Source organism: Scyliorhinus torazame, chromosome 9 (genome assembly GCF_047496885.1).
Source record: "Scyliorhinus torazame isolate Kashiwa2021f chromosome 9, sScyTor2.1, whole genome shotgun sequence".
In the NCBI taxonomy this organism is placed as follows: domain Eukaryota; kingdom Metazoa; phylum Chordata; class Chondrichthyes; order Carcharhiniformes; family Scyliorhinidae; genus Scyliorhinus; species Scyliorhinus torazame.
Window position 1 is genome coordinate 254,689,810 of NC_092715.1, and position 72,089 is coordinate 254,761,898.

Consider the following 72,089-nt stretch of genomic DNA (forward strand, 5'->3'; position numbering starts at 1 on the left):
CCACCCTCTGAGGTCCAACCACCACCCCCACACTCCCCTAAAGCTGAAAGCAGCCCCCCCACCCCCACTATGCCACCCTCCAAAGCCTATCCACTTACCTTAGACACTTACTTTCACCCCTGGCCTGTCATTCACAATGGCCTCTTAAATTTACCTCGTCTATGGCAGCTATTGTCTGAAAAAAGGAGCAGGTCCTCCTTCAATTTGATGGAGCTGGGCTTTGGCGCTGGGCCTAGAGGGAGCGCTGCTCGGCTTGGGACTCGCCAGCCTGAATGGGAAGGTCGGGGGTGAGACAGGATCGGAAGAAAATCCTACAAGTATCATGGAATCATAGAATTTACAGTGCAGAAGGAGGCCATTCGGCCCATCGAGTCCGCACTAGCCCTTGGGAAGAGCACCTTCATAACCCAGTAATCCCACCAAACCTTTTTGGACACTAACGGCAATTTATCACGGCCAATCCACCTAACCTGCACATCTTTGGACTGTGGGAGGAAACCGGAGCACCCGGAGGAAACCCACGCAGACACAGGGAGAACGTGCAGACTCCGCACAGACAGTGACCCAAGCCGGGAATCAAACCTGGGACCCTGGTGCTGTGACGCAATTGTGCTAGCCACTGTGCTACCGTGCTGCCCCAGTAGTTGGGCATGGAGTGACAGAGCCTGCAAGAGTTTTCATATCGCAGTATCGATGCTTGTGGAGTTGTTAAAATACTATACAGCGGCGTGCTTCAGTGGCACAACGGAGCTTAATTTACAAAGAAAAGATTTGAGAGAATTTTTTTTACAAAACATGCCTTTTAATATGTTAATTTTTCACCGGAAAATTAAAGGTTTTTGTGGTGATATACATCACTATAAGTACACAAAGGGTTAATGTACATACACTACACCTATCTAGACACTAGAGGGAGCACCAGAGATATGCCACACAGACAGTCAACCAATAGGTCAGTAAGATGGGACCCGACCAATGGGCATTCAAGATACACACAGAGGTGACACTACCACAGGAGGGCATTACACCAACCCATATAAAAGGACACATCACACATGCTCAGTCTCTTTCCAGTGGAGACTCTCAGTGAGTACAGACACAGGGTTGATTGAACATCCCTCCCACCACGTGGATTGTAGCAGACTGGTTCGTCAGTCTGAGTAGCTATAGCAGGATTAACAGTAGCGTCGAATCCAAGTAGGAGAATTGTTAATAGTTTAATAAACGTGTTAAAGCTATCTCCAAGTCTGAACCTTCCTTTGTCAGAGTGCACATCAAGGAAGCCGCTTATGCTATGACAAGAGCATAACAAAACAGTTTTATTTTAGGAACAAACTAAGCAATTGTTCCATCTCTTTCACACATATCAACTATCCGCAGGCAACCTTTCTATTACGTCTTTTGTTGTGAATTGTAATCATTCGCCAAACTCAGCGAACATTTATCAATCAACAGAATTCCAGGCAGAATTTGGCCCAGATGCACTTTTCATCTCTTCCAATCTCTTTCCCCAAATACTTTTGGTTAAAAGCAAAATATTGCAGATGCTAGAAATGTGAAATAAAAACAGAAAGTGTTGGAAAAGCTCAGCTATTCCGGAAGCATCTGTGGAGCGAGAAACTGGGTTAATGTTCCCAGTCCGTACAACTCTTCCTCAGAGTTTAGGTCTTCCACTGAGATGACCTTTGTAAATTTAAAATTCCATTACTCCAATGCTGTACAGGACTATTTCTCAACCTGATAATCTTCTCTGATTGCCCAAATCCACCAACACCTCAAATTTAATATCCTTGTGTTTAAATCCTTCCGGAAGGTCTCTCCATATCCACTGGACCGTTAGAAATAGGATCAGGAGTCGGCCGTTCGGTCCCTCGAGTCTGCTCTGCCATTTAACAGGTTCATGGCTGATCCGACATTCCTCATGTCCATTTTCCTGCCCTTTCCTTGTGACCCTTGATACGCAAGGGGCTGGGTTCTCCGTTTTTGGGACTCCCCCACGCCGGTGACAAAACGGTGGGGTTTTACTCCTGAAAATCCTGGATTAAAGGGACACGAATTCCCAGCCCTACCCAGGGAGCTAGTAGGGACCCAGAGTTAATCTCGCAGGTTTTGCTGCAGATACGGGCCTCCGCACTTCTGGGTCAGAAGCCGCGCATGCGCACGGCGGCGGCCTGCAGTGGCTGCACCATGCTCCATGGCGGGCTGGGGCCGCGGAGGTAGACCCACAAAAGAGACACCCCGATCGGCTGCGTGCCCAAACTCAACACCCGCACGAACATTCCACGGCCACCTATAAGGCCCCCCCCCCCTCCCGGCCTCCGATCTGCCGCCCCCGACCAGGGTGGCCGTGGACTGAGTCCTCAGCCGCCACCGCGGGTATCCCGACCGGCTGGACCAGGTTAGTTCCACGCTATCGGGACTTCAGCCGATTGGGTGCTGAGGATGTCGGAGCGGGCCTCTGGCAATGGCCCCAGGTGGCGCGGCGTACTCCCCGGTGACACCCTTTTCAGTGTCCGGAGAATCGGTGAACCCGCGCCGGTCCCGATTTTCGGGTCAAACTGGATTCTCCTCCCCGGCGCCGGCCGCGATTTTGGCGTCGGGGTGCGAGAATCTAGCTTAAGGACTCTGACCCCCACAGCTCTCTGTGGCAAGGAGTACCAAAGACTCACAAGCTTCTGAGAGAAGGAATTCCTCCTCATCTCAGTCTTAAATTGGCACCCCTTTATTCTGAGACTATGCACTAAACGTCTGGAGTTTATGACCCATAGAGCAGGGGTTGTTGCAAAGGTGGGGTGATATGAGTTGATTTGCATCCTACAGCCAGTAGGAGGAGTGGATTTGAACCATTTCCAGAACGGGAAGGAGGAATGGGAGATGAGGGATAAAAGTTGAGAAATTGTAGTTTTCGTTGGCAATGTGACTTTGGCTTCTGGGGTATGTTTCTTCTGGAGACAGTTCAACGCCACGTCAAAGGCAAAGGGAAAGAAGAGGGACATTGTCTGCACTGACATCACAAGGAGTTTCTGGGATATTGGGAGATGAGTAACTTTGATGTTGTTCTCACTGCTCGTTGTTAAATAGAAGTAAAATCATTCTTAATAAATTCTACTCTATTCCTAAATACGAGTTGTTTGTACTTGTAGGTCGAGTACAGCTGAGGACCCGAGTGTTAGGCATCAAAAGTTCAGACTTCAGAGTTTTGTTTTAATTAGAAGGATTTTATGCCTCAAAACCCTGAACCTTACAATAAAGGTGACCCAGAAACATTAATTTTCAGAGCCCCTGATGCTGTTTCCCCTCTGGTTGCACGACTTCCAGATATGGGGCGGGATTCTCCGACCCCACCGCCGGATCGGAGACTCGCCGGGGGACAGCGTGAATCCCGCCCCCACCGGCCGCCGAATTCTCCGGCACCGGAGATTCGTCAGGGGCGGGAATCGTGACGCGCCGGTCGGTGCTCCCCCCCCCCGCCCCCCCCCCGGCGATTCTCCGGCCCGCGATGGGCCGAAGTCCCACTGCTGTAATGCCGGTCCCGCTGGCGTGAAGTAAACCACCTCCCTTACCGGCGGGACCAGGCGGCGCGAGCGGGCTCAGGGGTCCTGGGGGGGGTGGCATGGGGCCATCTGGCTCCGGGGGGTGCCCCCACGGTGGCCTGGCCCGCGATCGGGGCCCAACGATCCGCGGGGGAACTCTTCCCCCCCCCATGCGCATGCGCGGGGTTGACGTCAGCAGCCGCTGACGCTCCCGCGCATGCGCGGACTTCCGCCGACTGGTGGAGTCCCTTCGGCCTCGGCTGGCGTGGCGCCAAAGGTCTTCCACGCCAGCCGGCGGGACGGCAACCACTCCGGTGCGGGCCTAGCCCATAAAGGTGAGGGCTTGGCCCCGAAAGGTGCGGATCTCTCCGCACCTTTTGGGACGGCCCGACACCAGAGTGGTTCACGCCACTCCATCCCGCCGGGACCCCCTGCCCGACCGGGTAGGGGAGAATCCCGCCCATTCTCACATGTATTCTATTGCGAAACTGCATTGAACATTGACTAATAGCAGGAAGAATGGTGCATAATTGCTGCTGCTCTCTCGCTCAGCAGCCCAAAATGAAAGATAAAATTGAGCATCGTTTAAACCCTTAATTTTGAAATGCAATAATCTTCAAAGTTTATATTTTGAATATCAATTTTCTCCACAATCAGAGAGAACCTTGAATACATTTACAGCATCTCCAACTTTTGTTCTTAACATGACAAGTTGAAGATTGTAAAGCTGGTGAAAGCTCAGATGATTGATTTCAAAAGGAAAACAGATGGGCACTTAAGGGAAATAAATGCAGTGCTGCGGAGATAGAACAGGAGAATGGGACTGATTGGTTGGTGCTACAGTGAGCTGGCATGGACCGATAGACCGAATTAGCTCTTGTGGGAAGGTTTTGACCTCCTCTTTCAGGACTGCAAGGTATGAGGAAAGAAATGACTGCTGAAATATGAAGGCGGAAGTCCCGTTTCCATTTCCATCTCCAATAGGAACCCATCAAGCTGCTGGTTAGAAGTTTCCACGCTAATCTGGGAGAGGGAATTTCAAAAACGCATCAATTTTTGGTAATGTAGCCATGTTTTCAAACCTTCCTGAATCACACCTGTGGATGCTTGGACCATGGATTGAAGGTGGAAGGTGTGTAAAGGTAAGTAAAGATGGTATTGCTTTCTTTACAGTTCATCAAGAAATGCTATAGTTTGATTTATATCTGTGCATACTAAAGTGCGGGGAGCACGGTAGCACAGTGGTTAGCACAGTTGCTTCACAGCTCCAGGGTCCGAAATTCAATTCCCAGCTTGGGTCACTGTCTGTGCGGAGTCTGCATATTCTCCCCGTGTGTGCGTGTGTTTCCTTCGGATGCTCCGGTTTCCTCCCACAGTCCAAAGATGTGCAGGTTTGGTGGATTGGCCATGATAAATTCCCCTTAGTGTCCAAAAAGGTTAGGTGGGTTACTGGGTTACAGGGATAGGGTGGAGGCGTGGGCTTAAATGGGGTGCTCTTTCCAAAGGCTGACACAGACTCAATGGGCCGAATAGCCTCCTTCTGCACTGTAAATTCTATGATTCTATGAACTATGAATTAGTTATATTTGTTATGTTCACATGGTGAATGCAAATTTCATTCCAATTCAGAGTTCAGGGGCTGGATTCTCCATTTCTGTGGGTAAGTGCCGGCTTGAACGGAGTATCAATGACAGCGCTGCGATTGGAAAATATATGTGACCATCGCATAATGTGGTTGCCAGGCTGCAAGCTATCAAGTAAAAGAATAGCACTGCAAAATTTGAAAAGACTTCAGGTGTATTTGGGTGGAGTAGAGTATTGACAAAGTGCTATTCTGCATTGTACAATGTTGAAAGGCTAGCCCAGTGTGGTATCCAGAACTAATTGTTCAAACACTCTACCTGGCTTTTGGTCATTCCTGTAGAATCCACCATGTTTGCAGTGTGAAAGCTCCCACTTGTTACCTTCAAAGGAACTCATAGATTCTGAACTGAAGGATTTATTGATAAAGGTGTGCTGGGGAATGTGAATTTTAGGGCTTTGATAATTTTTAGGAAGTTTAGTCAGTGCCTATTTGAGTGATGTTTGTTTATCTTCACAGATTTATGAGCTTTTCCAAATGCTTCCAAAACACACCCAAATGCTTTTAAAGAACTTTTGATTCCTGTTTATAAAGTGGACACTGGATGAGAGGGTTGGGGAGTCAGGGGGTGTCACAGAGGGGGCCCAGGTGGGTGACAGCAGTGTGGTTGGGGTGAGGGAAGTTAAAGTGGCAGGTGGAAGGGATGGGGGATTCAGGGGAAGATGATTTCTGAAGAACTAGGCCGATATCCCTGTGAACAGAGGAGTGCCTTTCAAGCAGGACCCCATAAAATCAGCCTGCCTCCATCTCCGGTTTGGACCTGCTTCCTCAGGTGGCCCTCTAGAGGACACCCGCCAAGGGCATCTCAGGCAACAGGGCATGTAAGGCAGCAAGCAGGCTGTCTCCACTTCTTTTTTTTTAAATTTAGAGTACCCAATTTGTTTTTTCCAATTAAGGGGCAATTTAGCGTGGCCAATCCACCTAGTCTTTTGGGTTGTGGGGGCAAAACCCACGCAAACACAGGGAGAATGTGCAAACTCCAGAGCCAGGATCAAACCTGGAATCTTGGTGCCATGAGGCTTCAGAGCTAACCACTGTGCCACTGTGCTGCCCTTGCTGTCTCCACTTCTGATGTGGATCCTGGGAATACACCTCGAGGTAGAGTGAGGGCTCACAAGATGAAGGAGTGGGCACAGAGTGGGCATGGGTGAAATTACACACTGATAGTTGTCGGTCAAAATGATTTGTCACCAAACAATAAAACACCTTTGTTATGGGAGAGGCGTTTTCAGAACCCAAAATGTATCATGGAGTTCAACGAACCTCCCCCTTTAATGGATTGTTGCTTTTGAAGCAGGCGGCTTGTTCCCCAGGTGTGATATTACAATTATGGACACGTAGTTTTTAACACAAACAATGTTTATTCTATGAACTCAACTTAACCTTTTAAATAAACATTGGATCCCTTAACACCCCTTACTTCAAAGATAACCCCTAAAATAATACAACACGAAATAATCCCTCAAAATGTTCCTTCAAACATCCAAAAGGCTTCAAACCTTCAAAACAGTAACACACCAGGTCACAGTTAATATATATTTTCTGTTGGATGGCAGAGATACATCAGCTTGGTTGTCTTCAGCTCCAGCACCTTGCTTTTCTTCCTGCAGCTCTCTGGAAACACACAGACACACCCAAGCTGCTTTCTCAAACTGAAACCAAAAGCGGAAGTGAGCTCAGCTCCCCCCAACCTCTGACATCACATCAGTAATATGATCATCTCCATTCCTTAAAGGTACAGTGCTTAAACATCCATTTCTTAAAGGTACTCTCACATGACACCTCCCCCCAAGAAAAAAAACAAACCATCAACTTCAAGAGGGTTTCATTTTTCACCTTTGCACCAATTGAGAAATGCACACAGTAAAAACACTTTACCGGTTAAAAAAAAACAACACACGCAAACAGGTATAATAATATAGTCCATTTTTTCCATTCTTCTTCCTCCATCCAAAATCCTTCCATTCATCACATTCTTGACAAAGCATCGGCTATCACATTTTCCCGTCCTGCCACATGTACTATTTTTAAATGAAATGGCTGTAACAATAAACTCCAGCGAAACAGCCTTGCATTGTTATTCCGGAATCGCTCCAAAAACGTCAAAGGATTATGATCAGTATATATAATGGTGTCAGACAGATTGTTGGTCACATAAATGTTAAAATGTTGCAAAGCCAGCACAAAACTCAAAGTCTCCTTCTCAATCGTCGAATACTTTTTCTGGTGAGAATTCAATTTCTTTGAAAAATAACCAACTGGCCGCTCTAGCCCTTCGTCGTCATCTTGTAGAAGCACCGCACCTACGCCCACATCGCTCGCATCAACAGCCACTTTGAATGGTTTAGTATAATATGGGATGACTAACACAGGAGCAGTGGTTAACACAGCCTTCAGGCCATCAAATGCCTGTTGATACTCCGCTGTCCGCTGGAATTTGTTGCGCATCTTGAGCAAGTCCGTCAGTGGAGCAACCACACTGCTAAAATTTGGTACAAATTTCCGGTAAAATCCACTCATACCAAGAAATTGCATTATTTCCCGTCGTGTCGAGGGTATTGGAAACTCCCCAATAACTTTCGTTTTCACATCCCGTGGGACCATTTGACCCTATCTGATTGTATGGCCAAGGAAAGTGACTTGGGCTTTTCCAAATTCACAATTGGCTAGGTTTATCACCAAACCCGCCTCCTGAAGTCGATCGAATAATTCCCTCAGATGTTTTAAATGTTCTTTCCATGTCTGGCTGAAAACTACCAGATCGTCAATGTATACCGCACAATTGGGTAATCCTGAAACAACTGTATTAGTTAACCGTTGAAATGTAGCTGGTGCGTTTTTCATGCCAAATGGAATAACTTTAAACTGGTATATACCATCTGGAGTTACAAAAGCTGAAATTTCCTTCACCCTTTCAGATAAAGGTGCTTTCAGGTGCCAGTAACCTTTCAGTAAATCCAACTTGGAAATAAAAGCGGATTGTCCCACTTTCTCAATGCAATCCTCCAAACGTGGGATAGGATAAGAGTCCATTCTTGTAACTGCATTCACCTTTCTATAGACCACACACAACCGTTGGGTGCCATCTGGTTTAGGTACCATCACTATGGGTGAGCTCCATTGGCTGCAACCCACTTCAATTATGCCATTTTTAAGCATAATCTCAATCTCTCTGTTAACCTGTGCCAATTTTAAAGGATTAAGTCTATATGGATATTGTTTGATAGGAACAGCATTTCCCACATCTACATCATGTATAGCCATTTTAATACTTCCCAATTGATCTCTACAAACTTGCCCATGTGATATCAATACCTCTTTCAGGTCAGTTTGTTTTTCCTCTGGAAGGTAACTTAACAATTCATCCCAATTTTTAAGAACATCCTCATTTTCCATTTTAATTTGAGGTATGTCAAATTCACAGTCATCTGGATTTGGTTCGTCACTTTGAGTTAGAATCATTAAAACCTCTTTTTTCTCTCCTTCCCTTTCAAAGTACCTTTTAAGCATATTCACATGACACACTCAGTGAGTCTTCCTTCTGTCTGGTGTTTTTACCACATAATTCACCTCATCTAATTTCCTTTCAATCTGATACGGTCCACAAAACCTAACTTTTAAAGGCTCACCTACCATTGGTAACAACACTAAAACTTTATCCCCACTGGCAAAACTACGGACTTTGGATTTCTTCTCCGCTACCCGTTTCATCATATTTTGTGCAACTTTCAAATGTTGTCTAGCCAATTCACCTGCACTATTTAATCGTTCCCTAAAATTTGACACGTAATCCAATAGTGTAATTTCCGATTTCTCACCCGCCAATTTTTCCTTAATCAATTTAAGTGGTCCTCTTACCTCATGACCAAAAATTAGTTCAAAAGGACTAAATTTGGCTGACTCTTTAGGTGCATCCCTAATAGCAAACAATACGAATGGGATTCCTTTATCCCAATCCTCTGGATAATCTTGACAATACGCCCTCAACATTGTCTTTAATGTCTGATGCCACGTTTCTAACGCTCTCTGCGATTCTGGATGGTACGCAGTTGATTTAAATTGTTTTATTCCTAAGCTATCCATAACTTCTTTGAATAACTTTGAAGTAAAATTTGATCCTTGAACCGATTGAATTTCTGTGGGTAGTCCATATCTGGTAAAGAATTTAAGTAACTCCTCCACAATCCTTTTAGCTGTAATATTACGTACTGGAATATCCTCTAGAAACCTAGTAGACACATCCATTATAGTCAAAAGATATTGATTCCCACTTTTTGTTTTAGGAAGCGGTCCTACACAATCGATTAGGTTCCTCAAATGCTGGAATGGGTATTAAGGGCACTGGTTTTATCACTGCTTGAGGTTTCCCTATCACTTGACATGTGTGACATGATTGACAAAATTTAACTACATCTTTATGTAGTCAAGGCCAATAAAAATGTTTCTGGATTTTAGCTTGAGTTTTCCTTATTCCCAAATGACCTCCCACTGGTACCTCATGTGCAACTTGCAACACCTCCTTTCTATACCCTACCGGCAATACTACTTGATGAACTTCTGCCCACTTTTCATCCGCCTACATATGTACAGGTCTCCATTTTCTCATCAAGACATCACTTTTATGGTAATAACACTCTGGTATACTCTCGGATTCCTCGTCCGTATATGCTTTCTGATATATCCATTTTATTTCTACATCTTTCTGTTGTAACTCCGCCAATTTTCCTGAACTAAACATATCCGCCTCATCCTCCACCTGTTCTTGTTCTTTTTCAACCATCTGATCAAAAATCGTTTCTAATAATTGCACTTCAACTTCACCTTCACTCTTTGATTTCTCCTCTTGTCTTAACCTGTGACTTTGCGACCTTGTTACTACACAATCCGGAAAAATCCCAGGATATTTGTCCTTCAACCCTTCAGTTGTCTGATTTTACACTGGCTTATCAGCCACAGTAGCATCACTCCCACCTGCGAACCAGCTATATCATTCCCCAAGATAAACTGTATTCCTGGACAAGATAGTTTATCTATTACTCCTACTACCACTTCACCACTCTTCACTGGAATTTCCAACCTTACCTTATATAATGGAACACTACTCCTCTCACCCTGAATTCCACATATCACCACCTTTTCTGGCAACATTCTTCCCAAACTACATAATTCCTCATCTCTTACCATTAAAGATTGACTAGCTCCCGTATCTCTTAAAATTGTGACTTCTTTACCTGCTCCTCCTGATACACATGAGTAAACTTTACCCACACATGTAAATTCTTCAAAGACATCTGGCACCTTCTTAACAATTACTTCTTGAACAGGCTGTACAATCATTTGCACCTCCTTCGCTTCCCTTGGTCTTTACTTTACAACTCTAACACATCCCACTGTCTTATCCTGTTTTACCACATCAGCCTTTCTTGAGTGCTTTTCTTCAACCACCAACACTGTGACTTTACATGGCCTAGTTTATTACAGTGAAAACATTTGAAACTTTTCATTTCTTTTCCACCCTCCTGGATTTCTTTGTTAATCTGAGGTACACTCTCTTTATTGTCTCCCATCAGATCACCTTTACGTTTACCACTTGAGTATTTCTCATGTCCCCAGTTTCTATCCCTCACCGGCTGAAACTGATGTCGGAATCCAATCTTTGATTTATGAACTAATTCATAATCATCTGCCATTTCTGCTGCTAATCTCGCAATTTTAACCCTCTGTTCTTCCACATGAGTTCTCACTACATCAGGAATTGAATTTTTAAACTCCTCCAAAAGTATAATTTCTCTGAGAGCTTCATACGTTTGGTCTATTTTCAAAGCCCTTATCCACCTATCAAAATTATTCTGTTTGATCCTTTCAAACTCCATGTATGTTTGACCAAATTCTTTCCTTAAATTTCTAAACCTTTGTCTGTAAACATCAGGCACTAAGATGGATTTCTTCACCTCCTCATACGTTCCAGATACCTCCTCCGGTATTGATGCAAACACTTCACTAGCTCTACCTATCAGCTTTGTTTGAATTAGTAATACCCACATGTCCTGTGGCCATTGCATTTGTTTAGCTACCTTCTCAAATGAAATGAAAAAGGCTTCTACCTCCTTCTTGTCAAACCTTGGCAATGCTTGGAGATATTTAAATAGATCCCACCATGTCTTCGACTATGACGTTCTGTCTCATTATCCTCATCCATCTCCTCCAACTGTACATGTCCCTTTGCGTCTGCCAATTTTAACTGATTTTCATGTTCCAGAGCCATTTTCCGAAGTTCAAACTCTCTCTCTTTTTCCCTTTCCTCTCTATCTCTTTCTTTGTTTCTTTCTTCTCTCTCCTTTTCTTTTTCCTCTCTATCTCTATGTCTTTCTTTTTCTTTCATTGCATATTCAAGCCGCTTTAATTCTTTTTCATGTTCAAGTTGCTTTAATTCTTTTTTATGTTCAAATTGCTTAATCTGCAACTGGAGCCTTGCCATATCTAATGAGTCAGAATGTATCACAGGCAAATGTAAATGCGCAGATACCGCGTTAAGTACCTCATCTTTTCGTATTTTGCTAGGCAGTGTTAACTGCAATGCTTTTGCCAAACCAAACAGTCTGTTTTTACTCTCTGTCCGTAAGGTATCATGTGTCACCGTATCCTTCCCAAAAAACTTCTGAGCATCCGAAAGAGCCATTGTTCACAACACTCTCCCCACTTAAGCTAAAATACCACACCAGAAAAGCAACAAACCTTCACTGTCTTTAAGTTCACAAAAGCCAATCTAATAGATAGACTTTTATGCCCCTCGAGCCCCCAATTGTTATTGGCGAGGCGTTTTCAGAACCCCAAAATGTATCATGGAGTTCAACGAACCTCCCCCTTTAATTGATTGTTGCATTTGAAGCACGCGGTTTGTTCCCCAGGTGTGAAATTACAATTATGGACATGTGGTTTTTAACACAAAACAATGTTTATTCTATGAACTCAACTTAACCTTTTAAATAAACATTGGATCCCTTAACATCCCTTACTTCAAAGATAACCCCTAAAATAATACAACACTAAATAATCCCTCAAAATGTTCCTCCAAACATCCAAAAGGCTCAAACCTTCAAAACAGTAACACACCAGGTCACAGTTAATATATATTTTCTGTTGGATGGCAGAGATATATCAGCTTGGTTGACTTCAGCTCCAGCACCTTGCTTTTCTTCCTGCAGCGCTCTGGAAACACACAGACACACACCCAAGCTGCTTTCTCAAACTGAAACCAAAAGCGGAAGTGAGCTCAGCTCCTCCCAACCTCTGACATCACTTCAGTAATATGATCATCTCCATTCCTTAAAGGTACATTGCTTAAGCATCCATTTCTTAAAGGTACTCTCGCATGACAACTTATTAAAGCTTCTTATGGGCAGCACGGTGGCGCAGTGGGTTAGCCCTGCAGCCTCACGGTGCCAAGGTCCCAGGTTCGAACCCGGCTCTGGGTCACTGTCCGTGTGGAATTTGCACAATCTCCCCGTGTTTGCATGGGTTTCGACCCCACAACCCAAATGTGCATGCTAGGTGAATTCGCCACACTAAATTGCCCCTTAATTGGAAAAAAAATGAATTGGGTACACTAAATTTTTTTTTTTTTAATTAAAAAAAATGTAACGCTTCTTGTTGTTCACAACCTTAAGACCTCACTCTCTTTGATGCTGCTCCCATTGGAATAGGTCCTCACTCCATCTGGATACATCCTTTCCCATAGTCTCTCAGCATGAAGAAAACAGTAAGGGTCGCTCAAATGGAGAGTAACATACATCCTGGAAGGTCTCTCCAATTATTCAGTTACCCTTTGCCTCAAGCTCCTTAGCCCCCTCTCGAGCAGCAGGACAAAGGGATGTAGCCCTGACCCTCACTCACACATGAGCCGAGGAGTCAGCGTGCTGGCAGCAGGCAGCCAGGAGTCCGACACACACAAAAGCAAAGGAACATCAGAGCTTTCCCCACTGGGAGTCACCCTCCTGCATTGACAGGCTGAGCCTGGCCTAGCCTGGCGCTCTGATGAGATATTTTTGTTGAGGACCTCCACCCTTGGTCATGGAGGGAGTCATAAAGGTCTTGTGGGGGGGGGGGGGGTTCGGGGTGGTTCTAGAGCTGTCAGACAACATGATGGCTCTAGCGTGCAAACTGGGAAGCGACGTGGGCATCCCTGGTCCTCCTGCCCATGTGAACCCTCGCCCCCTCATCTGGCCCCCATCCTCCAGCTCCACGTCGGCTTCTCGGTCCACACACTCCTGGGCTTCATCATCATCAGAGGAGACGTTCTGAACCTCCTAGTCTTCTTCATTGAAGATGTCATTCCACTGCTGCTCCGGGTTATGGAGGGCACAGCACACCACGATGATTTGAAGATCCTCTGGCGATTATACTGTAGGGCCTCCCGGACCTGCCGAGGCAGCGAAAGCACATCTTCAGCAGCCCGAAGCACCATTTTATTGCAGACCAATTGGCACTTTGAGCCTCGTTGTAACAGGATTCTGCCTCGGTGGCAGGCCTCCGCACAGGCCTCATCAGCCAAGATCTCTGCGGTTACCCCTTGACCCCAGCGAGCCGTTCATAGAGTCACAGAATCCCTACAGTGCAGAAGGAGGCCGTTCAGCCCATCGAGTCTGCACTGACCCATCAAAAGGCCACCCTACCGAGGCCCAATTCACCCCACCCCACCCCCTATTCCTGCATCCCCACCCTAAGGGGCAATTTAGCATGGCCAATCCACCTAACCCTAACCTGCACTTTTTTGGACTGTGGGGGGATATCGGAGCACCCGAAGGAAACCCATGCAGACGCAGAAAGATTGTGCAAACTCCCACACATTCACCCGAGGTTGGAATCGAACCCAGGTTCCTGGTTCTGTGAAGCAGCAGTGCTAACTACTGTGCCACCGTGCCGTCCTGCAGCCTTGGGTAACCCCCGAATATCCCTGGAACTACAGACTGCCCAAGTTTGCCTGGAAATTCTGCACACACGTGCATGATCTTCATCTGGTGGTCACAGACCAGCTGCCCATTAAGGGAGTGGAATCCTTTTCTGTTAATATGCGAGAGTCACTGATGCCACGGGGCTCGTGGAGCCGCATGAGTGCCATCGATGGCCCGCTGCCCCTGTGGCAGACCAGCGAAGGAAACAAATCCTGCAGCCCTCTTGTCCTGGTGGGCCTGGTACAGGTCGAAATGAACATAGTCAGAAGCCCTGGCATAGAGTGCGTCTGTGGATGCATTTGCGGGCGGTCATCCGTTGAGCCCTGGAACAATCCAGCGGTGTAAAAACTGGCCAAAAGGGAGTGGGTGTCCACCTCCTCCACGTGCCACCAAGTTTGAAAGGATGGCACACAGGTGCTTCCTTGTGAGGCAGAGTCACATGTTGCCTGACAGCAGCATGAAGGACACCCATGTCCTATACACCCTCTGTCTCCTTCACCTTCACTTTCGAGCCCTGGTTTGTCCTACATGGTGACTGGCCCTTGTGTCCACCCTTGATTTCAAAAGAATTAGACCGCTAAGGACGATGGAGAGAATATTCATGACTGTCCAACACAGGCATTGTGAACTGAATGGCCTCCTTCTGTGCTGTTTGGTTCTATTTAGAAAGCAAGATTTGACCGTCGACCAACGTGTCAGCTGTTCTGCTAAAATGTCCAAACTGTTTGGGATCAAGAAAGAACTTGAGAGATTCATAGCAGAGCTGACAGATTAGAACGTCCAGCAAATGGCCAAGGTCTTTTTTATTGTCTCACCCAAAATCAAACTTCCATATTTCCGAATGAAGATGGAAAGAAAACTGAGCATCTGTTCGGGGAAAAGGATATTGCAATGCCAGAAAATCAATGTCAAAGAACTAAATCCTAAAAGGAGCCAGCTCCTTAATCGAGTTCTATGTCTATCCAGATTAAAAGTGTTTTCGAGGATGCGCAGAGGAACAGTCAAATGACAAGCCCAGTTCTATTGGCATTGATCTAATTAATACAAAGAATAGACTTGGATACAGTTGGCTGTCTCTAGATGCATCTGCAAGTTTGGATCATCAGCTCATCATTGAGATAATTTAATTTGGATCACAATGGATTGCATCGCTTTGCCAGGCTAACACAGGCATTTTTACGTTCAGTAATGAACTTTACCCTCTTTGCAAATTAATTACAAAATATCTTCTCCACTGAACGGAAGTCCAGCTTTTTTAAAAAGGCACACTGGTGTAAAAACAGTTCTGACTTGTTTCAAGCTCTTTGTGTACGCATTCAAACACTTGATTCAAACTTGAGGTAGAATGCAAACACCTATTGTGTCTATTAAGGAAATCCACATCAACAAGCACGGATGTAGGAATCGTAGGAGTCGGCCATTCAGCCCTGTGAGTCTGTCTCACCATTCAGTAAGATTATGGCCGATCTGATTGGGGCCTATTCCACTTGCCTCCCATAACCTTCGACTCCCTTGTTAGTCAGGAATCTATCTACCTCATCCTTAAAAATATTAATTGACCAGGTTTCCATCACTCAGAGTCTCAAAGATTCATGAATCTCAGAGAAAATTCTTAAATGGAAGACCCCTTACTTTTAAACTGTGTCCCCCATTGTTCCCGTCTCTCCCACATGGGAACGCATCCTCTCAGCATCCACCCTGTCCATCCCCTCAGGAAATTATATGTTTCAATAAGATCACCTCCCATTCTTCTAAACTCCGGTGGAGACAGGCCCAGCCTGTCCAACCTTTCCTAAGATAACCCCCATCCCAGGTAATAGCACAGTGGGCTAAACAGCTGGCTTGTAATGCAGAACAAGGCCAGCAGCACGGGTTCAATTCCCGTACCGGCCTCCCCGAACAGGCGGCGGAATGTGGCGACTAGGGGCTTTTCACAGTAAATTCATTGAAGCCTACTTGTGACAATAAGCGATTATTATTATAGTTGTGTGAACTTCCTCTGGACAGCTTTGCACAAATTTATCTCCTTTCTTCACTAAGGAGAGCAAATTTGCACTCAGCACACTAGATGCTGTCTCACCGATGCCCTGTACAGCTGCAGCAAAACATCCCTGCATTTAGATTCCATGCAATAAAGGCCAACATTCCTTTTGCCTTGCTAATCACTTGCTGTGCCTGCAAACTAACTTACCCTGATTCATGTACCAGACACCCTGATCTCTCTGAATCTGAGTTCTGCAATCTGCCTCTTTTTGGATAATGCGCAAATTTCCTATTCTTCCCACCGAAGATTTTCCCAAATAATGTTCCATTCGCCAATCTCTTGCCCAATCCTTTAACCTAATTACGTCTTTGGCAGCCTTGTTAGCCGGGATTTTGCGCTTGTGTTTGCCGTGGACATGAGGGCAAAATCGCATGAGTGGTCAAAAATTAGATCTCACGACCCTGTCGTTCTCACCCACCTCCATTGATGGAATGAGGTTCCCGCCCTTGAAGGCCAGGAACCTCATCTAAATACATTTAAATCGCATTAGCGGGCTTCCCTGCTGTATTGTCCCCAACACACTGGAATTTCCCCCCTCCCTGACGTGACATCACAGAGGCCAAATCTAGACCAACACGGACCAGACGAAGAGACCATGCAGGTGGTCCACCAGGAAAGTACAGCCCCCCAGGGGGAAAGTGACATTCCCTGGCAGTACCCCCTAGCAGTGCCAAGGGACAGTTCCGGGGGTCGTCGCCGGAGGCAGTACCGGGGGGGGGGGGGGGGGGGGGGGCGACCTCTGAGGAGTTCCATGGGGGGATGGGGGGAGGGGAAGGGAGATCTCCATGTCGGTGTGGGAGCGTTCACCTGTCGGAGGAGGTAGTGGAGGCAGGGACGATAGGGACATTTAAGGGGCATCTTGACAAATACATGAATAGGATGGGAATAGAGGGATCCGGACCCAGGAAGTGTAGAAGATTGTAGTTTAGTCGGGCAGTATGGTCGGCACGGGCTTGGAGGGCCGAAGGGCCTGTTCCTGTGCTGTACATTTCTTTGTTCTTTGTTCTTTGTTCTTTGTCTGCTGGGGGGGGGGGGGGGGGGGGAGCAGGGGGAGGGTCCTCTGTGTTAATTTTTATGACTGGAGATCGGAATCCCTTCAAAAAGGGCGCCCCGATTCTGGATGCGGACGTTGCTGGCTTGTTGGCATGGGACACGCTTCTGGTATTGCTTTTCCAAGTGCTGGAAAATATGGCTGCTCAGCCGACATGCTGCATGTTGTCACCTGAGCCAGCACTTCCACTAGAAAACGGAGAATTCCTACCATTGTGTCCTCCCCACAGCTTCCTTTCCTACCTCTCTTTGTGCCAAAGCAGTTTGGAAGGCAAATGGTTTGTTGGCCTTCCCTGGAAGAGGATGGGAGTACAGGAGCAAGGATGTCTTACTGCTGCTGGGCAGGGCCTCAGTGAGCCCACACCTGGAGTATTGTGTGCAGTTTTGGTCTCCCTACCTAAGAAAGGGTATGCTTACCATAGAGGGAGTGCAGCAAAGGTTCACCAGATTGATTCCTGGGATGGTAGGATTGCCATATGGAGAGAGATTGGGTCGACTGGGCCGGTATTCACTGGAGTTTAAAAAACTGAGAGGGGATCTAATTGAAAAGTATAAAATTCTGACTGGGCTGGAGAGGCTGGATGTAGGGATGGTGCATCCTGGGGCTTCGGGGCATTCCATATCCATAGGTTCCCTTTTATCCAAGTGGTTTTGTTCCTTCCTCAAAGAACTCCAAGTTAGTCAAATGTGATTTCCGTGTCACAAAACCACGTTGGCTGCATTGATTTTCTAAGTGGTCTGATATAACCTCCTTTGTTATAGATTCCAATGATTTTCCCTGCCACAGTTGTTAACCTAACTGCCCTGTAGTTTCTTACTTTCTTCCTTTCTTGAATAGAGGAGTCACATTTGCCGTTTTCCAATTGGATGGGACCTTTTCAGAATCTTGGTTATTTTGGAAAATTAAAATCGACATACCTGCTATCTCAGCAGCTACTCCTTTTAAGACCCTCGGGGTGAAGTCCGTCAGGACCTGGGGACTTGTCAGCTGTTAGTTCTCATCATTTTCTCAGTAACCTTTCCTTGGTGATTGTAATTGTTTTAAGTTCCGCACTCCCTTTCACCCCCTGGTTCACAATTATTTCTGGGATGTTATTTGTATACTCAACACTGTAGACAGATGCAAAGTATCTTTTCAATTCATCTGCCATTACCTTCATTTCTGTTATTAATTCCCCATTCTCTCTCTCTCCCTCTCGCTCAAGGATCAACTCTCACTTTACTAACACTTTTCCTTTTTAAATACCTGTAGAAACTATCTGCTTTAATATTGCTAGGTAGCTTCCCCTCATACTCTACTTTCTCCCTCATTACCTCTTATTAATATTATTATTATTTATTAGTAATTCCTGGCTGTTATTTTCTGCGTGGCCACTCACCTTTGTTGAATTATACGCCTTCTCTTTCAATTTGATTCTATTTTTAACTTCTTCTACTCTTCAGCTCAATCACATAGTTTCGATCAATGGACGGAGGCAAAGTAAATCCATTTGCTCCATCTCCGTCTCTGTCCTTCGTTTCAGATTTATGTCACTCTACGCCTTGTTGGACTCAGAATTGGTTTCAAATTCATCTGGTTTGCAGGGGTCCCACACTGTGGCAGTCAGAGCAATACTGGTAAGGGACTGCAAGACTTGTGAACCAATGTGAAGCTATAATACAAAGCAAATTCCTTTGAATTATGGATGCGAGAAAATATTATATGGATTTTAGCCGAACCTCTCTGTATTTCCAAAATCCACCTTTTACGTGGTCATTTTGCTGACCGTTTGAATCCCTACACTTAGGTTTTTAGCCCAGCCACTGCACTGAAGAGCTTCCATCAAATCAGAAATGACTTTCTCTGTCTGTGACAAAGGTAAACTTTCCCTCCCTATTTTTCTCAATCTGTCTACAGCCTCTGATCGGAGATCCAGACAATCCCCGCAACCACAATCCTCCTCCAACTCCTCTCCACAGTCACTCAGCTGGGTGGATCTGCTTTTACCTCCTTCCAACCTTTTCTATCTAACGATACAGTAAGAGGTCTTACAACACCAGGGTACAGTCCAACAGGTCTGTTTGAAACCACTAGCTTTCGGAGCGTAGCTCCTTCATCAGGTGAGTGAAGAGGTAGGTGACACTGCATAGTAATCTTCCTCGTCACTCACCTGATGAAGGAGCAGTGCCCCGAAAGCTAGTGATTCCAAACAAGCCTGTTGGACTTTAACCTGGTTGTAAGACTTCTTACTGTGCTCACCCAGTCCAACACCGACATCTCCACATCATATTTAACGATGTGCAGGTTAGGTGGATTGGCCATGCTAAATTGCTGTTCGCGTCCAAAATTGCCCTTTGTGTTGGGTGGAGTTACTGGGTTATGGGGATGGGGTGAAGGTGTGGGCTTGGGTGCTCTTTCCAAGAGCTGATGCAGACTCGATGGGCCGAATGGCCTCCTTCTGCACTGCAAATTCTATGATCTATGATAGCCAGAGGAGCACTTAGAATCAGAGAATAGTTGCAGCACAGAAGAATGCCATTCGGCCTTCCGCATCAGTCCTGCCTCTCTGAAGGATCAATTCACCAAGTGCCACTCCGCTGTTTTCTCCCCATAGCCCTGTTCATTCTTCCTTTTCAGAAAATAATTCTGCCTTGAATGCCTTGATCGGACTTGCCTCCACCACACTTTCAGACAGTGCATTCCAGATCCTAGCCCACCACCATCCCACCCACCAGGTCAGGGCAGGCCCACCATAAGCAAATAAAATAATAATCAAGGATCAATTAAGCTGATTACCAAGCCAATTGACCCCACTAATATACTGCCCATAATATACCATAATACGGTTGGCGTAGGCAGTCCGGATGGGTATGCTGTTTTTGAAAGCATTTTTAAAAGTGCAGGAATGCCCTTTGTGCATTGGGGGCAGCAATCTCCTTACGAAAGAACCCCCCTTTCTACCTAGCCACATGCTCACCAAAACCACCACCTGTCCGCCCATTTTTTTGCCCATCCTAATTGCCCCCCAACTGAGTGGCTTGCGAGTCCATTTAAGAGTCAACCACATTGCTATCGACCTGGAGACACATGTAGGCGAGACCAGACAAAGACGGCAGATTTCTTTCCCTAAAGGACATTTGTGAAACAGATGAGTGTTTACAACAATCGACAATGGTTTCGTGGTCATCGTTTTAATTCCAGATTGAATTCACATTCTGCTACCTGCCTTGGTGGGGTTTGAACCCCCCGAGAGCATTGCCCAGGGTCTCTGGATTGCTAGTCCAGCGACAATACAACTACGCCACCACCTCCCCTTACTAATGAGCTCTTGGAACTGCTGGGTCTGTGATCGAGGTGAGCGGGGTGGAAGTGTCATTGTCCTTCAATTTGGCCTGTCCCCAGCATGTTACGGCTGCGGGGAGGGCTGGCATTGAGCAAGTCAACTTCCAGTTGACTTGCTCAAGCGAGCCATCCCCCAACAATATTTTAGGATTTTACAATTTCCTCCATGGTTCTTTATAATGGTTTTCAAATCCCTCCATGTTTCTTTATAATGTCCTTGAGCACCACAATCACCACAATTTAGCTATTAGGAGAGATTGAATAATCTGGGACGGTTCTCCCTAGAAAGACGGAGGCTGAGGGGCAACCTCAGCATCACGGTAGCACAGTGGTTAGCACAATTGCTTTACAGCTCCAGGGTCCAAGGTTCGATTCCCTGCTTGGGTCACTGTCTGTGCGAAGTCTGCACATTCTCCCCGTGTGTGCGTGGGTTTCCTCCGGGCGCTCCGGTTTCCTCCCACAGTCCAAAGATGGGCAGGTTAGATGGATTGGCCATGATAAATTGCCCTTAGCATCCAAAATTGCCCTTATTGTTGGGTGGGGTTACTGGGTTATGGGGAGAGGGTGGAGGTGTGGGCTTGGGTAGGGATAGGGTGCGCTTTCCAAGAGCCGGTGCAGACTCGATGGGCCGAATGGCCTCCTTTTGCACTGTAAATTCTACGATTCTATGACCTGGTAGAAGTTTATAAAATTATTTGGGGTATAGATAGGGTGTACAGTTGGAAACTTTTTCCCAGGGCGGAAATGACAATTACAAGGGGGCACAAGTTTAAGGTGAGGGTGAATAGGTTCAGTGGAGATGTGTGGGGGAAGTCTCTTACACAGAGGATGGTGGTGACCTGGAATGCACTGCCAAGTGAGGTGATTGAGGCAGATACATTAGCGACCTTGAAGACTTATCTGGATAGGCACATGAACAGACGGGGTACAGAAAAATACAAGCGGTTGGTCTATATAGGACACGAGATCGGCACAGGCTTGGAGGACCGAAGGGCCTGTTCCTGTGCTGTATTGGTCTTTGTTCTGTGATTTATCTGCACTCCTAATTCTGCCCTTTTGTGCATCCCCAATTTTAATTTGTCCATTATCGCTGGCTGTGCTTTCACTTGTCTAAGCCTCAAGCTCTGGAGTTCTCTCCCTCTACCTCTTCACCTCTCTATCACACGTTCCTTCTTTAATGCACTTCCTAAAACCTTCATCTTTGATCATGTCTTTGGTCATCTGACCTAAATATCTCATGCGGTTTGGTGTCATACTTAATTTTAAACATTCCGGCGAAGTACTTTAGGGCATTAAAGGTGCTAGATAAATATTAGTTGTTGTTGTTGTACCTTCCCTGTCTCCATCACTGGTCAAATGGAACTGTACTCATCAATTTAGCAGGTTTGTTTTTTTTGCGACCCTGTCTAACATAACATGGACATCTAAATGTCTAAGGGCGGCACCGTAGCACAGTGGTTAGCACTGTTGCTTCACAGCGCCAGGGTCCCAGTTTCAATTCCCACTTGGGTCACTGTCTCTACCGAATCTGCACGTTCTCCCAGTGTCTGCGTGGGTTTCCTCCGGGTGCTCCGGTTTCCTCCCACAAGTCCTGAAAGACGTGCTGTAAGGTGATTTGGACATTCTGAATTCTCTCTCAGTGTACCCGAACAGGCGCCGGAATGTGGCTTTCCACAGCAACTTCATTGCTGTGTTAATGTAAGCCTACTTGTGACAATAAAGATTATTATTATTATCATTGTGTATTTATCATGTGTCCCATGTTTTTCTTTTATGGAACGATTTGCCTGGACAGTAGGCAAAACAGTACTTTTCACTGTACCTCGGTACATGTGACAATAAATCTAAATATTAATCTAGGTTGAAATCTTGAGTAATGGTTTTGCAGATCCATGTGGAAGAGGAGAGATAGATGAGGCTCTACTCTGCTGTTCGGGAAATTCTCACTGGAGTTCTGCAGCACTGGATGTAGAGAAAATTATCATTCTTTCACGGGGCAAGCAGCCAGTTCTGCTGCTTCATTAGCTTCCGGCAAAAACAGCCATTGCTGCGATTGCTAGTTTTGCTGGTCAGATACTACCAGGGTTAATTGGGTGTGAAATCCTTACCTTCCTGGAGTCCATGGAATTGATATAAAGCACCTGGCTCTATGTCTGATTCTTTGCCATCAATGTGATTCGACCATTCTGTCCAGCTGATGCTTCCCTTTCAGGGGAAGAGACATCATGATCGGGGTTGATCCTTTTGAGATACAGCAGCAATTGTCACTTTCTTGTTGCAGACAGCCCGACGTGGAAGGATCTCCAAGGTTGGCCCACAAGGATGCATTGCCGTGGAAGCTTTACACCTTGGTAATTCTCACCTCTTGTCGGAACAGCTGTCCTTCATCCAGGTGACAGGCTGCAGTGGACGCAACCCAGCCAGTCCGCTGTGCGACGCAGAGATAGTGAGAAGTGAGTTTCCCCGACTTTTTAACTGCAGTTCTCAGTGTAGTGACGGACATGTCGAGAAAACCTGAGGTGCTTGTCACGATATTTAGATCAGCATATCATGGTGCAATCAAACACACACTGATGGACAGGTAGCTGGACCAACCAACACACACACACAACATCGCAGCCAATCACCAGTGAGAGCACACGCACTATAAAAACAGGGGACACCACAGTGCCTGCTGATTCCAGCAGCAGCCAGCTCAGAGCACCGAGCTCAGAGCCTGCCACTCAGACATCCACCATGTGCTGAGTGCCTCACCCAGATAGTAATAGGACAGGGTCCACAGATTAGCTGGTAATGCACGTACCCAAGTTAGCAGTGTGCTGTTATAGTTAAGCAGTAAATAAAATTGAGTTACACCATCTCCAGCTGTGTTGGATCGTTTGTACACCAGAACACCCAACACGACAGTGCTGATGAACCAAAACTGTTCGGACACGAGAACTTCTCTACACCTCAATCGGACAGCACATTCAGGAATCCCAAAAGTATAGCCCGATCGTCAGCTCTTTGGATAACGGCACATTGAACAAAATGGAAACTTCAACTAATAAAGACATGCCGGTGTGCTCCAGGAGATGGCACTGCACACTGGGTGAGACTTGGAGTGAGGGTGGAAACGCTCCGGTGCCTGGAAATCTCAGCAAAACATGAATAAATATTGAGGATATTGCATAATGTTTCACAAGCTCCAAATATAATATTGTCTGTGGTGTTCTTTCTGCATTTGAAGTCTCAATTGCCTGATCGTCAACAGTCACAACTACAGGAGTTAGCTCAGGGGGTTCTGACAGGGGTTTTCGGATGTAATGTCCGAGGTGCTGGGGGTGACGGTGGCCCCCAGTCCAGAGGTAGTGATATTCGGGGTGTCGGAAGCCCCAAATCTAGGGGGAGAGAGAGACCGATGTCTAGGCCTTTGCCTCCCTGATAGCCCGGAGACAGATATTACTTGGATAAAGAACAAAGAAAATTTTAACAGTACAGGAACAGGCCCTTCGGCCCTCCCAGCCTGCGCCGATCCAGATCCTTTATCTAAACCTGTCTTCTATTTTCCAAAGGACTCGGAGCCGCCGAAAGCGGGGGCGTGGGTGAGCGAACTGGTGGAATTGCTGGAGGCTGGAGAAGGTCAAGTTTGCTTTGAGGGGGGTCGGCTGATGGGTTCGCTCGGAGGTGGAAGCCAGCAGGAGGGTGAATGAGGTGTCAGCAAGTGGGAGGGTAAGAGGGGGTGGGTAGGGGGGTTAAAATGGGGAAGGTAGGACAGGTGAGGGAGAGCGGGCTGGTGAGTGGGTGTTGGTTATTTTTGTACTGTTGTATAATGTTGCTTCTGTTTTGGTTTGTCTGTTTTTATGAAAGTGCCTGAGTAAAATATTTTTTTTAAAAACTACTCCAGCAGCTGTAAAAATATTAAAATCAGAAAATGCTGAACAAACTCTGGCAGTATCTGTGGAGAGAGTAATAGTTAACGTTTTCAGTCCCTATGACTCTTCTTTAGAGCTGAAGAGGGTTAGAAATGTGATGGATTATGGGGCAGAATAGAAGGTCAGGGATAGGTCGGAGTTCAGGAGAGATTGACAAAGTTGCCATGGGCACAAGACAAAAGGGGGTGTCAATGGTAGCTGTGGTAGTATGCATTAGGGTCATGTGGGACTGTGAAGCCATGATGTCATTGGCTGACAGATCCCGGGTCCTGGTTGGCTGTTGACCTCTAGGAGCGTTAGGAACGCGCGGGGCTCCCTCATCTCTGGGGACAGCGGTGGTCGGGACCCAAATTGGTAGCGCCGGTGGGTCCCGACCACCGCTGTCCCCAGAGATGAGGGAGCCCCGCGCGTTCCTAACGCTCCCCAACCCCCCCAGCGCCCCATGTGCGACCCTCAGGCGCAGCCATTTTGGGTCCTGGCCACCATGAGGGGAGGAAGGGCGCCGCCATCTTGGACCACCCCAGACCTGTACGACGCATTGGGGGCGGCCATTTTGTCCACCCCCGCCGCCATCTTGTGACCCCCCAGCCATGTGCGATGCATGGGGGCAGCCATTTTGTTCAACCCCGACGCCATCTTGGACGGCAACAACGGACCCCAGTGTCGACGGCTCCACGGGGTTCGAAGAAGACGCTCAACTGCTACAACCACGTCTCGCTTCAATAACGCTGGACCAAGCTCGGCCCCGGACACTCCAGACGACGACGACAACGGTGCTGATAAACGGGCACGAGACACCATGCCTAGTCGACTCTGGGAGCACGGAGAGCTTTATCCACCCCGACACGGTAGGACGCTGTTCTTTGACCACCCATCCCAGCGCACAAAAGATTTCCCGAGCTGCAGGATCCCACTCCGTACAGATCAAAGGCTTCTGCATAGTTACCCTAACGGTGCAGGGGAGGGAGTTCAAAAACTACAGGCTCTACGTCCTTCCCCAACTCTGCGCCCCCACATTACTGGGATTAGACTTCCAGTGCAATCTACAGAGCCTTACCTTCAAATTTGGCGGCCCAATACCCCCACTCACTATCTGCGGCCTCGCAACCCTCAAGGTGCAACCCCCGTCCTTGTTTGCAAACCTCACCCCGGATTGCAAACCCGTCGCCACTAGGAGCAGACGGTACAGCGCCCAGGACCGGACCTTCATTCGGTCCGAAGTCCAGCGGCTACTAAAGGAAGGCATAATCCAGGCCAGCAATAGTCCCTGGAGAGCACAGGTGGTAGTAGTAAAGACAGGGGAGAAGCAAAGGATGGTCATAGACTATAGCCAGACCATCAACAGGTACACACAACTAGACGCGTACCCTCTCCCCCGCATATCCGACATGGTCAATCGGATTGCCCAATATAAAGTCTTCTCCACCGTGGACCTCAAGTCCGCCTACCATCAGCTCCCCATCCGCCCAAGTGACCGCAAGTACACAGCCTTCGAGGCAGACGGGCGATTATACCATTTCCTAAGGGTCCCATTTGGCGTCACAAACGGGGTCTCGGTCTTCCAACGAGAGATGGACTGAATGGTTGATCAACACGGGTTTCGGGCCACGTTCCCGTATCTCGACAATGTAACCATCTGCGGCCACGATCAGCAGGACCACGATGCCAACCTCCAAAAATTCCTCCAGACCGCTAAAGCCTTGAACCTCACGTACAACGAGGACAAGTGCGTTTTTAGCACCAACCGGCTAGCCATCCTGGGCTACGTAGTGCGCAATGGGATAATAGGCCCCGACCCCGAACGTATGCGCGCCCTCATGGAATTTCCCCTCCCGCACTGCTCAAAAGCCCTGAAACGCTGCCTGGGGTTTTTTTCATACTACGCCCAGTGGGTCCCCCAGTACGCAGACAAGGCCCGCCCCCTAATACAGACCACGACCTTCCCTCTGTCGACAGAGGCTTGCCAGGCCTTCAGCCGCATCAAAGCAGATATCGCAAAGGCCACAATGCACGCCATCGACGAGTCCCTCCCCTTCCAGGTCGAGAGCGACGCCTCCGACGTAGTTCTCGCGGCCACCCTTAACCAAGCGGGCAGACCCGTGGACTTTTTCTCCCGAACCCTCCACGCTTCAGAAATCCGCCACTCCTCAGTGGAAAAGGAAGCCCAAGCCATAGTGGAAGCTGTGCGACATTGGAGGCATTACCTGGCCGGCAGGAGATTCACTCTCCTCACAGACCAACGGTCGGTAGCCTTCATGTTCGATAATGCACAGAGGGGCAAAATCAAAAACGACAAGATCTTAAGGTGGAGGATCGAGCTCTCCACCTTCAACTATGAGATCTTGTATCGTCCCGGAAAGCTGAACGAGCCGTCCGATGCCCTATCCCGCGGCACATGTGCCAACGCACAAATTAACCGCCTCCAAACCCTCCACGAGGACCTCTGCCACCCGGGGGTCACTCGGTTTTTCCACTTTATCAAGTCCCGCAACCTCCCATACTCCTTAGAGGAGGTCCGTACAGTCACAAGGAACTGCCACATCTGCGCAGAGTGCAAACCGCATTTTTTCAGGCCGGATGGTGCGCACCTGATTAAGGCTTCCCGCCCCTTTGAACGCCTTAGTCTGGATTTCAAAGGACCCCTCCCCTCCACCGACCGCAACATATACTTCCTTAATGTGGTGGACGAGTACTCCCGCTTCCCATTCGCCATCCCCTGTTCTGACATGACCGCGCCCACAGTCATTAAAGCCCTGAACACCATATACACACTGTTCGGTTGCCCCGCATACGTCCACAGCGACAGGGGGTCCTCCTTCATGAGTGACGAGCTGCGCCAGTTCCTGCTCAGCAACGGGATAGCCTCGAGCAGGACGACCAGCTACAACCCCCGGGGGAACGGGTAAGTAGAGAGGGAGAACGGCACGGTCTGGAAGACCGTCCTACTGGCCCTACGGTCCAGGGACCTCCCAGTTTCACGGTGGCAGGAGGTCCTTCCGGACGCCCTCCACTCCATCCGGTCACTACTGTGTACTAGCACTAACCAAACGCCTCATGAGCGCCTCCTTGTCTTCCCCAGGAAGTACTCCTCTGGAACGTCGCTGCCGACCTGGCTGGTGGCCCCAGGACCCATCTTGCTCCGAAAGCACGTGCGGGCGCACAAGTCGGACCCGTTGGTCGAAAGGGTTCACCTCCTTCACGCGAACCCGCAGTACGCTTACGTGGAGTACCCCGACGGCCGACAGGACACGGTCTCTCTGCGAGATCTGGCGCCCGCCTGCAACACACACACCCCCCCGACTCCAATCACCCAACCCCCCCCCTTCCTGCCACCGCCGCACCCCGCGACCGCCCCCTTCCCAGGAGGATCAGTCCTCCTCCCAGGCCTGACCAGGAATGAAGCCCAAGCTGAAACCGTAAGGCTCCCGGAGAAGACAACACCGAAACAAGCACCACCACCACCACCGGGGCCGAGACGATCGACACGGACGACCAGACCGCCCGACCGACTTGTGGCGTCGATCTAACAGTACTAAAAAGGACTTTGTGGACTTTTAACGAGAACATTTTGTCTTTTCCTGACGATTACTGTAAATAGTTTGAAACAAAAAAAAAAAACCCTTGTACATACTGTTATAACATGTGAAAGTTTTCCTCCCAGGACCAGCCTTGTAAACCCTTACCACCATGCGAAGCATCACCCCGCCGGGTTCATTTTTAACAAGGGGTGAATGTGGTAGTATGCATTAGGGGTCATGTGGGACTGTGAAGCCATGATGTCATTGGCTGACAGATCCCGGGTTCTGGTTGGACGTTGACCTCTAGCTCCGCCCTGAAGGCGGAGTATAAGTACCTGGAGTCCTCCCCCGCAGGCAGTCTACTACCGAACTGCGGGGGAAACAGTCACGCTTAATAAAGCCTCATCGACTTCACTCTATTCGTCTCTCGGAGTCTTTGTGCGCTACAGTAGCATTAGGAACTGAAGAAGTGGTAAGATAGCAGAATGTATTGATGGGAGAAAATCAGCCAGTGCTCAGTGAAAGGAAGACTGAAGAACAAGTGTCATATGTCCCTGGGGGGGGGGGGGGGGGGGGGGGTGATTGCATTGGGACAAACCTAGGAAGCAAAGAAAATAAAATGGGGGTGAAGAGTGGAGGGAAAAGTTGACAGCTTACAGTTGTTGGAACTCAACGTCGAGTTCAGAAGGCTGTGCGTGTCTAACGAGGTGTTGTTGCAGCAGTTTGCGTTGTGCTTCACTGGAGCAGTACAACAGGCCCAGTTGCAAGCATCAGTTGGTCATCATGAAAGGACTAATCGGCGAGCAGACACATTGAATGATGAGTCGTTTTCTGAGGATGGTTTCAGTCATTAGACCCGAGAACCCCAAGCACTAATGTTCGACCTCGATAAAAATAGGAAGTGATGCAGCATCAAGGTTACCATCGGTTTGTTCAGATCACAAACCAAAGACCAATTTACAAAACACAACTGGACGAATCCCTTGATAGATTTTGGTCTGTACAGAATGGCAGCTTCCTTCTCACTGACAGAGAAGTTACTTCAGGTTACTCCACAGGCTGAAACGAGAAGGCACTATTCAATAATTGCCTTTTACAAAGAACAAAGAAAAGTACAGCACAGGAACAGGCCCTTCGGCCCTCCAAGCCCGTGCCGACCATGCTGCCCGACTAAACTACAATCTTCTACACTTCCTGGGTCCGTATCCCTCCATTCCCATCCTATTTATGAATTTGTCAAGATGCCCCTTAAGTGCCACTATCATCCCAGGCACCCACTACCCTCTGTGTAAAAAAACTTGCCTCGTACATCTCCTCTAAACCTTGCCCCTCGCACCTTAGACCTAACAATTGAAATGATGCAGCATTAAATGAAAAAAGAAATGTGATGCATGTTACCATTCAACAGAAAACAGGATTAATATATATTCCTTTTCCACCCATTTCTTCAAGGTATTAACAGCTTGTTTTTGTTGTTGATGATTTATCTTTGGATGTGGGCATTGTTGGCAAGGCCAGTGTTTATTGTTCCCCATCTCTGATGGCCCTTTTTCAGGCAGCTCCAATTTAATGAGGAAACATGAGTTTATTGGTGAGAAAGTAACTTGTAAAAGCATCATGTGAGAGACTGAATATCCCTGGGCTACCTTAAATGACGGATGCGAGACGCAATAAAATTTGCAGCTATTCAGGGATAGCATTTGAGGTGATTATGAAAATGCATGGACATGGAACCACTCAGCTAATATTAGCTTTGGGATGCATTCACTAAAACATAAGTTACAGCTTGTTTCAATGTGCCTGCCCCTGGTGAGCGTATACTGTAGTCCATTATCTGAGTCAACCTTGAGCCGCTCTTCATACATTTGATTGATGTGTAGGTGTAATCTGCCATCATTGAGCGATAAACTTTATTGACCATACTGCATCATCTCTTTACCCGTTTTATTTCCGAATGTCTTCATGCTCTGTGTGCTCCTGAAACCTGAACTCAATCACTCTCCTTCTGTCACATTCTCCTTTTTCTGTTTTCTTCTCTCTATTTCCGTGGGCAGCACGGTAGCATAGTGGTTAGCACCAGTGTCTCCCAGCACCAGGGACCCGGATTCAATTCCGGCCTTGGGTGACTGTCTACGTGGAGGTTGCATGCTCTCCACGAGTCTGCCCCCCCCCCCCCCCCCACAGTCTAAAGATAGATTAGGTGGGTTGGGCAAGCTAAATTGCCCCTTTGTGTCCAAAGGTGTGGTTAGGTGGGGTTACGGGAATGGGGTGGGAGACTGGCCCCAGGTAGAATACTCTTTCAGAGGGTTGGTGCCGCCTTGATGGGCCGAATGGCCTCCTTCTGAACTGTAGGGATTCTGTGGAATTTCCTCATCTTCTCTGCAGCTCCAGTTCAGAGTGCATGCCACCATATTTACCTACAATATACATGGGCGGGAGGAGGGGGAAGTCAAGGGTGGGATGGGGGAGCAGGCTTTGGGCCTGTTGGGGTGTTGTGGCAAAAGTCAGCTGTCATGACTGTCGTGTTATTCACCCTGGGGTAACACGGACTGCAACAGAATGCAGATGAACGGTAAAGCACAGACCAAACGTAGGCGTTGGTTCAATACGATCTATTGCACTTCTGTAACAATGCACAAAGCTGGCTGTGGGTTGACACTCTACTACTCTAAGTGTACTAAATCTAACTTACTAGACCAGGCTAGCTCTGATCCACGTGTAGAAGGTGCTGACTGATATATGCTCCCTGACTGTCACTACAATTGTCACCAGTGGAAAGAGGCGGAGTGCTGATGCCTCGTGTGTTTTATAGTTGGAAGCCCCCCTTTGGTGTTCTGCCTGGTGATTGGTTGTGTTCTGTCCTGTATGTTGATTGGCTAACCAGAGTGTCTGTCATTGCCTGTTTTTAACCTCATGATGTGCATGGGTGCATATTATGACATTTCCCCCTTTTTTAAAAAGGCATAACGACAGCCGGGAACGTGAGATCTGATGGTGGGCAGGCAAGTTTGCGAAGTGCCCTTCTGTTGCGCCTGACAATGGATCCATCAGCCATGTGAACAACGAACGACCTGGGAGCAGCCTGTCGAACAACAACAGCTGGAGCTGACCAGCCTCCACCAGGCAACTTGATGCGAACAGCGTCCTTCGGAGAGAGCACAGGCAAATCAGTTGCATGAGCATCGTATGTCAGCTTTTGCCAGTTTCTGAGTTGCTGCACCTTTTGCAGCACTGGCAGGTGATCCAGGTCTGGTAAATGAATGGCCGGAAAAGTCGTCCACAGGTCACGATTCGTAAGGAGTTGTGCCGGAGACATACCAGTGGACAGAGGGGTTGTCCTGTACGCCAAGAGCGCAAGGTTAAAGTCAGAAGCTGAGTCCGCAGTCTTGCAGAGCAACTGCTTCACGTTATGGACCCCTTTCTCAACCTTCCCATTAGATTGCGGGTAATGCAGGCTCGAGGTAATGTGCTTGAACTGGTATAGCTTCGCGAAGTTGGACCACTCTTGGCTGTAGAAGCAGGGACCGTTGTCGCTCATGACCGTGAGCGGAATACCATGCCTGGAAAATGTCTCCTTACAGGCCTTGATGACTGCTGGATGTGAGGTCGGACAGTTTTACCACTTTGAGGTAACTCGAGAAGTAGTCAATTATAAGCACATAGTCATGCCCATTGGCGTGAAAAAGCTCAATTCCCACCTTGGACCACGGAGAGGTCATGATCTCGTGTTACTGGAGTGTTTCTGTTGTGTGAGCAGGCTGGAAACGCTGGCACGTCACACAATTGAGGACCATGTTGGATATGTCCTTGTTGATACCAGGCCAATAGACAGCCTGCCGGGCCCTGCGCCTGCATTTCTCGATACCGAGGTGTCCCCCGTGGATCTGTTTGAGCACTAAGATCTGGACGCTGCGAGGAATAACGATACGACCCAGCTTGAGGAGGACCCCTCGACAACTGTTAGGTCATCCTTGACATTAAAGAACTGAGGGCATTGCCCTTTCTGCCAACCATTTGCAAGGTGATGTATGACCTGCTGCAGAAGAGGGTCCTTGGCAGTCTCTTCTCGAATGTTGGCGACTCGTTCGCCTGAGGCCGGGTGGTTGCTGGCACACAGTTGCACCTGTGCCTCAATTTGGCGGATGAAGTCGACCTATTCACAGGGCGAGGTGATGGCGCGAGACAGGGCATCCACAATGATTAGCTCCTTGCCCGGTGTGTAAACCAATTCGAAATCATACCTGCGGAGTCGAAGGAGAATGCGCAGAAGCCTGGGCGTCAAGTCATTCAAGTCCTTGTGAATGATATGGACTAGGGGTCTGTGGTCAGTCTCTACTGTGAAGGTTGGTAGACCGTAGACGTAATCATGGAACTTTACAATACCAGTGAGGAGGCCCAGGCACTCTTTCTCTATCTGAGCATACCTCTGCTCAGTGGGAGTCATGGCCCTGGACGCATAGGCCACTGGAGCCCAGGATGAGGAGTCATCCTTCTGGAGGAGCACCGCTCCAATGCCGTCCTGGCTGGCGTCCGTGGAGATTTCTGTCTCCCGCTCTGGGTTAAAAAACAGTTTGGGCACGTCATGACTTTGACGACGTAACGCTCCGTGCGTCGTCGCACATGCGCAGTGCAGTCAGCTGCCGCTCGTACCTGCGCAGTGTGGTCTTCGGCTTCTTCGTTCTCCAGTCCGTGGTGCGCATGCGTGGGACCCCGGGAAAAGCGCGCGAAATGGCCGCCTTCATCGATGCTAAGGCGCCGCATTTGGGCGATGGCCTGTACACTCCCTGCCTCGCGGGAGGCAAGTTGGTCCTGTCCTGCCGATTTAAGGCGGGAGTAGCGACTTTTCACCTGTTCATGCACTTTACACGTCTCGATGGCTACTGGCAGGGTCATGTTTTTTATTTTTAGGAGCTGCTCCCGCAGGGCGTCGGAGTGGACCCCAAATACGATCTGATCCCTGATGAGGGAATCAGCGACGTCACCGTAGTTGCAGGATTGCGCTAATATGCGGAGATGAGTTAGAAAGGATTGGAAAGGCTCATCCTTACCCTGAAGGCATTGCTGGAAGACATAGCTCTCAAAACTCTCGTTCGTTTCGACTTCAAGTGACTGTGAAATTTGGCTAACACGGTCTGGAACTTGGTCTTGTCCTCGCCGTCGGCAATAGTGAGCCTGGTCCCCCGCAGTTGACAGGAGCAGCGTGATTTTTCTGGCATCAGAAGCATCCTCGAGGCCCGAGGCCTCAATGTATAGACTGAATTTCTGCTTGAAGACCCGCCGAGATTTCCGGAGACCCGGAGCTGTGGAGGGACCTGGATCTTCTCCATACCCCTGGAAGGCACTTGCTGGTCATCACTGAATTATTCAAGGTAAATTACTTAGATGAAGTAGACTCCTGGTATCATATCATGTTATTCACCCTGGGGTAACACAGACTGCAACAGGTTGCGGATGAACTGTAAAGCATACACTAAACGTAGGCGTTGGTTCAATATGATTTATTGAACTTCTGTAACAATGCACACAGCTGGCTGTGGGTTGACACTCTACTCCTCTAAGTGTACTAAGTCTAACTTACTAGACCAGGCTAGCTCTGATCCACGTGTAGAAGGTGCTGACTGATATATGCTCCCTGACTGTCACTACAGTTGTCACCAGTGGAAAGAGGCGGAGTGCTGATGCCTTGTGTGTTTTATAGTTGGAAGCCCCCCTTTCGTGTTCTGCCTGGTGATTGGTTGTGTTCTGTCCTGTATGTTAATTGGCTAACCTGGGTATCTGCCACTACCTGTTTTTACCTCATGATGTGCATGGGTGCATATTATGACAATGACCTCCACCACCTACCGGCACTCCCTCCTGACATGGCAGCAATATCTGGAATTGAAAGCTAGTCTGCTCAATATTGCGGCAATGAGGTCTGAGGCAACTTAAATGACTGCAAAAAAAATGACACTTCTGCAAAGGCCCGAGGAGGATGTCGAGTGACTGCCACGGAAAGGTAGTGAGCATTCTCTGAGCTCCACCTTTTCCAAAATGAGTGTAAAGTCAGGTACAAGGAGCGGGATTCTCCGATCTGCCGGCCACGTGTTTCTCGGCGGTGCGCCGTTCGCTTACGGCGGGATTCTCTCTTCCTGCCACTTGACAATGGGATTTCCCATTGGAGCCACCCCATGCTGCCAGGAAACCCGTTGACGGGGGTGAGCAGTCAGCGGGAAAACAGAATTCCAATTGCTGGAGAATTCCAGCCAAGATCTACTTCTGGGCACTTTGAAACGGGCATAGGGAGAGAAAAATGGGGCGGGTTTCTGCGGGAATCGGCTGGGCGGGCAGCTCCGGCGCGAAGGAGTGGCGTGAACCACTCCGGCGTCGGGCCGTCCCAAAGGTATGGAATCCTCCGCACCTTCAGGGGGAAGGGGCTTGGTGCCGAGGGACTTCCATCTGCCGGCGCAAGTTGGCACATGCGCGGGGCACCAGCGTGTGCTGGCGTCATCCCAGCGCATGCGCAGAGGGGGATAGTCTCCGCATCGGCCATCGCGGAGAACCATAGCAGCCGACGCGGAGGAATAGAGTGCCCCCACGGCACAGGCCCTGGTGGGCCCCGATCACGGGCCAGGCCACCGTGGGGGCACCTCCCAGGGGATAGATCCCCCCGCACTCCCCCGAGGACCCCGGAGGCCGCCCGCTCAGCTAGGTCCTGCCGGTAAGTACCTACTTTAATTTACGCCGGCGGGACCGGCCGGAGACGGGCGGCCACTCGGCCCATTGCGGGCCGGAGAATCGTTGGGGGCCCGCTGCTGGCAGCCGCCGGCCGGCACGGCGTGATTCCCGCACCCGCCAAATCCCCGGCGCCGGAGAATTCAGCAGCCGGTCGGGGCGGGATTCACGCCGCCCCCCCGGTGATTCTCCGACCCGGCGGGGGGTTGGATAATCCCGCCCATGAGGCAGGAAGATCCAATTTATAGAGTAGTGTCTTCCTCGAATATAACTGTTTCTTCTGGAGAATTCCTGGGCAAGCTAGAGAGAATAAAGAACAATTGTGAAGTGTGTCCATTCCTTTTTCTCTCTGCTTTGCACCAGGGAACTGAATATAGCCCCCACCACGTGAGAGGAAATGATTATTACTTGTGATGTTCATCTATGTTTTTGACCTTTAATTGTGGGGAAATAGTGGCATAGCTGTAATGTCTTTGTACCACTAATCCTGAGGCCCAGGCTAATGCTCTGGTGACATGGGTTCAAATCCCACCAAGGCAGCTGGTGGAATTTGAATTCAATTAATAACATCTGGAATTGAAAGCTGTTCTCAGTAATGATGACCATAAAACTGCCATCGATTGCCATAAAACTTCACCTGGTTCACTAATCCGTAGAATCCTTAGAATTGCTCCAGTGCAGAAAGAGGCCATTCGGCCCATCGAGTCTGCACCCACCCTCTGAAAGGGCACCCTCCCTAGGCCCACCCCCTTCCTGCACTATCCCTGTGACCTTGCCTAACCTGCACATCTTTGGTCACTAAGGGGCAATTGAGCGTGGCCAATCCACCTAACCTGCACATCTTTGGACTGTGGGAGGAAACCGGAGCACCCGGAGGAAACCCACACAGACACGGGAAGAATGTGCAAACTCCACACAGTCACCAAAGGCCAGAATCGAACCAGGGCCCCTGGCGCCGGGAGGCAGCAGTGCTAACTGTTCGGGAATGAAATCTGCCATCGTTTAAGGTCTGGTCTGGCCTAAATGTAACTCCAGATCCACAGAAATGTGGTTGACTCTTGGGAAAACACCTGCCTGTTTGAAAAGTCTTTTGCATTTTACTCTCTCTTTTTTCGAAGCTGAGACCACAGGACATGAAAAAATTGGTCACTCCGAGAGAGAGCACTGTCCTCGATTGGAATTTGTTTCAATTTGCGGTCACCAGCGACTGGATCATCGTGGGTTAAGGCTCTATTGACAGATACTTGTATTGGATGAGCTGTCAATTCTACTTCCACTGCTAATTTGTATTTCATTGTTTTTAGTGTTTAATTGGGTTGTATAGTTGTGTAATTTGTGTGAATGCGTCGTTAGCCTCTTGGCCAGCTCGTTATTGTAAACGCGAAGTGGCTCTCAATTGGCTAACCTGGCCAAATAACGGTTAAATAAATAAAAAGTCAAAATCAACTCACACTTCTCTGCATTGAAAATCATTTGCTGAGCTCCTGTTCATTTCACCATCATGAGTCATCATGAAGCCTATAACTATCCTTATTAATTTGCTAAGTTGCACATCATCTGAAAATGCTACAAAGATTCTCTGTACAACTGACGCAAGGTTGTTTGTAATGCATAACTTTAGTGGACAGCCCAGAAGAGGTTTAAATGATTGAAAACATTTGCATGTAATGATAATTTGATACTGAACTGGCAAAAAAATGCCCCCCCACTTTGCCTTTTCCAAACAAGCTTGACGCCATCCAAGACAAAGCGACCCGCTTGATTGGTACCGCATCCACCACCTTAAACATTCACTCCCTCCACGAACGACAGACAGTCGCACTGATGTGCGCCATTCACAAGATGCACGGTGGCACGGTAGCGCAGTGGTTAGCACTGTCGATTCACAGCTCCAGGGTCCCAGGTTCGATTCCCGGCTTGGGTCACTGTCTGTGTGGAGTCTGCACGTTCTCCCCGTGTGTGCGTGGGTTTCCTCCGGGTGCTCCGGTTTCCACCCACAGTCCAAAGATGTGCAGGTTAGGTGGATTGGCCGCACAGAATTGCCCTTAGTGTCCAAAGGGGTTGGGTGAGGTTGCGGGAATGGGGTGGAGGTGTGGGCTTAAGTGGGGTGCTTGTTGCAAGGGCCGGTGCAGACTCGATGGGCCAAATGGCCTCCGTCGGCACTGTAAATTTTATGATTCACTGCAGCAACTCACCAAGGCTTCTTCGACAGTGCCTTCCAAATCCGTCACCTCTGGCATCTAGAAGGACAAGGGCACCCGATGCAGCAGCGTTCCTTCACTGTTGCTGTGGGTGTACCTACACCACGTGGACCGCAGCGGTTCAAGAAGGAAGTTCACCACCACCTTCTCAAGGGCAATCAGGGATGGGCGATGAATGCTGACCCAGTCGGTGATGCCTACATCCTGTGAGAGAGTAAAAAATATGTTCAATCTTTCCTCCCCCTCCACAGCTGAAATGATAAAATGTTTTGCTGAATTGAAAATATGTGCCTATACAGCTATCTAAAATATTTACACCCGATTGAGATCGGTGTATCTAATATCCAATGTGCCCACAAATCTACAACTGTCCTTTGGGCAATAGCTGATTACTGCTGGAGGATGAAAATATATGTCTTTCTGGCTCTGTTTTGTGGACCATTAAATGTCCCAGGGTGGAATTGTCCTACGCAAGGGTAGCAAAAATTCATTATGATTTATGGTCTCGGGTTAATTATTTTGTGATACCTTTAGGCTTCAAGTCACCCCTGCATAAAAACAGTCACAGGCAGCACTTGGTATGAATACAATGCAGCACCGATAAATGCTTCCCATTTAACGCTTAACCCACTTGGGAGGTTGTAGAAATCGCACATAAGATATTTCTCATCATATGACACGGCAAGATGCAATAGGTCGATAGTGCATTTTCTGACTCTGTAGGTACAGAGGGACAGGGATGGGTCATTTAGCCCCCTGAGCTTGTGTTGCCGTTTAATTAAATCAGGGCTGATTTGTGACCCAATGTCACATGAGTGGTGATATGCATCACTGTAAATACACAAGGGGTTAATGTAAATACACTACGACTAAGTAAACACTAGAGGGAGCACCAGAGACATCATGACATGCAGACAGACAGCTAATGAACACATAGAATAGGACACGACCAATGGGCAGTCAAGACACCCAGAGGTGACACTACCACTAGGGGGCAACCCATATAAAAGGACAGGGCACACATGCTCTGTCTCTTTCCACAGGTGACACTCAGAGAGAAGGACAGGGGCAGATCAGAAGCATCACACCCACCACGTGGCTTAGAGCAGACTGGTTAGTTAGACTGAGTTACTACAGCAAGATTAGCAGGAGAGTCGAACTCAAGTAAGAGAATTGTTAACTGTTCAATAAATGTGTTAAAGCTATCTCCAAGTCTGAACCTTCCTTTGTCAGAGTATACATCAAGGAAGCAGCTTATTCTACGTGAGGAAGCATAACACAACAACATGCCTGCCATTCAGAACTGTTCCGATGAAAGGCCATCGACCTGAAACACTGGGTAGGATCTTCCAGCCTGGCCCGTTGGCGGGGTCTGCCGGTCTTGCTGGACTCGATGGACTTTTGGCTGGCTCTCCGCATCCGCTGTGGCAGAACCCTTCGTGCCGAGCCGGAAATTCCCGGCCATTAACGCTGTATTTCTCTCTTCTCAGGTGCCTTCTGACCTGCTGAGTATTTCCAGCATTCACGGTATTCTGTCTTTCAGAATACTTCTCTTTTCCCCATATTCCATGATGCTCCCAGTTGATAGAAATGTCTCAGATCTAAAATTTATGGTTGACCCAGCATCAACTGGTGTTCAGAGAATTCCAAAACCCTGTGTGCGTAGGTGCGTTTTCTAACCTCACTCCTGGGTTTTAGGTTTTAGGCTATGTCCATAGAACTATAGAATTCCTACAATGCAGAAGGAGGCCATTCTGCCCATCGCGTCTGCCCATCCGACCCTCTGAAAGAGCACTCCGCCTAGGTCCACTCCCCAGCCCTAACCTGCACACTAAAAGGAAATTTAGCATGGCCAATCCACCTAACCTGCACTTCTTTAGACTGTAGAAGGAAACCAGAGCACTCGGAGGCAACTCATCGATACGTGATGTGGCGTACTCCCAGAGTATGCTGCTATGGACGGGGCAGAGCATCGCGAAAGCTACGCTGCCCATTTCGTTGGGAATTTGGATTCTCCGGCCGTTCGCCGAACGCGCTTTCGGCGGCCGGAGAATCCTGCCCAACATCTTCCTGCTGTTACTAGACTCCTGAATGACCCCCTTATGGACTGAACTGATCTGATCTCTCCACACATTTTCTCTACTGATTGGTACTACACTCTGTATGCTTCACCCAATTTTTGTGTTGATGTAGTTACATTGTATATCTATCAGATGTCCTATGTTTTTTCATGCATGGAAAATCTGTCTGAACTGTACCTCGGTACGCATGACAATAAACCAAAATCAAAATCAAAAGATAACCAGCTTGCAACATCTTGTATTCATAACAATGCAGAGAAGTATTTCTGTACTTAGATTCTCTGCCTTGCTATCAATTCATTAAACATTGCACAGGAAATGAAGGCAAACTTGAAAATGACACACAGTCTTGGTTATCGCTTTCACAACAGGTTAATTTCCCATTAATTTTCTAAAAGCACATTATCTGTAATTACTGTGTGATTGTCTGTAATGAACAAAACAGTCCCAGTACAATAACACTCCTCGGTTTAGAACCTGCGTAAAATAATATAGAGCACGTGGGTTATATTCCTTCAGCCAGAAACTGAACTCAATTTAGGTTTTCCAATTACTGCGTTGTAATATCAATGGATTTATCTCCCACATAGTGACAGTGATTATGAACCCGACCTAATGAATAGGATGCCGTCGTAATAGTCTTCATAGAATGAAATCATCCACAATAACTTTAGCTGAGGAGATTATTGCATATGGGAAAATTGCTTACCAGAAGCTCGAAGGAAGAGTCACAGCTGGTGTGCAAACATGCCCAGCCTTCCTTTAATTCCATCACTTTGTGGAAAGCTAAATGAGGGATTCTATCAGAAACAACCCGAATAAGGAATTTATTTAAAAAAAATAAAGCATTTGATCCACACACGGTTTTCCTGAAAGTCTACTTGCACAGAATTGTCAGTCATTAAATCTGAGTATATATTGTACCTTATGCTTTCGCTGTGTAGGGATATGTTAAACATGTTGAATCATTTATAAAACAAAAGGATAGTTAAAGTCAGTATAAAAGCCCTCAGGGAATAAGGAGGGTGTTTAATGTACAGTGGAGATATTAAATCATTTGCATCGCCTTTTCTAAATAACAAGAGAAATGGGAACTGAAGTGCACTTGAGAGGCAGAGGGAGAAATTTTGAGAGGTAACTGCTGGGCAGGAGAATTCAACAACCATTTAATAATAATAATATTTTTTTTTATTAGTGTCACAAGTAGGCTTACATTAACACTGCAATGAAGTTACTGTGAAAATTCCCTAGTCACCACACTCCGGCACCTGTTCGGGTACACGGAGGGAGAATTCAGAATGTCCAATTCATCTAACAAGCACGTCTTTCGGGACTTGTGGGAGGAAACATTTGCATTTTAAAAGATCTATCGATGTGAAAAACATACCGAGGCGGTTTCACCGATGTATAATTCAAAAGATGATCAGTGAGACGAAGGATGAGGTATTGGGCGTTGGAAGGAGGTGGGGGGGGGGGGGGGGGGTGCTGTGGTCGAGGGGGGTGGGTGAACCAAAGTTTGGTCGCAGGGATAAAGTTTCAAAAAGAATCTTCAAGGAGAAAGAAGGATGGAGACGTTTAGAAAGTTCACCCAAAGTATGGAGCTGGAGGTGTAATTGCCAATGACTGGGGGAAGACATGCACAAGACGCCGATGCCAGAGGGAGTTCGGAGGCAGGGGGCTGGATTCTCCGGCTATGTCCTGACGCCATCATGGGAGTGGTGGCATTTTACGACCGAAAATTGAGCGCAAAATGGCCATCGATCCTCCGTTTGGCTGGGGGCTAGCAGAAAGACAGCCTAGAGCACCCAGCTCCAGCTGCCGATTCAGCACAGAGAATTGCCGGCTCCGTGCATGTGCATGTGCACGGCGGTGGCCTGCAGCGGACTCGTGCGGACCCGGCCTGCAAAATAGAGGCCCCTCACAAGCCCCGAACCACCCCCCAACAGTACCCCCGGCCCCTGCCAAAGTCCCCTCTGTCTGCGGATCGGCTCTCCTCCTGACTGGACTGAGTCTGCAGCCGCCACGCCGAGTTCCCGACAAATGTAAGCACAAGCGACCGAACACGGCCGGTCGGGCGGAGCATCAGGGGGGTAGGCCTCAGGCAACGTCCTGAGGCTGTTAATATGACGTGCGGTGTACTCCTAGAGTAGGCTGCTTTGGAGGGGGCGGAGCATCCCTAAACCGGCACCGCCCTCGATTCCGTCAGAAATGGAGATTCCCCGGCCGATTTCAGAACGCGAGTTCGGCGTTGGCGACCGGAGAATCCCTCCCCGGATCTCTCAGTACAGCGGAAGTGCCTTTTAAATTTGAGGCACTCGAGGATCTTGTGCCAATATACATCATGGAGGATGGGTGAGGTGGACAAGTGGGATAATGCAAAATAGAATTTAATTCACGGGTACAATTCCAATTTAATTAGGAAAGAATGGTCACCATTCCTGATATAAATCATTGTTCATTCCATTATTCAGCAACTGCAAGATTGTTAACGTTCTAGCTGATAAACCTCTATTTTTATTATTTTACGCCTAAGAGAAGGGAGTGATAAAAGTAAAAGATCATTGAGCAGAAAAATCCTTTGCAATGAAGAGCCGAGTTGAATTTTTAATTTGTTAATAAAGCTAAAAGACCTTTTTTGTTCAGAACAATCAGTACAGTGCTGATGCGAAGACAACATCCCATGATGTCGCTGAGAGTGCTGTTTTGGGATACACTCCAGCATGTGACATTCAATGGCATTATCATTGCTGAATGCCCCACAATTAACATCCTGGGAGTTACCATTGATCAGAAATTGAACTGGAATAGCCAAATTAATACAGAGGCTGCCAGAGCAGTTCAAATGCTGTGGTTCTATGGTAAGTAATTTACCCTCCCCCCCCCCCAAAAAAAAAACCTGTCCATTATCTACAAGGCACAAGTCAGGAGTGTAATGGAATACTCCCCACTTGTCTAGATAAGTGCAGCTCCAACAACACTCAAGACGCTCGACACCATCCAGGACAACGCAGCCCACTTAATTGCTACTCCTTCCACAAACATTCAATCCCTCCACCACCGATGAACAGTGGCAGCCATGTGTACCATCCACAAGATGCACTGCAGTAACTCACCAAGGTTCCTTAGGCAGCACCGTCCAAACCCATGGCCACTACCATCTAGAAGGTCAAGAGCAGCAGATACATGGGAACCCCACCACCAAGAGGGTCCCCTCCAAGCCACCGACCATCCTGACTTGGAAATATATCACCGTTCCTCCACTGCCGCTGGGTCAAAATCCTGGACCTCCCTTCCTAAAAGCATTGTGGGTATATTCACACCTCATGGACTGCAGCAGTTCAAGTAGGCAGCTCACCACCACCTTTTGAAGGGCGACTAGCGATGAGCAATAAATGGTGGCCTAACTAGCGACGCCCACATCTCAAATTAATTTTTAAAAAGCTGGTGTGTATCACAACACAGACTGTCCCATGGATTGGGAGAGGCTGCAATTCTAGGGTTGCTAAATGCGATCGGACATATTCCTGGAGGTGTCATCACATAACCTGCTGCCTTGAATCTTCCTGCCCCCACAGTCCAGCCATTGGATGCCTGGCATGTCCTCACTGGAAATACACCATCTACCTAACCAATTGGGAAATGAATAGGCTCTTCGGATGATTTGGATGGATTCCCGATAGTCAGTCAAGTCACCTTTTATCCGATATCTCATATTTTTATAATAAATAACCAAAGCTGTTCAAAGAATTAAAAAAAAAAAATACAATATTTTTTATTGCCCCCCCATGAATGCTGTACTGTTGGGTGAGATGTCAAACGGAGGTCTCATATTCTCTCCCAGGTGGATGTAAAAGACTTTGTGGCAATATTTTGAGGAAGCAGGGGATACACATAGTCTCGTGGCAGCACATAATTTGAGTTTTGCCCAAGAAAGAGACATTTTTGTTGAAGCTTTTTATCTTGTACTCATCAGGCCGTTGGCAAGAATACAATTGGTCGATTCCCCTCACATTAAATTCTTGCAAATATCCTGATGAGTTTCAGATGAAAAGCTTCGGCAAGAAAGTATTTTTTTCCCAGCAATGCGCAGGAGAATGGATGTTATCCCCGACACCCTGTCAGGTATTTATCTCTCAATTTACCTCACAAAAACAGAATATTTGATCAGTATTGTATTGCCGCATGTGGGAGCTAACTGCAATGATAATTAGCCGCTGCACTTCCAATCTTACAATGACTACATTTCATTTGTTGAAAAGTGCTCTGGGATATCCGGGGTCTGAAAAGTACTCTGTAAATCTAAGTCTTTCTTTCTTTCCTGTTGGATACTCCACCTTCAAATTTAGGTGGCCCTGGACCCAGGGCACTCAAACAAGGATGCCTGAAGGTATGTTTTTCTGCACCTGATTTATTAGCTAAAGCTGGGGCAGGATTCTCCGACCCCCCCCCTCCGGGTCGGAGAATTGCCGGGGGGCGGCATGAATCCCCCTCCCCCCCCCCGCCGGCTGCCGAATTCTCCGGCACCGGGGTTTTGGCGGGGGCGGGAATCGCGATGCACCGGTCGGTGGCTGCTGACAGCGCCCCCTCCCTCCCCCCCCGGCGATTCTCTGGCCCACGATGGGCCGAGTGGCCGCCCATTTTCAGCAGGTCCCACCGGCGTAAATCACACTCGCTTTTAATGGGGAGGATGCAAAGAGACTGCAAAACAATATGGACTGTCAAGTGAGTGGGCAATACAATGGATGGAGCATTATATTGTGAAGGGTGAGGGGGTTATTTACTTGGGCAGCAAGTATAGAAAAGCAGAATATTTTTTATAAGTCATGACATTTTTAACTGTTGATGTTCAGAGGGATTTAGGTGAACTCTTCGAAGGAGAACCAAAATGTGTATTCCCTGCTTCCTCAAAATGAAAGTGCATCAAGCAATTAGGGACTGGAGTATCTGAACGAGGAAATCTTGTCACAGTTGTATAGTTCTTTGGTGGGATCACACGTGGGTACAATGTGTAGTTATAGTCTCCACTTCTAAGGAAGAATTTACTTACTCTGGAAGCAGTATGTCAATGGCCACTAATATGGCTCCTGGGATGCGAGGGCTGTTCAGTGAAGAAAGGCTGGATAAATTGGACCAGCCCAGCCCAGCGAAGCTCCCACCCCAAGAACAAATTAATAAAAAGCTGCGCCCCAGAGAAAACATTTTTTGATTGACAGCTCAGGTTCTGTGATCCCGTTTGTCAATTTCACAATGCCTATTGGCATAAGTAAGTGATTTAAAGGGTTTGTGTCTTTTGTTATTGATGCCATAAAGGGTTCAGGTGATTGACACTTTCATTGCCTTATAAATGTAAGGACTTTTTTCACATACCAACTTGATTGAGTTTTTTGAAGAGGTGACAAAGAAAATTGATGAGGGAAGGGATGTGGATGTAGTTTATATGGACTTTAGTAAGGCGTTTGACAAGGTCCCACATGGTAGACAGGTACAAAAACTAAAATCACATGGGATTCAGGGTGGGCTGGCTAGATGGATACTAAACTGACTTGGTTATAGAAGAGAGCAGCTGTGGAATGAAGATCTGTAGCTAGTGGTGTTCTGCAGGGATCAGTGCAGGGACCTCTGTTGTTTGTAGTATATATAAATGATCTGGAGGAAAATGTGTGTGGTCTGATTAATATGTTTGCGCTTGACATGGAGATTGGTGGAGTTGCTGATTGTGCAGAGAATTGTCAGAGAGTACAACAGGATATAGATAGATTGGAGAGTTGGGCACAGAAATGGCAGATGGAGTTTAATCTCAGTATGAATTATACTGTAAATGGCAGGACCCTTAGGAACATTATCATACAAAGGGAACTGGGCGTGCAGGTCCACAGTTCCCTAAAAGTGGCAACATTGGGGGCCAAGTTGATTAAGAAGGCATGTGGCATGCTTGTCTTCATTAGCCGGGACATTGAGTACAAGAGTTAGGAAACAATGTTGCAACTATATAAAACCTTGGTTAGGCCGCATTTGGAGTATTGCGGGCAGTTTTGGTCATCACATTATCAGAAGGACGTGGAGGCTTTGGAGAGAGTGCAAAGAAGGTTCACCAGGATGTTGCCTGGTCTCGAGGGTGTTGGCTATAAGGAGAGGTTGAATAAACTAAGATTGTTTTTGTTGGAAAGACGGAGGCTGGGGAAGACCTGTTGAAAGTCCACAAAATTATGAGAGGCGTGGATAGTCAGATGCTTTTTCCAAGGGTGGAAGTGTCAATTACAAGGGGGCACAGGTTCAAGGAGAGGGGGAAAGTTTAAGGGAGATGTGAGGGGTAGGTTTTTCATGCAGAGAATGGCGGGAGGCTAGAACGTGCTGCCAGAGGACGTGGTGGAAGCAGGCACATGAGCAACATTTAAGGGGAAATAGAGGGATACGGAACGACCAAGGGCAGAAGGTTTTTTGTTCAGTTAGGGCATCATGGTCGGCACAGACTTGGAGGGCCGAGGGCCTGTTCCTGAGCTGTTCTTTTCTTTGTTCTTTGTAATGAATGAACGGCTTTTTGTTGAGGAATGAATGCCAGACGTCATCCATGCCAAGGGGGAACCTGCAGGGCACTGGACACCCAGCAACAATAGCCATCAGACAGGGAGGATTTGGGGGCAGGGAACCTGCTCAGTCCTGTAGTTTTGAGAGCTTATCCCATACATCCTTCTGTTACTTTAGGGTTCATTAGTTCAATACAGTGTATAATAGGTAAATGGACATGCTATTGCTTGGATGGTGGCATGGGGGGTCACGGGGTGTTTGGGGGAGGGAAAAGATTGGCATGGGGTTATGGGCATAGGGTGTGAGGGAGAAGGGTTGAACGTGGCAGAGGGAATATGAGGGGGCCAAAGGGGGTGGGAAGGACAGAGTATAGCATTGGAAGTATAGATAGATAGAATTTACAGTGCAGAAGGAGGCCATTCGGCCCATCGAGTCTGCACCGGCTCTTGGAAAGAGCACCCGACCCAAGGTCAACACCTCCACCCTATCCCCATAACCCAGTAACCCCACCCAACACTAAGGGCAATTTTGAACACTAAGGGCAATTTATCATGGCCAATCCACCTAACCTGCACATCTTTGGACTGTGGGAGGAAACCGGAGCACCCGGAGGAAACCCACGCACACACGTGGAGGATGTGCAGACTCCGCACAGACAGTGACCCAAGCCGTTATCGAACCTGGGACCCTGGAGTTGTGAAGCAATTGTGCTATCCACAATGCTACCGTGCTGCCCTTAAGTATGATGGGGCCATGGGTGTGGATGGAAGTACAGAGCTTGGCATGGGCGACGCGAGTGACCATAAGGGGTGGATGGGAGCGGACTGAGATGACCTTTTGAACTTCCCCTTTTCAAAGATTCCTTCATACAGATTAGGCCTTGTGACTCCTCTGAGGACCCATAAACCTGGGCTCTTTAAAAAAACTGACCAGAGTCCATGATAATCGTGGGTAAGTAGGACATGTCAATCCCTGCAATGGAGTCAGTCGCATCCTTTAAAGGAATCCCAAAAATCAGCCATCCCTGGAGTGGGGTTGGAAATCCTGGAATTGGGTCAGGCCTGACATTGTTGAAGGGCTCCGGAGTCATCCCAATTTGGGTGTAAATCCAGGTCAGTGTATTGAATAACTGAAAGGATTGGCAATCAGGACATGAAAGGGAACATGGAAAAGCAGAAGCTGGTTACTTTAGTGGCCCAGCCACGACGGGTCCAGCCAAAAGCCCCTCGGCCATCGGCAAGACCAGCGGACCAGAAAATCCCAGCCAAGGGTGCAGATAATCTCGTTGTCACAGCATCTCACTGACATGCCAGCCACCTTCAAGCACCAATGTGCCCCATTGCCCCTTCCATAGAAATAGCGGCGCTCCCATTTCATGTTGACAGTTTGGAAAATGTCCTTTCTGATTGTGCACAGCTCTTTGCAGACATCTCCTTAGTAACCACTGTTGTGTTGTTATGGATTGACCTTGCTTGTAATGACCTTCCTCTGTCTGCATGTCTAACTTCGATTTGCGTAGAATTTCCAGCACTCAGAAGCAGGCCATTCGGCCGAGCTTGTCCAATGACAACACTTAGACCTCCTCCCTTTCTCCCTCGTGCATTTATCTAGCTTCCCCTTATCTAGATTTGCACTCTTTGCCTCAGTGATAAGTCCCACTCTGAAGACACATGTCAACCTATCCATTTTAAAACAGCAAGCAGCGTATCAAACATAAAACCATTAACATGAACAGCTATTTCTCGGCTACGCGGTTTATTTATCTATCACTCTGACATGGCTTGTTTAAAAATAAAAAGATCTAAGTGGAACATCTATACTCTTTTCCAGATGAAAGGAAATACAGTAGGTCAATGATTTTGACCAAACTTGGAGTCTAATAGTTTCGGAATCATATTGTCACGTCAGGTGCATTCTGAACCTCTAAAATGAATAAATGCATGAAACATGCAAACTCGGAGATGAAACAGGCTAGATGAATATGCAATGGGTACAAAGCTTTGCTTTGGCTAAGACTTGCTTGTACGAATCTGCTCATTTAAATTTCTAATAATAAACCTCTGACATTTGTACAACGCCATCAAAGTGAATTTGTAGTAAATTAAACTAATTACCCGCCGTAAATCAAGAATTCGCGTCACCAACAACACAGTCCCCACTGCAACGTAAAGAGAGAGGCAGACTTAAACATTTGGCATGGATTCTGGCGACGTGAGAGCCCATAAATAGCTGATGTGTTTACTGCTGTCAGCCGCACTGTCTCAAACTGTTTTCTGGTGACATTTGCTGAGCATATCTAATTGCCTCATGAGCAGAAACTAAAAAAAAAAGCTTTGTGTTAGCTTGAGATTGAGTGGATTGTAAAAAGTACTGGACAGTAACCAATTTTGCCAGCATTGGCACAAGTGCTTGAGTGGAATGCCTTTAAGAATAAGCTGAATAAGTATTTGGTTGGGAACCTGGGGATACATAGATACGTAGAAGATCAGAGCAGGAGGAGGCCTTTTGGCCCTTCGAGCCTGCTCCGCCATTCATCTCGATCATGGCTGATCATCCAACTCAATAGCCCAATCCTGCTTTCTCCCCAAAACCTTTGACCCCATTCGCTCCAAGTCCTATACCTAGCCGCCTCTTGAATATATTCATTGTTTTAGCATCAACTACTTCCTGTGGTAATGAATTCCACAGGCTCACCGCTCTTTGGGTGAACAAATGTCTCCTCAACTTTGTCTGCATCGTGCATTTGTGCGGCCCTTTTCACAATCTCAGGAGGTTCCGAAACTCGTTAAAGATGATAGAATACTTTGGAAACGCAGGGCGCGATTCTATCACTGCGTTGTGCCAGGTGCCGATCCGGCACACCGGTTGCATTGCGGTGGAGGCCCAAATCAAGCATTGTACCGGGAGTGAAACCTCCCGCAAGTCACCTGACACGATCCGCATCACACTTCCTTCGCTGAGCGTGATCCAGATAATCATAATGTAAGGGTCCTTCCTGTTCATCCTCTTACTTCCCCTTTCTTTTATTTTGCCGTTACTATTTTTGATCCATGGATGATTAATGGACATGTATCTTTAAGTCAAGGAGCAGAATTCAGAAGCTACAGAGTGTCGGGGGGGGGGGGGGGGGGGGGGGGGGGGGAGGGCCGGGGGCGGGGTGGGAGTGGGAGGGGAAAATGCGCAGGCCAGGTCCACCGTGTAGCCCGTTAGACCTGGATAGGCATGAGAGAACTCACCATGCTAACATGTATGCCCTTTGCCCCTACAGTCAATGGATTGCAGAGTACAGCTAGGAATGGTTGGTATCTGCCTGGCCGCGACGGCCCTTATGCGCAATGAGGCTGCACGAACAGGAGCTGCTCAGGGAGGACCCTGCAGAACAGGAGCCTGCCCCAGAGGAGCAGGGGCCAACTGGTGAGGCGAGAGAGCCGGTCATCCAACAGGCCGAGGAGGAGGTGGGAAGGAGCCACCACATCGGCAGCGCCTGTCCTTCAAGGACCTCCTGGGCCAGGCGTGTTGCCGACGACTATGGCTGAGCAGGGAGACTGTGCAATATCTCTGCTGGATGATGGCACACCTGGACCGTGGGGTTATGAGGGAGGACACCTGCCCCCGGTGCCAGCAGAGGCCCCCAGCCAGCGGCACAACTGTTGGCCCACTGTTGCCCTTTTCAAAACTTTTCTTACCTCCTCTCTCTCCTTCAGCAGCCACGGAACCCGGTCCCCATTTTTAAATGCCACAAATGAACCGCGATGGTGCCCCTTCCACCTGGCAGAGGCAGCGCATTGTGGGAAGCCGGATTCAAGCCCCTTAATGATATGTTAACGAATGCTACTGCCCTTCGCCATGCCCATGCTGGTGCGGGGTTGGACCGCATTCACGCTGCCGTCAAGGTACCGAAGCATGATGGTCCAGTGAGCCCGATTGGGATTCTGGCGCCACTGGATGGCGAATCCACTGCTTTAAGTGTGGACTAGACCGGGGAGGAACTCCCCAAGGCCCGAAGTGTGGGCAAATCCAGGTCTGGATCTCACTCAAAAAAGCCAACGGGAAACACCTGACTAAACCTGCCCAAAATGACACACAGGGATTTTCTGGGTGAATCGCGCCCGGAGCCACTGTTGTATGTATTTTGGGGATATAGGTGCCCCTCGCAAAACCAGCATTTATTGCCCGTCACTAGGTGCCCTTGAGAAGGTGATGGTGAGCCACCTTGATCTGCTGCCGGCCCTGTAGTTAAGGTGCTCTCATAATTCCCTTGAGTAGGGATTTTGACCGAGTGGTGATGAAGGAACTGTGACATATGTCCATGCGAGGGCAATGCATGACTTGAAGGGATAACTTCAGGGGTGATGTGGTGTAGGAAACACAGCATCCAACTTTGCCCACAGGAATGTCCCACAAATAGCAGTGAGATACATGACCAGATAATCAGTGTTTTAGTAACGCTGGCGGAGGGGTGAGTATTGACCAGGACACACTGGGAGCACCGCACAGTTCTCCTTTGAAATTGTGCTGTAGAATCTTTGACATCTGAGTAAGAGGACAGACAGAGTCCTGTTGCTATAATGCACTTTGTCTCTGACTCTTTCATGATATACACGGACATATCATATGTGACAAGCATGCACTTCAGAGTGAATGATTAGATTGTCAGGTTGAATACATTTTGCAGTTTTATTTGAGTTCTTGAGAGAGCCAGGGAAAAATTGTGTGAATATTCTCTCTGGGGAGGTTTTGCGTGCCTCATGCTTGATCTAAATTGTATCAGGGCTGTAAAAGGAGCAAGTTTGAAATGCCTTTCTTTTGCCGAGTATTGTCATGTTTACACAGATTAAATCGCCCTAACTTAATCCTCCACTGTTCAAAGATAGGTATCTCATATCCAGCAGCATATAGATACACCCTAAAGTAATTTATAGAACCATGCCTAATAACTTGCAATGTGCACAATATGCAGCCATTTAGAATCTCGGTGAGAACTTTCTGCTTTTGTGTTTTTTGGAAGGTGGTGGATTTTCTCTTGAAGTTGAGAGAAAGAAACTTTTCATTTCAATGGCATCTTTCACCATCTCGGGATGTCCCAAAGTGTTTACAGCCAGTAAAGTATATCTGGAGTGTAATCAGTGTTGTGTAGGTGGTCTTATGGCGCAGTTGTTAAGGTCCCTACCTCTGGGGCCAGAAGTTTTGGCTTCAAGTCCCATGTCAGGAGGCAATGTCAAACCACTGCCACTCTGCCAAGTATAATCATGGGCCAATCCAATGAAAGTCCATGGTCGCCAGCATAGTGTGAGGTAGTACCTCATCCCTGGTTTCATACTTACAAATCTCATTTGCACCATCTCTAAGCCCTTGACTTCCTTCCTGAAATGTGGTGTCCAGACCTGAACACAATTCGTCACAATCTAAAAGCTGCTCTAAAATAGCCTTCTCATCCTTGTGCAGCTTTTGCACCTGCAACGCAATGGGATGGATTTTATTGGGAGCTTCCAAAATGGCCACCAACAAACTCGTTACTCAATGGAGGATGACACGGCGGCTCCCATGTGTTCCCAACCCAATCAGAGGGTCAGCAGTGCTGAAGCCTCGGCGGCAAAACCAAGGCGAGGAGGCTGCTGTGGAGGGAGCCAGGATATGGTGGGGCACTTCCAGCTATGTAAATTCACGATAAAGGTTTCAGAGGGTCTTTCCGAGAGGGATTGTTGTGTTCGTGGCTATTACCTTTCTTGTGCACTATCCCCTTTTTGGCGTGTGGGGTCTCTGGCTCAGATCACACCACTCCCCCCCTCCCCCCCCCCCCCCCCCCCACTTTAGCTCAGATGATTGAAAGGTGGCACCTCCATTAATCTGGTGGCCTCCCCAAGTGGTAGGAGGGTGGGGAGCACAGAACATTGGCAAAATGTCGATGACCTCGTTGCATTACCTTTAACAATCTGGCAGTGGTTTAGTGGTACTGTTACTGGAGCAGTGTCCTTTCCCTCACTGACGTCCCTAAGTGGCCAATTATTGACAACTTAAAGACCTTTTCCAAACCAGCCTCAATTTTCAGGCTGGCAGGCGGAGCGATGTTCCCTAAAGTACCCAATTCTTTTTTTCCCCCAATTAAGGGGCAATTTAGTGTGGCCAATCCACCTACCCTGCACATCTTTGGGTTGTGGGGGTGAGTCCCACGCAGACATGGGGAGAATGTGCATAGTCCACGCAGACAGCGGACCGGGATCAAGCCCGGGTCCTCAGCGCTGTGAGGCAGCAGTGTGAACCACTGTGCCACCGTGCTGTCCCAAGTAACTCCATTTCCAACACAGGCACAGACCCAACAGGTTAATGCTGCTGTTCGTTCTACCCTTACCCTACATTATCTCACCCTATTCACATAACCTTCGATTACCTTCACCTTCAATCTTATCTAGCTTCTCTTTGAATGCATCGAGGCTATTAACCTCAACAACCTCTGTGGTGGTGAGTTCCGCTGCCTCTCCAAGTGAGGATCTGTCTCCTGAGGATTTCTTGGTGCCTACCTTATATTTATGATACCAAGTCCTGATTCGCCTGTAAGTCAAAACATTTTATTTCCACTCTATCAAATTCTTACATAACCTTGAAGATCTCCTGTCAAGTGACCCCCACAGTCTTCCATTTACTGGAGGAAAACATCTATTCGATCTCTCCCGATCGGTATAACCTTTCGCTTCTGGGAGCGTCCTAGTAAATTTGTTGTGAACCGTTCCCAGTTCCGATACATCCGTTTTAGAATAAAGTACCAGAAACTGTGCACACCACCATCCTGCACCCCCCCCCCCTCCCCCTCCCCCCCGAGCATGGTCCAAACAAGGGTCTATGCAAATTCAATGTGGCTTCTCACCGTTTCAATTCTATCTCTCTTCACGCTAAGCCAAGTGCTGCGCTTGCTAGTTTGAAACGACCACAGTTCAATTCACTTGTGATTTGACACAGCTGTCAGTTTGATAATCTAATTCTTCACAGGCTGGGCTTGAACTGACAGTTTTAATTTTCAATTGGAGCAGCGAAGCGAGAATCATATTTGGAGCTGTGCCCCGTGTGAGATGACACCTTGTGCCCTTTGACCTGTAGTCGAGTCTCTTTATTTTCCATGTCAGAACCCATGAAATGTTAAGTTATTTGTGGCAGAACACAGCCTTCACAGAACACACAACACAGAACACTTCATTAACAGCACCGGTGGTTTGTGACTGTATAACATGAAATACTTAAAACACCAAGGTAGAGAATTATACCTATTATGAAAGATAAACAAGAAAGGCGAAATTGATTCAAAAGTTCAATGGAAAACAGAGATAAGTAGGAGGATTGAGATATTGGGGCAGCACGGTCGCACAGTTGCTTCGCAGCTTCAGGGTCCAAGGTTCGATTCCTGGCTTGGATCATTGTATCTACAGATTCTGCACGTTTTCCCTGCGTCTGCATGGGTTTCCTCCGGGTGCTCCGGTTTCCTCCCACAGTCCAAAGATGTGCGGGGTTAGGTGGATTGGCCATGCTAAATTGTCCTTAGGTTAGGTGAGGTTACTGGGTTATGGGGATAGGGTGGAGGTATGAGTTTAAGTGGGGTGCTCTTTCCAAGGGCCGGTGCAGGCTCGATGGGCCGAATGGCCTCCTTCTGCACTGTAAGTTCTATGATCTATGATATGAAACTGATACTGGCCTGGATTTTGAGGACAGCAGCAATCGAATGGCCTTTCATGGCTTAACTGTCATCGGGAGGCATTGAGTGTGGCAACCTCTACAGAGCATCTTTGCTCTGTATGAATAGGGCAAGCAAGAGCCAGTCTCCTTGAGCAATCACATGGAAGAATCTTTACTGAGCCATGCAGAATTCAAACCAGGAAATGACACTAAGATTATTGAATTAAATGCAAATCACATGCAAAAAGGGAAACAAAGGGAGGGAAAGAAGGAGGGGATTAATAGAGGGACATAAAAGACAGAAATAAAAAAGTTTAAAAATAACTTCCAACAATAATTAAAACCTGAAAGAATGAGACTCCACACTTTTATAAAAGTATTCAGTGTCAGAGAGGTTTATTGGGAGGAAGTGCTAGAAATCCTCTGACACTTGAATGAACAAGTCCTAACTTATTATGTTTTGTTCCCGGAGGAACCCCATGCAGACACGGGGAGAATGTGCAGACTCCGCACAGACTATGACCCAAGCCGGGAATCAAACCAGGTGCTAACCACTGTGTTACCATGCTGCCCAGATAAGTTAGAGGCAGGGAGTTCTGCGGTGTAACTCGCGTCCTGACTCCCAAAGCTTGTCCATGATCTACAGGTCATAAGTCAAGTGTGTGATGGAATATTCCCCAACTGGCTGGATGAGTTCAGCTCCAACAACATTCAAGAAGCTCAACACCATACAGAGTAAAGCAGCTTCATTGAGCAACACCCTATCCGTACGACAAGGGCAGCAAACATATGGGAACATCAACACCTTGTAAGTTCCCCAGCACGTTATGCACTATCCTAACAGAGGGTGGCACAGTGGCACAGTGGGTTAGCACTGCTGCCTCACAGTACCCAGGATCTATTCTGGCCTTGGGTGACTGTGTGGAGTTTGCACATTCTCTCTGTATCTGCGTGGGTTTCACCCGGGTACTCAGGTTTCCTCCCACAGTACAAAGATGTGCAGGTTAGGTGCATTGGCTGTGCTAAAATCATCCCTTAGTGTCCAAAGATGTGCAGGCCTGTGCCGTGCGGCTGCCAACCAACCCTGGGGGGCCCAAATGCTACTTCTGTGGGCAGTCAAAACATCCCCGACAGCGCTGCCTGGCGCGGAGTGCCCTCTGCAAGGCCTGTGGCAAGAAGGGACATTTCGCTGCAGTGTGCCAGGCCCGCTCAATCGCCGCTATTGTCGCGGCACCCCCCAGTGAGTGCCGCCATCTTCCCCTCCTAGGACCACGTGCGGCCAGTGAATGCTGCCATCTTGCTCGACTCGCAACACGTGCGGCCCATGTGTGCCGTCATCTTGGTCCTCCCAGGACCAACGGGCGCTGCCATCTTGTTTTCCCCACGACACGTGCGGCCCGTGGGCGCCGCCATCTTACCCGACTCAGGACCCATGCCCGTCGGGCACCTCATCCGCCCGCTCATCGCCTGCAACCGCCAATGACCAGCCGCGTCACGCCTCGGTCACGATTGACCAGTCTCGACCACACAACCTCGCGACTGCTTCGACTAAAGTGAAGGTCAACGGTCACGAGATCTCCTGCCTGCTGGACTCCGTGAGCACTGAGAGCTTCATTCACCCCGATACAGTAAGGCGCTGCTCGCTCGCGGTACACCCCGCTAACCAGAGAATCTCCCTGGCCTCCGGGTCCCACTCTGTGGCGATCCAGGGGTACTGCATCTCTAATCTCACTGTCCAGGGCGTGGAGTTCAGCGGCTTCCACCTCTAGGTCCTCCCCAACCTCACCGCTGCCTTGCTACTCGGCCTGGACTTCCAGTGCAACCTCCAGAGCCTAACCCTGAAATTCGGCGGGTCCCTACCACCCCTTACTGTGTGCAGCCTCGCGACCCTTAATGTCGACCCACCTTCCCTTTTTGCAAACCTAATCCCGGATTTCAAACCCGTGGCCACCAGGAGCAGACGTTACAGCACCCAGGACAGGACCTTCATCAGGTCTGAAGTCCAGTGGCTGCTGCGGGAAGGCATCATTGAGGCCAGCAACAGCCCCTGGAGAGCCCAAGTGGTAGTGGTCAAAACTGGGCAGAAAAACAGGATGGCCGTTGACTACATTCAGACCATCAATCGGTACACGCAGTTCGACGTGTACCCCCTCCCACGCATATCTGATGTGGTCAATCAGATTGCACAGTATTGGGTCTTCTCGACAGTAGAACTGAAATATGCCTACCACCAGCTCCCCATCCGCAAGGCGGACCGCCCATACACTGTGTTCGAGGCAGACAGCTGCCTTTACCACTTTCTTAGGGTTCCCTTCGGCGTTACCAACGGGGTCTCGATCTTCCAATGGGAGATGGACCGAATGGTTGACCGGTACAGGCCGCGGGCCACTTTCCCGTATCTGGATAACGTCACCATCTGCGGCCAGATCAGCAGGACCATGATGTCAACCTTGCCAAATTTCTCCACACGCCACTCTCCTCAACCTCATATATAACAAGGAGAAGTGCGTGTTCAGCACAAACCGCTTAGCCATCCTCGGCTATGTGGTCCAGAACGGAGTTCTGGGGCCTGACCCCGATCGCATGCGCCCCCTCATGGAACTCCTCCTCCCCCACTGCCCCAAGGCCGTCAAACGTTGCCTAGGGTTCTTTTCGTATTACGCCCAGTGGGTCCCAAACTATGCGGACAAGGCCCGCCCACTCATTCAATCCATTATTTTTCCTCTGACGGCTGAGACTCACCAGGCCTTTAACCGCATCAAAGCCGACATCGCCAAGGCCGCGATGCACGCGGTCGACGAGACGCTCCCCTTCCAAGTCGAGAGCGATGCATCAGACGTTGCTCTTGCCGCCACCCTCAACCAGACAGGCAGGCCTGTGGCATTCTTTTCCCGCACACTCCATGCCTCCGAAATTCGGCTCTCCTCCGTCGAAAAAGAGGCCCAAGCCATCGTTGAAGCTGTGCGGCATTGGAGGCATTACCTGGCCGGCAGGAGATTCACTCTCCTCAGTGATCAATGGTTGGTTCATGTTTAATAACAAACAGCGGGGCAAGATCAAAAACGATAAAATCTTGAGGTAGAGAATCAAGCTCTCCACCGACAATTACGAGATTTTGTATCGCTCCGGTAAGCTCAAAAAGCCCCCTGATGCCCTATCCCGAGGTACATGTACCAGCGCACAAGTGGACCGACTGCGGACCCTGCACGACAACCTCTGTCACTCAGAGGTCACACATTTTTACCATTTCATCAAGGCCCGCAACCTGCCCGACTTCACGCCAACCCGCAGTGTGCCTATGTGGCGTACCTCGACGGCCGCCAAGACACAGTCTCCCTCAGGGACCTGGCACCAGCTGGTTCCACCCCCCCCTCCCCACTCCGACCCGGGGCTACTCTCGCTCCCTCCGGCGCACCCCACCGCAGCCCCCGCTCCGGGACAATCCGTCCTCCCCTTGCTCACACCCGGGGATGAAGAGGATTTTGACACGCTCCCGGAGTCACCGAAGACCAAGCTGCCGCCGGAGTCGCCACCAGCACTGCGACGCTCCCAACGACAGATCAAGGCACCGGACCGCCTGAATTTGTAATATTGTCTGTACTTTTAAAACACAACTTCCTGTATATAGTTCTCTACCACCCCCGCCGGACTCATTTTTTAACAGGGGGTGAATGTGGTAGTCACCACTGATGTATATATTGTATATATAGGATGTTGATATAGGTGCTTTACGGTAAGGCCCCTGTACTACAGGTACGCGGGTAGATCCCTGCCTGCTGGCTCCGCCCAGTAGGCGGAGTATAAATATGTGTGCTCCCAGTACAGCAGCCATTTCGTCAGCTGCTGTAGGAGGCCACACATCTCAGTGTAATAAAGCCTCGATTACATCCTACTCTCGTCTTTGTGTAATTGATCGTGCATCATGCGGTTCCAGGGATAGGGCGAGGGAGTGGGCCTAGGTAAAATGCTCTTTCAGAGGGTCGGTGCAGACCCAATGGACCAAACGGCCTCTTTCTGAATTGTAGGGATTCTATGATGATTCTATCCAATTTAGGAGAAGGAGTAGGAGGCTTGGAAAATATTTTGCCATTTCCTCACTGTCACTTGGTCAAAATCCTGGAACTCCCTTTATATCAGTACCGTAGGTGTCCCCTCACCAGATGGCATGCAGCAGCTCAAGAAGGCAGCTCACCACCACCTTCTCAGGGATAATTTGCAATGAGCAACAAATGCAGGCCTAGCCAGCGACACTCACATCCCACAAAAGTATAGTAACGAACAAAGAAATTGCTGTAAGATTTACCCCATAATATCTGTGATGGCTGATCCCGAGGTTTCTCCACAAAAGGAAACATATTTTACCTTTGAGTTTTGGCCAGGGAGCAAGCCATCGCTCAGAAAGAGCAGAAATCAAATCACAATGAACAGGAGGTTCTGGCAGGAGGTGAGAAACTACGCCAATGACGTGAACAGAATTAAACAGTGGACAAGAAAAACCAGTGAAGGCGAACAGTGATTTTCATCCTCCATGGTCCCTTAGCACCACTCAATCCTGCTGTAACTTAAAGTGAGGACCAAGCTCCCAAGAATCTTTTTGGACGTGACCTGAGTCTCAATGGTTAGCGTGATGTCTCCTACAGGTTGGAATATACACCAAGTACTTTCTAATCAGCATTCTGTTTTGATTACCTTGCCGGTGACTGTCAATCCAGACTTTAAAAGTTGGATGCCTACATTTGATTTCATATTGAAAATCAAGCCTTAAAGAGTAATTAGATTGCACTGCGTGTGTGCGCGCACACGTGTCATTTTAAACTAGGTGTTCTGCCCACATTTGCTGCCCGTACGCTAATTGTTGACACAAGCGTGACTCAGGATTAATCTTTTCACTCTTTCTTATTTGAAATAAGGGATTATTTCTTCTTTCATTTTGAATAAAAACGTGACACCTTTCGGTAAATGCCAACCATCATTCGAAAGGGAAAGTTGAACATTATTTTTGCGGATGCAGAGAACAATTTTTGTATCTCATGACATTTTTCGAGGGGGAAGAAACTCAAGAAGCCTTGGTTAAATTATTTTGCTTCTGGTGCAAAAATGCTGTTGCGGTTACAAGGAGTCCCAAAATCAGATGTCTGGGCGAGTACATAAAAGCACCTTTAATTAATCATATGAATAATGGATTTACCCTTATAGCTAAAGACATGGCAGCTCATTAAGATTCTAACTATGAGCTCTCATGTCGTGCATGAATAAGTTGCCAAAATGTTCCAATTATGGATAAAACTGAATCAGGGTGATAGTGCTTCTTTTCACACACAAGCAGAATGGAGTACGTTTAAAGAGAAAAGGCCACTTGACAGTGAAACCAAGTTACTTATCCAGGCTATTATTCCAAATCGTTTTTCTACTGCTAGAAACTAATATCAAAATTAATGTAATAGCGCCCATTATAAATCAGACTATCGCAGCAGTTTAAAAATGACAACATGATTGGCTGCACAGTTAGGTAATTAGCGGCAATGTTCTATAGGCGAGGGATGCCAAGGCTCCAGGATTGTCCCGGGATCTTCAGGACTTGCCGACTAATCACTGGGACACTGCTGCAAGAAATCTCATCGAAAAATGATCATGATGGTTTTAAGAAAAACCTTCCGTTTTCTTTGAACACTTAAGTTTCAGCTCAATGTGCGAGAATGGTTCCGGGGATGAGGGACTGACGCCAGGTGGTTAGCCTGGAGGAGCTGGAGTTGTTTGGGAAAGGGAGGGTTGAGAGAAAATTTGGCAGAGATGTTCAAAGTCACAAAGTATCTAGGAAGAGTAGAAACTGTTCCCATTGGCCATTAAAGACACCACCAGACAAGGTCACCAGTACAACATCTGGGTGCACCAGCAGATTACCTCTAAACTTTAGAGACCCATGGATTCACCAATCCTCTACACTTATGTAATGGTAAGTAAATGGGGGAATGGGTGGGTGGGGAGATGAGTGTTTAAAAAGAAAGGGGAATGTAATATACCTTTAAGGGATAGCAGCACACTATCACTTTAAGGGAAGTATGTCATGTGGTCAAGCCTCCGTTTCACTTTGGCCTGGAGCAGAACACAGACACACAACCCTGCTGATGTCTTCAAGCTTTCTATCCATGTAAATCAGTGAATCAATGAATTCACAGTGCAGGAGGTGGCCATTCGGCCCAATGGGTCTGCACTGACCCTTGGAAAGAGCACCCTACACCTCCACCCTATCCCCACAACCCAGTAACCCCACCTAACCTTTTGAAAACTAAGGGACAATTTAGCATGGCCAATCCACCTAACCTGCACATCTTTGAACTGTGGAAGGAAACCGGAGCACCCGGAGGAAACACACGTAGACACGGGAGAACGTGCAAACTCCGCACAGACAGTGACCCGAGGCCGGAATTGAACCTGGGACCCAGGAGCTGTGAGGCAGCAGTGCTAATGACTGTGCCACCGTGCCGTCCCACAGTGCTTGCTATTTTACTCCGTCTGCTGAAACAACACTTGCCTGGATGAGTGCAGCTTCAACAACATGCAAGATGTGTGTCACCATCCAGGACAAAGCAACCCACTTGATTGCTCCCCCTTCCACAAACATTCAATCCCTCCACCACTGATGAACAGTGGCAGCCGTGTGTACCATCCACAAGATGCACTGCAGTAATTCACCAAGGTTCCTTCAGCGGCACCTTCCAAACCCACGGCAGCTACCATCTAGAAGTACAAGAGCAGCAGATACCTGGGAACCCCAGCACCTGGAGGCTCCCCCCCAATCACTCACCACCCCAACGTGGAAATATATCACTGTTCCTTCACTGTCGCTGGGTCAAAATCATAGATCTCCCCTCCAACAGCACTATGGATGTACCTATACCTCAGGGACTGCAGCGGTTTAAGAACCATCTTCTGAAGGGCAACTGGGGATGGGCAATAAATGCTGGTCGAGCCAGTGATGCCCACATCCCGTAAATGAAGAAAAAAAAGGTTAGTACTGAATGACTGATTTTGCAACTCATCATTATCACAGCGTGATACCTGTCAGTCATAGTTGACTATGATTATAAATGCTTGTTTTTAAAAGGGTTCAAATGAAGTTACATGTATCGAATAGGATTTTATCAATGAGAGTGTTATTTTCAAATAGTGAAATCATCAAAAGGCATTTAAGAACTTTCTTTAACCTCATCTTGGGTCTTGAGGCCTGCCCATGGTGGATACAGGGTGAGCTGGCCTGGAGGGTATAAGGACAGAAAGTAGTGGTGGGGAGTATGGCACTCTGCAGGCAGAGGGGTTATAATAGTCCATGGGGTGGATAAAGGGGCATACGTTGGAATAGTGGCTATGGGGAGCCTTGGGGGATGGTTGGGGATCATGAAGAGATACGGGTTGGCATAGGTGAAGCACGGGGAATGTGTGCATGTGGTTGAGGGAGTGCGAAGGATGAGGGGGAGGTGTGGGGGAGTGAGGCCTGGCGAACTGTTTTATTCTGTTTTCCCCCACACTGCTGGGGTACTGAATTGGGCCTTCTCCACGGCCCACCGCTGAACCCAGCAGCCCCTGTAGCTGTCTCTGAACACCCTCTGGGGGCAGCAGGCCCGACTCCCATTACACCTCGTCCCCTGAAATAAAAATCTGACCAATTTTCTCCTGGGTCAGGGCTGGAGAGCCAGGCATTGTCCTGATCCTGCCCTCTCGACCTGGGAGTGAACATTTATTACAAGAATTTCATTACAAGTCTTTCATTACAAGAATTACTTTTTGGCCTAAGATCAGTAAAACCAATTTCAACCTAAAGGGGGGCCGATAAAAAATGGCCTTTTTTTTAACATTCCCACACCAAGTGAAGAACAAGTCTGATGGCTCGGAACCAGGAAACATGTATGGAATCACCTTTCAGCTTCAGAAACTTTGGCAAAAAAAGTGCTCCGTGTTCTATAAAAGAAATGATGTGGAGATGCCGGCGTTGGACTGGCGTGGGCACAGTAAGAAGTCTTACAACACCAGGTTAAAGTCCAACAGGTTTGTTTCAAAATGCCATTCACTGCGGCAAAACCGCAGAGTCCCGCTGGCGTGAATTGGACGTAAAATTCCGACCCTGGTCTTGTGCAAGCCTCAATCCTTGACTTTTCGGTATGTTCCCCCCAGGGAAACACAGGGAGAAAGGGAGGTGCCACATTTGGGAATCCCTCCTCTGACCCCATCTGGACACTTCTGTGGCCCTCCACTCATTGCAGTATGATGGTGGGGTGGGCATCTGCTGCAATAGCTCCCTCACCCCCAGCCCCTCTCCCTTACAGCTGATCATTTTCTCAGGGAAATAGAACAACGAGAAACCCACCCAGAGATTTGATGTTAGCAGTGTGCGCGCAGGAACGATCATAAATATCAAAGATGGAGGAGAGCAGACTGATTCCATGCTGGATCATGGCAGCTGAACAGATCGGAGATTTTATATCTGTCTTTACATCAATGCACCCTGAAATTCTGGATAGGATGTGTGACAAAGGAGTTGCAAATGTAGCAAACTTGGACCATCAAAGCCAGGCGTGAAGAAACAGCTTAAATAAAATGCAGAGACGAGGACAAAGTGATCTGAATTAGTAGATTCACTTTGAGTTGAAAGAAATGGCCTGTCTAATGGTTGTGGATTATTTTTTTTGATATTGACATCTCACTCCATTGGCCGAAGTTGCGTCACACGTTGGGTTGACGTGGCTATTGAAGTTTGCCCACTATCAAATGTACAATAATTTAAATAATGGCCCACAATTCTCGCCCAATGTGTGACATGTTACAGGGAATGCGGGTTTACTGACTTTGCAAGTGGCATTAAAGATCCGTTGAGTTATCAGGGAAACGCGAGAGGCAGATAAACCCATTGTGGATTTGCTGAAATATTCAGAAGATCTGGATTTCCCTTCAGCGATTTTGCCAATGCGAGGGTAGCTACAGTGCAATTAATCTTCGGGGAACAACAGAGAGCAAGAATCTCATCGTCTTGCCAGAGAAGGGTGAGGATTACAAGTCTGATCAGATGAAAAACAATAATTGCAGTCATATTCAGAATGCTACCAGTGAGTAAAAGTGCAAGATTCCTGAAGACACTGACTGTACATTAAACAAACACGACTGGGAAAGAGGGGCTGGAGTTTAAATTTAAAATGATTAATCCTGTCCCATAGGCCTAAGACATGGGCCCAATTTATAACTGTGTCTGAATTCTAAAACACGGGGCTTGATTCTCCGGACCCCCAGCCGCATGTTTCTCGGAGGCGCGCCGGTCGCTGGTGGTGGAGTTCAAGATTCCCGTCGCTTGTCCAATGGGATTTCCCATTGGAGCCACCCCCTGCCGCTGGGAAACCCGCGGGCGGGGATGCGCCGCCGGTGGTGAAAGAAAATCGCATCGGCCGTAGGTTCTCGGCAACCATCTCTTTGTCTCCGCTTTTGGTCGCCTGTCCTAACTTGTCCTTTTGTGGGTCGGTGTCAAATTCAGATTAACGCTGTCAGCATGAGTTTCGATCTCTGTTCTGGCTGAGGTAGGCCTGGGGCCTGCCTCATCGCCCTATCCACGGTTTTACAAAGAACTCACGGCGCTTGGCCACGGGTCAGTGAACAATCACCAAGGACTTACCTTCAGACAGAGAACTCAGAAAGAAGGTGCTGAAGCACGTTGTTCCGGGATGATGAGCATTTAGTGGAGTCCTGTTAACTGGAAAAGGCATCAACATCATTGTGCCAATTATTCATGTTAATGTTTATGCCAGGAAGACTGACATGTACAGTGATATTTCTTCAAAAGTAGATGCAGCAGGTGTGATGTAAATAATGGTCAGCAGAGGGAGTGCTAGGTCAAAGAGAATGTGGTTGGAATCCATTTTGAGATGGTGAAGAATTGCAAGTACTTCATGGCCTATAGTGGGAAGCTAAAAAGTTGCTGGTAAACATGGACATATCTTCCAGGGGGCCCTTACAGCGGAGTCCATTTTAGAAAGACCGAAAATGCATCAGTGATAAACAACCTCTCAATCGTCAAGCTCCCCGTAACGCCCCTGGATTGTTCTCCAGTCGCCAAGAATTAGAAAGTTTAATTTTCTGGCGGGTAGAAAAATCATGACAGGGACATTAATCTCTGAGCTCTCCCTTTCCAACTATCCCTCACAAGCATCAAAAGTGTCAACAGCAACTGGACCAATAGTAGCAGCAGCATTCTCCTCAGCTAGGAGGGAGGCCCATAGCCATAATAATAAAACTGAAGATGCACGAAAACAAAACAGGTGAGGCATAATTAGAATTCTTTTTCAACATGGGCTTTTCTAGCCTTTCTCTGGGAAACATGCAACCAATGATCACTCAGACTAGGACACAACCAATGGGCAGTCAGGACACTCAGAGGTGGCATCACCACAAGGGGGCATGACATAAACACTATGAAAGGGATGAGGCACTCACACCCTGCCTCTTTCCACAGACAGACATCGAGAGAGTTAGACAGGGTTGATCAGCAGAATCACACCCCCAGTACATGGCTTCGAGCAAGCTGGTACAGTTAGACTGAGTTACTACAGTTAGGTTAGTAGAGAGTCGAACTCTTTTGAGAACTGTGTTAATAGTTCAATAAATACGTTGAACTCATTTCAGAGTCTGGAGCATCCTTTAGTTAAGACTGCATCAAGGAGCAGCCTGTGTTATCCGAAGCAGCATAACACAACTATTGTGATGTGAGAAAGCACCAGAGAGTCCAAGTTCAAGTATTTCTTGAAGCAATTCCTTTGACTTGCAATCCAGAGAAGAGTATTTTTTTTCATAAATTGAGAGTACCCAATTATATTTTTTCCAATTAAAGGGCAATTTAGCATGGCCAATCCACCTAACCTGCACATCTTTGGGCTGTGGGGGTGAAACCCACGCAGACACGAGGAGAATGTGCAAACTCCACACCGACAGTGACCCAGGGCCGGGATTTGAACCCGGTTCCTCAGTGCTGCAGTCCCTGTGCTAACCACTGTTCCACATGCCACCCCAGAGAAGAGTGTTTTCACTCTGAGGGATTTAGGCACAATCTACCGGCTGCGTCACACCTGATTGGGAGCGTGACATGGCTGTTGGAATCTTCCCGGGGGCTTCCCGGCAGTCAGTACGCCTCGCGAGTCAGGGACAGAGCAGGGTGGCCCCCTGGACCCCACCCAAAACATGGGCACTTGGCACTGTCACTCCAGAACCTTGGCACTGCCACCCTAGCATTGTAAAGCCAGCAGTATTGCCAAGGTATCAGTGCCAGGGTGCCCAGGTGTCAGGGCGACACTGCCAAAGTTCATATCCTGAGGGGGCCCATGCCCATGAAAGGAGGTGGAGGAGGGGTATAAGGGTGGGTGGAGGTGATGTGTGGGGTGGGTATGAAGGACCCCTGGAAGTTTGGGGTGGAGTGTGGGAACGTTTGAAATGGGGGGCCCTCAGCGACATCATAGCGGGGTGTCATCACTTGGGAGAGGGGCGGGGTAGTGCCCATGTGTGTGAGGGTAACATTGCCAATGGTTGGGGGTGGGGGGGTGGGGGTGGCGGACCCGCAATCTAGCCTGGTCATAAGTTCAGCTCCCCAGTGACGAAAATAAGTGTGCGGTCGAACAGCCACACTGCGCCCGAGACAGCTAGTCTCACAGTAAAATATGCAGTTCCCTGAGGCACCCAAGGCATTGGGATCAATCCCCTTTCCCTTGGAGACCTCAGGTGAGCACCGTTCAGCAGTGCTCTCCACAAATGGGGATCAGATGGAATGGCACTTGAGGGTCTCCAAGGGGATCGGAGACACCCAGGTGATTGCCCTTTGAGCAGGGTGTCACCCTGGCAGTGCCACCTATGTGTCAACCTGGCACTTCAAAGTTATTCAGGTGGCACTTCCAGGGTATCAGGTTGGCACTGTCAAGGTGCCTAGCTGGCATCTTAAGCTCAGTGGCGATTGGGCCGATGGAGCCCTCGGTGGGTGTTGGGGGTGACTGGGGCCCGCTCAGTGAGTTGGGGCTTGGGGGGGGTGGGTGGTTGTGGATCATATCAGGGGCTCCAGAGATTGAGATGCCATTCCTACTGAGGCCCCTATCTAACCCGAGTGCCGTTCAAACGTTGGAGGTGCATCCTCATGGACTTCTCCTGGTGCTCAGACGTGGTGACCCTGGCACACTACTGCTCTCTGAATACCTGACTGTGAAATGCTGCCCATACTACCTTCCATGGGAGTTCACTTCGGACATCATCACGGTGGTCTACGTGCCACCCCAGGCGGAAGTGAAGAAGGCGCTTAAAGAATTGTACACTGCTATAAATAACAATGAAACAGAATACCCGGAGGCTTGTTCATCGTAGACGGTGACTTCAACCAGGCCAATCTCAAGTGTACTGCCAAAATTCCACCAACACATATCCTGTCCCACAATGGCCACAAGACCCTTGATCACTGTTACACAAACATCAAGGGTACCTACTGATCCATCCCTTACCGCACTTCAGAAGATCGGACCACATTGGGGAAGGCAGGGTTGCGGACATGTATTGGGAGCTGATGAAGGGGGAGTGTGGGCCCGTGGATGAGGTCTAACGCAAGTGGGAGGAGGAGTTGGGAGGCGCGTTGGTGGTCAGAATATGCAGGCAAGCTCTGCAGGGTAAATGCATCCTCAACGTGTGCGAGGCTAAGTCTTATCCAATTTAAGGTGGTGCATAGAGCTCCCATGATGGTGTCCAAGATGAGGCAGTTATTTTCGGGGGTAGAGGATAGGTGTGGGTGGTGTGCGGGAGTGCCGGTGAACTATGTGCATATATGTTTTGGGTGTGTCCGAGGTTGAGGGAGTTTTGGAAGGGATTTTCGGACGTAAGGTCAATGATTTTGGGGGTAGAGGTAGCTCCAAGTCCGGAGGTGGTGATATTTTGGAGTGTTGAAGGATCCGGGGGTACAGGTGGGGAGAGAGGCCTACGTCTTGGCCTTTGACTCCCTGATAGCCCAGAGATAGACTTTGCTGTGTTGGTGGGACTCGGAGCTGCCGAAGGCAGGGGTTTGGTTGAACGATTTGGCAGAGTTCCTGCATTTGGAAAAAGTTAAGTTCGCCATTCGAGAGATGGGGGAGGATGGTGTTCACTTTTTGTTTTTTTTGGGGGGGGTGGTCAATAAGTTGGAAAAGGGAGGCGGGTACCGGGGTGGCAGCGAGATGAGTGGGGTCTGTTGTTGAGCGAAATACAGGGAGGGAGGGGACATTGTTACCTGTTGCTGCGGTTGGCTTTCGTATTTTTGTGATTATGTATTTATTTAAATATATTATATATATATTCAAAATGCCTCCAATAAAATGTTTTTTTTAAAAAATAAAGATAATTTGCAAAACTTATCAACTGCCAAAAGTATTTGAGGCCCCCTTTATGCTCGAGGTGGTGGCTAAATGGTCCCCACTCTGATTGATCTTGGAGGCAAGACCCCCAAAAACATGGCCTATAGGCAGATGGTCATCACCCTCAATTTGTGTGAGCACCAGATTTTTGATGATATCTGTAGTCTCCTGAGACCTCCTCCCCAATAGACCAGTTGGGGACCAATTGCCAATGTCGACCTTGAGGTGTCAATCTCTGGAGGGCCGTTTCCCCCATTCATCTGATCTCTCCCTCTCCTGGTAAGCTGTGCTCTCTCTCCTTCTGAGGGGAAAGAATGGAGAGAGGGAGGTGGCTGTTCAAAATGGATATTGTGGAGAGGCGGGAAAGGCAACGTTTGTGGAGGGCGAGTGTGAGACGTGGGTACGAGAGGGTCTTGGCAGCGGCTGAGTGTGAGCGTTCACTATTCAGACAGGGATGCGAGGAGGTGTCTGGTGAGAGAGGAATGATTGGAGCTAAAAGATGTTTTGGTCTGAGATGGTGGAGGATGCTGGGAAGAACCGTGTTAGTAGGGGCTGGTTTAGCACAGGGCTAAAGAGCTGGCTTTTAAAGCAGACCAAGGCAGGCCAGCAGCACGGTTCAATTCCCCTACCAGCCTCCCCGAACAGGTGCCGGAATGTGGCGACTAGGGGCTTTTCACAGTGATGCATGATCAATTGCACAAAGACTAAAGGTGGGTACAACTGTGGCTTTATTACAGTCAGATGTGAGGCCTCCTGCTGCAGCTGGCGAAATGGCAGGGCACTGGAGGTCATGCATATTTATACAGTTCTCTGTGGGCGGAGCCAGCCGGCAGGAGCTACCGACGAACCTGTCGTGCAGGTCCTACCTTACATCTCCAATTACAGTGGATCACCACACACAGTAACTTCATTTGAAGCCTACTTGTGACAATAAGCGCTTTTAATTTAATTTCATTTCATTTGACGCATAAAAGCGTTACGTCACTCGGCTTTCCCACTCTCTTGAAGTCCTGGGCCCTCTTGATGAATTTTTTCCCTGGTTGGACGGACTACAATCCTGCTTCCTCGGCAACGTCCTGCTTGCTGGGAAGGTTGTCCTCTTTCCCCCCTGTTCTGAGGTGAGATTTATTCCTCCCCACACAAAATGTCTATTTTTGTCTCACATTTGCCGAGTGACAGTAATCTCACTTTTTCTGCAGCGGTGACTTTTCTGAATCGAGCCACCGAATGAAGGATGATCTGACAGATTTAATGACTTATCGCGCAATGTGTAGGTGCAGGAGGAATGAAAGCAGACATCACTAAAGAGGAATCATTCAGCAGAAGCTGTGACGCTGTCAGCTTGCTCTGTAAACTGATTACCGTGTCTGTGTCTGACAATCACTCAATTTTTCATCGCGAATGCCTGAGCGTCATTCATTTCTCCTCTGTTCAAAAAGGCAACTTGGTATTTTGGGGGGAAAAATACTTGATTAATTTCTCATTGGATGTCCCTTAAAAAGAGGCATCAATAACAACAACCTGCATTCCTATAGTGCCTTTAACATAATGAAACATCCCAAGGTGCTTTATACGAACCCTCCAAAATAAAGGACGAGATGAACCGGCCCCATTACGTCTGAGAAGATCCTTCTTCCGGAATCTACCCGGCTCGCCATGCTTTATGAGATCTAATGAGACCTTGCGAGACGTCGCGATGTGAACCCCGTCCATTGCGGGTGGGACCACTTTCTAGAAAAGCTACATATTCGAGTGAGGCAGGTCGGCTCACGCCAATATGCATTCCCGAGACCGACCAGAGACGTTGGGATCTAAATACCTCGCCTCGGAGACCTCGGGTGAGTGCTGTTTAGTGCTCGTCTACACAAATGGGGACCAGTTAGAATGGCACTTGTGGGGTACTCCTAGGAATAGGAATGGCCATATCACTGCACGTTGCCGCGCCTGGCAAAACGCACCAAATTAAGCAAACCACTGCACTAGTGATCAAAGGGGTGAAGAATTCAAATGAGGAGTCTGAGACATACAGATTTAATGTGGTGAGAGAGAGAAAAACAGCCCCAATTCAGATAGTCCTCACAGTTAAAGGAAGACCAGTAAAAATGGGAGGTCTATACTGGGGTGTTGGCTACAGTTGCGTGTGAAAAAACATTAAAATATCTTCGACGAGGTGTTCAGTTTCTGGACTTGAGTGAGACAACAGTCAAGTTTGCAATACATTTTCGGAACAATGGTGACTCCAGTGTAATATCAGCAACAAGGTGCCCAGTTTCCCATGATTGTTGTCAAGGGGCATCGGCCAAGCCTGATGGCGTGTGATTAATTGCACCAAATCAAGCTGAGCTGGGCGGAGATTTTTAATATCTCAGGCAGTGTCTTTCACAAAGTCTTGAACATACACAAGACGTGGTCCAGAACAAGTTGGGTGGAATAAGGGGAGTAAAGGCCAAGGTTTATGTCAACCCAGATTCAACACCCACGTTTTTAGAGCAAGATCGGTCCCTTACACCTTGCACCAAAATGTCAAAGCCAAAACTTAAATGTCTGGAGGAACAGGGAATCATTACACCCGTGCAGTTTTCAGATATGGGCAGCCCCCATCGTTCCTGTATTAAAACCAAACCATTCTGTTAAGATCTGCAGCGACTGCAAACTTACAATCAACCAGGCAGTCCAAGAGGTAAATATAAAATTCCATGAATTGAAGACCTTTATGCAAATTTGGCAGGGGACCTCACATACATACTTATAGTGTTCAATTCTGGTCGCCACACTACCAGAAGGATGTGGAGGCTTTAGAGAGGGAGCAGAAGAGATTTACCAGAATGTTGCCTGGTATGGAGGGCATAAGCTATGAGGAGCGATTGAATAAACTCGGTTTGTTCTCACTGGAACGAAGGAGGTTGAGGGGCGACCTGATAGAGGTATACAAAATTATGAGGGGCATAGACAGAGTGGATAGTCAGAGGCTTTTCCCCAGGGTAGAGGGGTCAATTACTAGGGGGCATAGGTTTAAGGTGAGAGGGGCAACGTTTAGAGTAGATGTACGAGGCAAGTTTTTTACGCAGAGGGTAGTGGGTGCCTGGAACTCACTACCGGAGGAGGTAGTGGAAGCTGGGACGATGGGGACATTTAAGGGGCATCTTGACAAATATATGAATAGGATGGGAATAGAGGGATACGGACCCAGGAAGTGTAGACGATTGTAGTTTAGTCGGGCAGTACGGTCGGCACGGGCTTGGAGGGCCGAAGGGCCTGTTCCTGTGCTGTACATTTCTTTGTTCTTTGTTCTTTATACACTAGGCCTCAGTCATCTGTACTTGCAATAAGAATTGGATGAATATTCCAGAAAGTTTGAAACAAGTAACACGCATAAAGTCCTTTTTCAATTCACCAGATTATCTTTTGGCAGCACCTCGGCCTGTATGATATTCCAGTGCCCAACGGAAAATCTCCTTCAAGGCATTCCAAAGGTTGTGGTCTACCTGGATGATGTCCTAAGAACAAAAATATCACATGATGTGAATGAAATTTAAAAGAGGTATTGAGAAGATTCGGGAATGCGGGATTCCAACTCGAGCATGAGAAGTGCACTTTCCAAGCTAGTGAGGTCACTTACCTGGATTTCAAAGTACTTGAAGACAAGGTGAAGACCATAAGAGATGTCCCGGGACCTAAGAACGTGACATAGTTAAAGTCCGTCTGATGGATGGTAAACTATTTGAGATGAATGTAGATATTATGTATTATATTTCATATTTGTGGCAGTATTGTTATTAAAAACCCTAGTTTAAAATACATACAGGAAGTGTGTCTACTAAAGTTTTAATTAATAAACTGTATTGGTCAGGCAATCAGTCATTCCAACCACTTACTGGGTGACAGAAAAAGGACTAATGGAACATTGTTTGTATTTTGAATAGCTCCATAGAGTGTTGAAGATAATTTATGAGGATTGTATTAAGTTCCAGCTAAGCAGGCATGGAACATGGTGGGATACAGATAATATAATTAATAGGAGGAGCCAGGTGTCTGTAGTTTTCAGCCTGATATAGGATTTTAAATTGAACAGCCATTTCGCGAAACGCTGTTAAGTTGAGCAGACGTGAACTGGACCTGCTCTTGACAGGGTCTCTCGCTCCGAAAGCCTCTACACAGATAAGCAGGAAACTTGTTTCGTTCACTGAATTAGTGGGAGGGAATGGGTAGCAGGAGTAGATGGTAAGTTAAAATTTTCCCTTTTATTTAAGAACTATTTAATTGATAATTGTAATGCTATTTCTTCGATATTAATGTATTTAAGTCTGTGTTTAAATTAAAGTTTGTTTTAACATACAAGATACCTATTGGCCAGAGTCAGCTCTCCTGGGGTGAAGTAGCCTTTCCTCACAGTTTTACAAATAGAAAAATTGTTTGGGGTTTCTTGTCCGATTTCCTGACAAAAGTGGGTGTCCGGTCCGGTATCCTCACAATTAAGACCGTTTTATTCCAAATCTCACAACGACCTTGGCATCTTTGCATTTGCTCTTGAAGAAAAACCAATGCTGGCATTGGGAGGAGCCACAGAAACATGTCTTCCAACAGGTTAGGCAGGCCTTGCAATCTTCCAGTCTGCTGGTTCACTTTGACCTGAGAAAATCTATCATTTTGACCTGCGATGCTTCACTATATGGGATAGGGGCAGTTCCTAGATGCTTCGCTGTATGGGCAGTTCCTGGACGCTTCGCTGTATGGGATAGGGGCAGTTCTATCCCATACAATAGGGAATAGCCTAGAGAGGCCAATTGCCTTCTCCTCAAGAACGCTATCTGATGCGGAGTGCAAATATGCGCATATTGAGAAAGAAGGTCTTGCCATCATCTGCGGCATCAAAAATTTCACCTGTATGTTTACGGCCGACGTTTCACAATCATAACGGACCATAAGCCCTTGCGTGGGCTCCTTCTTGAGGATAAGCTGATGCCACCAATTGTCTCTGCCAAAGCGCAATGATGGGTCTTGTTTTTGGTAACCTAAGAGTACATTTTTCAACGGGCCAAGTACACAGATTTTGAATGCTGATGCATTGAGTTGGCTCCCACTTCCAAAGAACCTGGCACCCCCATCAGTACCTCAGGAAATCGTCTTAACATTGAACTTTAAAAAAATTCATTTTCAGGCTGGTTAGGCCACCATTTATTGCCCATCACTCGTTGCCCTTCAGAAGGTGGTGGTGAGTTGCCTTCTTGAATCGCTGCAGTCCTTGAAGTGTAGGTACTCTGACTGTGCTGTTAGGGAGGGAGTTCCAGAATTTTGTCCCAGCGACAGTGAAGGAACGGCGATATATTTCCAAGTCAGGGTGGTGAGTGACTTGGAGGGGAACCTCCAGGTGATGGGGTTCCCAGGTATCTGCTGCACTTGTCCTTCTAGATGGTGATGGTCGTGGGCTTGGAAGGTGCTACCAAAGGACCCTTAGTGAGATACTGCAGTGCATCTTGTAGATGGTACACACGGCTGCCATTGTTCGTTGGTGGAGGAGGGTTTGAATGTTTGTGGAAGGGG